Source organism: Cupressus sempervirens, chromosome 10, assembly GCF_028749045.1.
Source record: "Cupressus sempervirens isolate cs-2001-9-10 chromosome 10, ASM2874904v1, whole genome shotgun sequence".
NCBI classification, from domain to species: Eukaryota; Viridiplantae; Streptophyta; class Pinopsida; order Cupressales; family Cupressaceae; genus Cupressus; species Cupressus sempervirens.
In genome coordinates this window covers 369,386,400-369,458,488 of record NC_143127.1, presented here as the reverse complement: position 1 = coordinate 369,458,488, position 72,089 = coordinate 369,386,400, and the positions used below count along the sequence as shown (strand labels likewise).

Genomic DNA, 72,089 nt, shown 5'->3' with positions numbered 1-72,089 from the left:
CAATTCTTCATTATTACTTTGCAATTTTCTTTGTTCACATAGTAATTTCATTGTATCTCTTTTAATTGCCAAATCTCTCTCCCTATCTTCATTTGTTTGAGTTTTTGGTTTCTTCCTTGGCATGATGATGATTTCTACATTTCAAATTATTCAAACATCTGAATTACTTACAACATGTATAAATTACGAATTATTCAAATACATATAAAAATTATAATTATTTGAAGGAATACACAATATATATCAAACAACTTGTCAAATTTCTAACCATTTCAAAATAACATTTCATTCAAACATACAATTTTCAATGAATTCACTGTATATTAAACAAGATGTCAAATTATAATCAAATTTGTATCTATATATCAACAAACAATAGTTAATATGGATTGCACTAACCTTTTCTATACAAGGAATATTTAAAAAGTCTTCAAATCATGTATCCAATGATTGAATTTGGTGTTTGCTAGCTTCAAAAAGTGTTGAAATAGTGTTTGCTATGTTGAAACCCATGATTTCTATCGAAATAACAAAGTGCACAACAGACCAAAAGTAGAGAATGGATGAAATGGGCACCAAAGTTGCTTTTTGACCGTTTTTAGGTGATTTCACATAGTGCGTACACACTATGTCAAAACACATCACTCTCCATCCTCCCTACTCTCTATCCTCCCTACTCTCTCTCTCTCTCTCCCCTCTCCCATCCCCTATTCTCTCTCTCTCCCCTCTCCCATCCCCTACTCTCTCTCTCTCTCTCGCTCTCCCTCTCCTACCGCCTATTCTCTCTCTCTCCCCTCTCCCATCCCCTACTCTCTCTCTCTCTCTCTCTCTCTCTCTCGCTCTCCCTCTCCCACTGCCTACTCTCTCTCCCTCTCTCACCCTCTCTCCCCTATCCCCCTACTCTCTCCCATCCCCTACTCTCACTCTCTCTCTCTCCCATCTCGTTCTCTCTCTACCACCTCCTACTCTCTCTCACACTCTCTCACATCCCCTACTATCTCTTACACACACTCCCATCCCCCCTCTCTCTCTCCCTCACCCACCACCTAGTCTCTCTCTCCCATCTGCTACTCTCTCTCTCTCTCTCTCTCTCTCTCTCTCTCTCTCTCTCTCTCTCTCCCCCATCCCCTAAACTCTCTCTTTTACAGATACACACTCCCATCCCCCTCTCTCTCTCCTCTCCCATCCCCTACTCTCTAGATCTCTCACACACACTCCCATCCCCCCTCTCTCTCCCCCTCTCCCACTCCCTCTCCCACCGCCTACTATCTCTCTCTCAAGTTCTCTCTCTCCCTCTCTACTCTCTCTCACACTCTCTCCTATCCCCTACTCTCTCTCACACTCTCTCCCATCCTTTCACTCTGTCTCTCCCATCCCAAACTCTCCCTCTCTCTGCCACCCCCTATTCTCTCTCACTCTCTCGTATCCTTTCACTCTGTCTCTCCCATCCTGTACTCTTTCTCTCTGCTACCCCTTGCTCTCTCTCTCTTACTCTCTCCCATCCTTTCACTCTATCTCTCCCATCCCGTACTCTTTCTCTCTGCCACCCCCTACTCTCTCTCACACTCTCTCCCATCCCCTACTCTATCTCACACTCTCTCCCATCCTTTACTCTCACTCTCTCCCTCTCCCACCGCCTACTCTCTATCCTCCATCCCCTACTCTCTCTCTTCCCTCTCCCATCCCCTACTCTCTCTCTTTCACAGACACACACACTCTTATCCCCCCACACTCTTCTCTCCCATTTCCTACTCTCTAGATCTATCACACACACTCCCATCCCCCCTATCTCTCTCCCTCTCCCTCTCCCACTCCCTCTGCTACTGCCTACTATCTCTCTCTCTCAAGTTCTCTCTCTCCCTCTCTCTCTCTCTCTCTCTCTCTCTCTCTCTCCCTCTCCCTCTCTCCCATCCCTTACTCTCACTCTCTCTCTCCCATCCCCTACTCTCTCTCTCACTCTCCCATCCCCTAATCTCACTCTCTCTCCCATATCGTACGAGCTCTCTCTGCCACCACCTACTCTCTCTCACACTCTCTCCCATCCCCTACTCTGTCTCTCTTACACACATTCTCATTCCCCCTCTCTCTCTCCCTCTCCCACTCCCTCTCCCACCACCTACTCTCTCTCCCCCATCCCCTCCTCTCTCTCTCCCCTCTCCCATCCCCTACTCTCTCTTTCACAAACACACACACTCCCATCCCCCCTCTCTCTCCTCTCCCATCCCCTACTCTCTAGATTTTTCATACACACTCCCATCCCCCCTCTCTCTCCCTCTCCCACTCCCTCTTGCACCGCCTACTATCTCTCTCTCTCAAGTACTCTCTCTCTCCCTCTCTACTTTCTCTCTCACTCTCTCTCTCTCTTCCATTCCCTACTCTCTCTCTCTCTCTCTCTCTCTCTCTCTCTCTCTCTCTCTCTCTCTCCCCCCCCCCCCATCCTGTAAGAGCTCAATTTGCCACCCCCTACTCTCTCTCAAACTCTCACACTCTCCCATCCCCTACTGTATCTCTCTTATACACATTCCCATTCCCCCTCTCTCTCTCACTCCCTCTCCCATTGCCTACTCTCTTCCATCCCCTACTCTATCTCTCTTACACACTTCTATTCCCCCTCTCCCTCCCACTCCCTCTCCCACTGCCTACTATCTCTCTCTCTCGCTCTCTCCCTCTCTCCCATCCCCTACTATCACTCTCTCTCTTCCATCCCTACTCTATCTCACACTCTCTCCAATCCCCTACTTTCTCTCTTACACACACTCCCATCCCCCCTCTCTCTCCCTCTCCAACTTCCTCTGCCATTTCCTACTCTCTTTCTCTCCCATCCCCTACTCTCTCTATCTCTATCTCTCTCTCCCCTCTCTCATTCCCTACTCTCTCTCTTTCACACACAAACCCATCCCCCCTCTCTCCTCTCCCATCCCCTACTTTGTCTCTCACTCACTTTCCCTCTCCCACTCCCTCTCCCACTGCCTACTCTCTCACTCTAACTCTCACTCTCTCTCTCTCTCTCTCTCTCTCTCTCTCTCTCTCTCTCTCTCTCTCTCCCTCTCTACTCTCTCTCTGCTACCCCCTACTCTCTCTCACATTTTCACATACTCTCCTATCCCCTACTCTCTCTCTCTTTCTCTCTTACACACATTTCCATCCCCCCTCTCTCTCCCTCTCCCATCACCTACTCTCTCTCTCATCTCCTACTCTCTCTCAAGCTACTATGTCTCCCCTCTCTCCCATTCCCTACTCTCTCTCTTTCACACACATGCACTCCCATCCTCCTCTCTCTCGCTCTCCCTCTCCCACTTTGTCTCCCACCACCTACTCTCTCTCTCCCACCCTGTTCTCTCTCTCACACTTCCTCTCTCTCCCATCCCCTACTTTCAATCTCTCTCCCCCATCCCATACTCTGTCTTTGCCACCCCTACTCTCTCTCACACTTCCTCTCTCTCCCATCCCATACTCTCTCTTCCACCCCTACTCTCTCTCACTTCCTCTCTCTCCCATATCATATTCTCTCTGCCACCCCTACTCTCTCACACTTCCTCTATCTCATCTTGTACTCTCTTTGCCACCCCTACTCTTTCTCACTTCCTCTCTATCCCATCCCCTACTTTCTCTGTATCTCTTTCTCACAAACACACACACACACACACAGCCATCCCCCCCCCCCCCCCCCGCTCTCTCTTGCTCTTGCTTTGCAACTCTACACTATTTAGGTCTCAATAGTGTGGGTGCCCTATAGCGCGCATGCGCTATTGAGAATTCAAATGCTTTCAATAGTGTGCGCGCGCTATAGGGTGCATGCACTATTGAAAGCTTTGCATTAAAACCAAGCCTAAGCTTGGTTTTGCCTTGGAGATCCAACCCAAAGGTTTGGAGTTTATAAACAAGTCTGAGACATGTTTTCCAACAAACATACAAAAAATGATTGATTTTTCTTGTGTGCTCTCCTTCAAGATTCCTCGTGGTTGGGTATCGATAATATCAAGTTACATGACATTGTAGGTCTCTGTGTTGTAGTGCTTGCCCCTAGTTCACATTTTGTTTTAATTGCCAAACTCTTTTAGGCCAGTTTTATACTTGATGTTTAGTAGCATTACTTTCAGATTATCAGATGTTGTTTTACACTCAATTTATTATATGATGATATGACTTGGTACTCTATATTTCATGCATGTATGATGATTATTCAATGTTTTCAATTATCGATGATGATTAGTTATATGGTTTATTATCACATGTGCTTTCTTATGGATACTTACCTCATACTGCATGTGTATGGTGTGCGTGTTTGTTTTATTTATGTATGGTGTTTCTAATGTGGTTAAGGAAGGGAGTCGTAGTCACCTACTAGTCGGGATCTACACGATGCACCACTTCCTACCATTGTCTATTTAGCTTAGAATATTGTGTCTGTACATGCGTGGATTTTATGCAGGTTGCAGGTACCGGGTATCGATTTCCCTGAATTGCCAGGATGAGCGTACCCTATCGCATTATCTCAATGGTAAGAGAGGGGAGATAAACTCTTAAGTCCAATTCCTAAACCCTTTAGCCAATTGTCCTAATTGATAATTAGGGCAAGTATATGAGTTAAGTACCATCTGAATGCATCAAATGATGTTATTTCATGATTATAACCCTTTTGTTTGATTTAGTATGTATTTTTCTATGATGGGTTTTCGTAAGTTGCTTTATGAGTCCTTGATGTATTTTCTATTAATTAAATTTAATTAAAAGGATTAATTAATGATTTAATTTAATAGAAAATTATTATGATATTTTAATATTTAATTATATTTAATTAATTGAGAAATTAATTAAATAAAAAGAATTAAATTTGGAGATAAAAGTTTAAGGATAATTTAGAACATTATAATATTCATTTAATTTAATAATAATATATTCAGAGTTCATTTTTAAATAAATGCTAAATATTATTGTTATTTAAGTTAATTAAATATTTTATCAATTAAAGTTTCTAAAATAAAGTAAAAAATGAAAATATATTAATTATTAAAAGTTGTAAGATTGCATGATGCGAGCATGTGTTGAAAATAAAGAAATTAATTAAAAAGATAAAATAAGAGGAAATTATAATGTTATTTTAATTTCATAAAGTGTGCATGGGTTTAAAAGTAATAAAGATTAAAAATAGAAGTCAAGTGGAAAAATTAAATAAATTTATTTAATGATTCATTTAATATGCATTAAAAAGATAAAGCAAAGATTAATAAGAGTTAATTTTGAGTTAACTCAGTTGAGCAAAGAGTCTTCTCGGGAGAACGCACAATTAGTGCCCCGATTTGAGGAGAAAACTCTTTATCACAACTTGGGGGTTCATTTTTAAAAAAAGGAGGGGCAGATATTGGACACGAAGGGGGGGACCGTGAATTTTGGAGACAGGAATTTTGGAGAGAGTTTTTGAAGGCAAATTTCAGAAGGAGAATTCTAGGAAAGATTTTCAGAAGAAAGTTATTGAGGAGGAGCGAGTTCTCTTACAGATTTTGGGGATTGCGTATTAGCATCAGGTTCAAGTAGGGTCTGGTATTTTGACCCCTAAATGATTTAAGAAATTTAATATGTTCTGTCTACTTCGTGATTGTAAGAATCTTGTCTTCTTGAGTGTACCATTTTTTCGTTCTGGATCTTTTGCTATTCGTTTTCATTTGTAAATCTAGATTGAAAAATTGTTTAGGAACATCCTTCAACAAAATTAAATCGGGATTTAGGATTGTATTAAAATAGAGAAAAGAGAGAATTGATTTGGGGAGAGTTTTGAGATTAAAAAGAAAATTCGTAGGGTTGGAATTATTTTCTCTATTAGATTGCAATTGTTAATGTTTAAAAAAATAAAAATCTTAGAATGAAATTCGATTGGTTCGATTTATTCTCCTATCAGATTAAATTGTAATCTTTTATAAATAAATAAATAAAAGAATAATAAATAAATTTTATATATATATATTATAATAATAAACCATATATTATTAAACCTTAATCAATATTGAAAGGAATTGTATGTTAAATTTAGTTTATTTAAAAATAAATATAAATAAAAATAAAAAATTTATAAAATAAATAAATTTATTTTTAACTTTTTGCAAACATAATATTAATGATAAAGTAAATTATTAAAAATATATATATAAATCTAGGGGGGGAACCTGGCCCGCCCCCCTACCTACCTGTCGGCCTACTGCATGTCGCAGCAAGTACTGATGCGGCAGCAGTACTGCTGGGACAGCAAGTACTGCTGATGCAGCAGTACCTTGCTGCGACAGCAGCTTGCGCTGCAGTCTCTGCAGTCAGAGACTCTACCGTCAGTGATTTATTATCGCTTGACGTGCATTTTTTTTTAAAATGTGTTTAAATTTTTAATTATTAATATATGTTATTAAATTTTAAATTATATTTAAAATTAAAAGATTTCATTGTTAATTTTATTAATTAATAGTTATTAAATATTATTTAATAAATGAATGTCAATTATAGTTATTGAATTAGTTAATAATTATAAATATTATTTATTAGAGATTTTTGTTAAAAGACATTGTTTATTAATTATTTATTTATTATTAAATAATTTATAATTATTAAATTAGTAAGGTAAATTGGTATTGGGAATTAACTAAAACTAATAAGAAATATCATAATTATGTTAGTATTTAAAAATTTGATTGAGATTATTATTATTATTTAATAATCAATTTTTATTATTTTTAATAATTAATAAATGATTATTATTGCTCTTTTAGTCATGATTTTCTAAGATCGAGTATGAGTTTAACTCATAGGGTAATCTATGAAACTTAGTGTCTTGAAATAAAGATTAAACTGGAAAAACTGGACTTTACTTTTAACTCAAACAATGTGTTTTCTAGATTAAACCCAACTATGACACTAGGATGTTTTCTATGTTCTATCTATGCTTTGAGGTGTTGGGGGTTGATTTAGTTTGACCAGTTTAGGTTGTTACCAGAGGCTCGGGGTTGTGAATGTGATGTTATGATGATTTGGTCTCGATCTCTCTTAACCCGACCATGGTAATGTGATGGAGTGCTCTATGACATATTTGTGACTACTGTTTGTTATTGCTTTCCAGTTTCCTGGTGTGAAGCTGAAGTGTATGTATATAAGATACCTGACTTAACCATTTTTGAGTCATCGATCAGTTATATTGGATAACCATTTTTGAGTCATCGATCAGTTATATTTGATAACCATTTTTGAGTCTCGATCAGTTACACTTGGATTGCTTTCGGTCGCTTGAGAGGATTGAAGTGTTTGTTATGTTCTTGATGATTTCATGTGTTGACTTGACCATTTTGGAGTCTTTGATCAATATTGTGATTTATCATTGATGCCTTCAGTTGCTGATAGAGAACTGTTGTGATCATATGATTATTATTTGATGCTTATCTATTGCTCATGAAGAACTGATGTAATTTTTGTGGCTTATCTTTTATGATGTTTTTCAGTTGCTTGTATAGGACTGAGGTGATTTTATTATGATTCTTTGATTTGTGATTTTATGAGCCTAGGGTAGGTTATCTATGTGTAGTGTCGGGAAGTGGCTTGCAATGGGGATCGGGGCCCTAAGAGGCTGCCTGGAGTAACCCATTGTAAGTTGTTTTAACAAGTGAAAACATCTCACCTAAATACTGACTTAAATGAACCTAATAAGATAATTATATGTTCTCTCCCATGCCTTGAGTGCTAGTACAGGCTAGGATGGGGTAGAGAGAACGCTTGGTTACAACCTTACATTTCGCAGTATGCCTCGTCAGTACGAGAGGATACTAGTGGCCGCAGGGATCACTAGGGACCCGGGATTCCTAAGGGATTGCTCGGGTAACTTCTACGTGACTTTTGCGATGACACTTTCCCGCTTGCATAGCAGGTTTCCTACGTGTCTTTGTGGTGCCTCTAGGTCTAGATGTCTATCTATGTTGGAACCTTTGTGTTAGTGTGCTTTTAGGATTTCCCAGACTTAGAGAGTACTTGTGTTTTGTGTTTTGATACCTTGTTTGGGACTTGAGACTATCTCCTCAGCGTGGTGGGAGTGGACCATTTAGGTTCCACGCGGTCGGGTGGTAGTGCTTTTTACTCTTACCATTGAGATCCGTCCATGGTCACCGTGGCTGGAGCTTTCTTGGTTGGCATTTACCTTCACTATGTTCTTGGATTATTATGATGGATGGTTAGATTTTATGATAGATGTTTTATCATTATGGATGTATCAGGTATGTTATTAGTTTCATTTATTTTACTGTACTTTGTATCATGGATTTGAGGATGATGTATCTTTATCTTTACATATGTATATTCTTTTAAGCCTTTCATACCCTGTGACATGTACAGTGGATGATTGAGCATTCCGAATTAAATTGCCAAGAGGCATTCGGAACAAATGTATATTATGGACATTGGACTTTCTTATTATTCTTTCATGTGGATGTGGTAGTTGTTAGACTTAGAATTAATTAAATTTAAATGTGACTCAACGTCTTGGGATCCTTAAGGAATGTAACTTGTGATGTATGTTTGTTGATGATTACATGTTATTGCTTCCGCTGCTATGTGTTTGATGTGTATGATATACATTCTTACTTTTAAAAAAAAAGAAAATGTTTAGCAAACTTAGTGAAACTCTAGGTTAATTCTTTTGGATCCCTTGGTGGGGCGTTACATGTGTTAGCTATCTAACCATATAATTTATTTTTAATTTGAACTATTTCAAGCCTTTCATCTATAATTTCTTTTGAATGTATGTTCATTTTTTGTCAAAAACCACCATGTATTAATTGGGCTATAGATTTTAGCTTGTTTATCGAATTTTACAATAACTTAGTTTTTAGGAAACTAGATTCCATTCTACACACTTTGAAAAAAAAAAGTTTTGATTTTAGAATAGTTTTCAATTATTTCTAGGGGGAGCACACAGAGATTTCATGTTTTTGGGATGTGTCTAGTTAAAAAAATTCATTTAAAAAAAAACACATTATAAAATTACCCGAAAAATCTGGGATAAACTACATAGTGTTAAGTAACTTTTGTCCAAAGCGAGTAAAGAATTTCAAAAAAAAAGTTAAAATTTTAGGGGGGGCACACTTTGTACTATGTTATGTTTTTTTGGAATAAACAGTACCACTTTTGTGGCCCCCTTTTTTGAGGACCTTAAACTAAACCATTTTGGAAAAAAATTAGTAGTTTAGAAACTAGATTCAAAGGACTACGACTTTTTTTTTTGTCATATCTTAAAATTTTGAGCGTAACTATCTTCAAATTCTTGTTGAAGTTCAAAAATTGTAGATTTCAAGAAAAAGGTGTCCACTTATACCTCCATTTTGGCATCACAACTTGGTGCACTTACCCTCGATATATACTTGATTATCTTCCCTAGCTAAGAGGGAGTGTTGATGCATAGTAGCTTCTGTAAGATATAAGGATAATTATTTTGATTATTTAAATATGCATTTGTATATATGTATGTTAGTTCACAATGTGAACTACACACATACACATTGCTTGTGCTTATAATAATAATCATTCTAAATTTGTTACCATCATCCTTGTATTACATTCCTTTCATCTTCTCTTGCCATGTATCTAGCAATGAACATTGGCAGTTGCATTCACTTACTTACAATAGATCAAGTAATAATCTTATATTATTTATACTAAGGATAGACCAGTGATATGATACTATGCACAATAGTCTATTGTGTAATGATTAAATGTAATGTAGCAGATCAACGGCTTTCATCATTTGGTTATTGTGTTAACTAAGTGATTGTGAATTAGGTCTCTTGGAAGCACCCTTTGGTAATTAATTATGTTGTTTGGCAAAGAGTCATGCCATGAATGGACATCGCTCCACATTGTGAAGAGATACCCTTTCATGACATATCTCCCCATACATACATACATACATACATACATACATACATACATACATACATATATATATATATATATATATATATATATACACACACACACACATACATATACACATATATATACAAACATGTACATATAAATATATATGTATGTGTTTGTGTATATATACATACATGTATATATGTGTGTGTGTATACGTATGCATACATATATGTGTGTGTACATGTATATACATATACATATATGTACACACACACACACACACACACACACACACACACACACACACATGTATGCATATGTGTGTGTGTGTGTGTGTGTGTGTGTGTGTGTGTGTGAGAGAGAGAGAGAGAGAGCTAATTCCAATTGCAAATTTAACTGCAACGCAAGATATGAGTAGCATATCATATATATCTTAAAAAATAGTTGAAATTAAATTCCAACAAACCATGAATCTGATCAAGCTTAGCATTGTATTAAAGCTACGATTAAGCAAGATCAATATCAGATCCATTGTGTATGCATATTTACCTGATATATATTCTTTTGTCTTTGGTATCTTCTTGGTGTTGATTAATCGACAATTAATTCTCAAAGCTTTATCAAAGGATTAATATTTTTTAATGACCTGGGATTATAATAAGATTATGCTAAAATAACATTTTTGACCAACTACCCCCTATCCCTTTTTGTGTCTTTTTAATTTTCTAGCTTTTTTGTGTTGTCTTTTGGTTGTAGTCTCTTTTTTAAGCCAACTCTATCATTAGTGTGTTGTTGCTTTATGGGCTTTAATGTTTAGTCTCTACATATTTTGTACAGGGTTTCAGGGCCCCTTCAAAACCTATTTTCTTAATAAAAAACATAGATGTAAAATAACATCTGGATTAACGCATTACCATCTACCATACCATGTTTTTGTATATGGTGTTTGACTTCTAACCTATGATTTCTAATAGGCATAAATATTATTGATGTAATCATTTAATGTTCAGTAGAATTGTATTTGTTGTGACAAATATTACTATTTTTACAAATTGTGATAGAAGGAATCCATTATTCAAGTCTTCATAGGGACCATTGGAAATTCCCTAAAAATGGTTCAGTTAGTGGTGATATGTTTTCCATTTACTGGTTCAAATTAATATATGCTCCTTATCATGGGAATGGTCACCGCATTTTATAAATTAAGAATTGCTTACTTGTGGGCATGTTGTCAAGATTAAACTTGGAATACAGATGAAGCATTGGAATGACACTTTGATGGGAACAGAGGTTATGGACATGCAAGAAAATCATTTCCACAGTGAACTATTTCACTATCATGCAAAACCAAATGGCTTTATAAACCTTTGGATACAATGCAAGATTCTCTTAACAAGAAATGGATTCGCATATTGAAGAGGCATAGTGAGAGAATATAAATATGTCAAGCATATGTTGGAGAACAAGATGAGAGGTCGGATTAAAACTGTCTCCTTGTATAATTAAATAATGTATCACTTCACCATGAATCACTAACGTCACTGACGGGCTGAGATAAATTGTTAATCAATATTTTAAAACCCATATTTGATTTAACTAAAGATCATTACCGAAAGTTAAATCATTATCGATTCTATATAAAATTATGGATGAACAAGTCATCATAGTATTATGTAGCTTGTGTGTTGATACAAATCGATTTGAATTATTCAAGAACTATAGTATATGACTACCAGAATATATTTATCAGAGTATTATTTAAAATATTATAATTGCCAAAATATTTCATCCGAACAATATTATCCTTGGAGGTTCATGGAAAATTACAATGGTTTTCACGAATATTTGTGAGATTGGTTCTACTTCATTTTATGTATACAACTTGTTGATCGTAGCTTTCCTCCAGTTATAGCAGTACCTCAAATTATGTACTATGTATTTAGGGGGTGAAATGAGACGCTTTAATAGGGTTGTAGGTCTCCCTATTTTTTGGGCCACTAAACCATTCAAATAGACATGTGAGGGCAAATGAGAAATTTCCTAATATGATTTCACTTATAATCTAAATTACATTAGCTAAAATTCAAAGGAAGAAGGGCACTAATACCAAATTGAAATCATAAGGGGGAATGTGATACAAAGAAATGTACTCTTTAGCCCTTATAGGATAACGTGTATCTAAAATTGAACCAATTTCTTAAATAATAAAATCTAGATGTTATGTGCATACAATTAGTCCACTTAAGGTATAAATCTAGGGTAAAGATATAAAAGGAAATAAAATATAAAAGACTCGCCTTGAAATTTGTAGAGGAAGATGTATTTTAACTCAAAAAGTCATGGATATGAACCTTCTTTTGAATAATTGGTCATGGATCTTGGAATGAAACGACCAAAGGAACAAAACCTAGAAATCTCTTGGAAATAAGGCATTGAAGAATTAGGTCATCTTGGAAGGACATCTTACGACACAATTGACATAGTTCATTGATGTTGTAACGAACTTCTCCACAAAGCTCTTAGGGAATAGGTTCTAGATCAGTAAGCTCCAACTAATATCTTTCTTGCTACCCATAGAAAAGAACAGCTTTTGTGGTTTTGGTGGGGGAGGACTTGCCTTGGTCAAGCCCTAGGTTAAGGAAATAATCGTAAATGATAAATGTAAATGTAAAGGAAACAAGATAAATGTAAATATTCACCTTTCTTGTAGAAACTCTTGTCAATGATGATTTTTCGTGATGTATGTTGTAGATCTTGAATTCAATATAAAAGAATGCAGGATATGTCCACAATTGCAATGGATCTACCCTAACCACATCATCAATTCATGGATGTAAGTGTGCATCAATTTAGAAGAAGATGAACTACTTAATGTAGATCTCCTCCCTTGATGGTCAACAAAATGTTAAATCTTGAAGAGGAAATGCTAACAAAAGATCCTTGAATGCTTGAAGAAGACTTCTTTGCTTGAATGCTTGAACACCTTGATCTCTACAAGGCCTTTGGTGTTTGATGATTTGATAAAATCTTAATGTGAGTTAATGTGAAAATAAAGCCTCCAAGACTCCTTTTATACTAGTTTTCTAGTGGAAAATAGTTATAGGATAACTTAAGGTTGATTGTTAAATGGAGATTTAATTGCAGGCTGACTATTAAGCATAGACTTGACTACAATCTGACTACTAAGTGGAGAGTTAATCATTGTCTAATAGTTAAGCATAGAGTTAATAGTCAATAATTAAGCAGAGAGTTAACTATCGATTGACAATTAAGTAGAGAGTTAACTTCAAGTTGATAGGCGAGAGGAATAAATCAATTGGTAAATTTGAGACCTTTCAAGCCCCAAAAATCACAATCATTAGGGACCATGTTGACCCTAGGTTAAAGATGGAGGAAAAAGGCCTCAGAAAGGACCAGATTGACCTCGTCCTAGGGGATGGAGAAAACAATCCCCAGGAAGGCCCAGAAGGATGCATAGATAAAATTGGAAGATGACAAAGTGATTAGGAGATATGGTAGAAAGGTATAAAAGAGACATCTTGAAGATTGTCGAAAAGCGAGAGATGACAAAGAAGCATGAAATGGAAGGGGAGAGGAGAAGATGAGACATCGAGCACGAGTTCATCCATGGTCTGAGAAAGGAATTATGGAAAGGGTTTTAAAAGATCTAAAAAGGCAAGTGCATCCATTTTAAGATGATACATTTATCCCCCACTTTAGTGGCACTATGAGTTTCCTCAACTCATGGTAAAGTAGATCAAAATAAAAAGATGATCTTATTACAACTTAGTAGACAAAGAAATCATAAAGCGAGGAGCAATGCATAGATTTGAAGATAACCTGAAATTCATACCAAGCAAGAAAGACTAAAGTACTCTAAGCCGTACCCAAAATCCACATTTGCCTCTACAAAACTTGAGTCTTCATCAAAATATAAAATCATAATAAGAAAGATGCCACTGAAAAGAAAGAAATAGATAGAAGGAGGTGTGATCAACTTGCCTAAAAATTTTTATGTTACTTATTATGAATTACACAAAAGGAGATAGGATTGAATAGTCTAGCAGGTTAGTGTGCTTGATAGTCAATCCCATGAAAAAAAATAGGTAGGATCAAATGATCTAATAGGTTTGTGTTCCTGATCATCAATCCCACAAAGAAAAGAAAGGGGGAGGATTAGATGGTCTAATGGATTGGTGTTCCTGATAGTCAATCCCACAAATTTGCACCTTGTACCTTGTGGCAGCTTTAGACTCCCATGATATAGTACTCCTATATCATGAGAATGGTTTATGTATTCACTAGGATAGGTCAAATGGTCTAGTAGGTATGTGTGGCATGCTAGTCAACCAATCCAAGGCATGTATAAAGAGAGAGTAATCAACACTAGTAAGTTGTGTCATGCTAATGTACTCTATATGATATGTTTGAAAAATAAAAACATATGAAAAGGGGACCCAGTCCTAACCAAAGAAGTTGCAACTCCTATGAGGTCATGGAAGGGTAGAATGGAGCGACGCCATGCTAAAAGTGTAAAAGGCAATCCTTAAAAAAGAGGGAACAACAAAATCACCAAAAGAACACTCAATGCTTTATGAAAAGAGGGAAATAAGAGAGATCTAACTCTAAGAGGGAAAGAAGTTGGGTTCACCAAAAACAAGGTAAACACCCAATGAAATGAAAATGAGTGATCCAACGTCACAAAAGAAAGAGTTGATGACATTGAGTTCACCAAAATCTTTAGGTGAATTTGATGCCAAATAAGATAGATCATAAGAAAGAAAGATCTAACTCCAAGAAAGAGGGTAAGAAGGTCGGATTCACCAAAATGTTTAGGAGGAAAAGGAGACACTTTAATAGGGTTGTAGGTCTTCCTAATTTATGGGCCACTAAACAATTCAAATATGTGTGAGGGAAAAAGGGAAATTTCCTAATATGATTCGACTTATAACCCAAATTAGATTAGCTAGAACCCAAAGGAAGAAAGGCGCTAATACCAAATTTGAATTATAAAGGGGAATGTGATACAAGGAAATGTACTCTTTAACCCTTATAGGATAATGTGTATGTAAAATTGAACCAATTGCTTAAATAATTTAAAATCTAGACGTTTTGTGTATATAATTAATTCCAAAAGTCGTAGATCTAAACTTTCTTCTAAATATCTAGTCACGGATCTCAAGATGAAACAATGAAAGGAACAAAACCGATAAATCTCTCAGCAAGAAGGCACTAAAACTAAGTTGACTTGGAAGGACATCATACGAAATACTTGAAAAAGTCCAATGATGTTGTAACGAACTTCTCTAGAAAGATTATGAGGAATAGGTTCCAGATCTGTAAGCTCCAACATATCTTGTTTAGCCATAGAAAAGAAGGGTTTTTGTGGTTTTGTTGGGGGGCGGGGGGGGGGGTGGGGGGGCGGGGGTCTTGCCTTGGTCAAGCCCTAGGTTAAGGAATGAACCATGAATGATAAATATAAATATAAAAGAAATATGATAAATGTAAATTTTCACCTTGCTTGTAGAAACCCTTGTCAATAAGGATTTGTCTTGATCAATGTTGTAGATCTTGAATTCAATATGAAAGAATGAAAGATATCTCTACAATTGCAATAGATCTACCCTAACCATGTCATGGAGTCATGGATGTAAGTGTGCATCAATGTAGAAGTAGATGAATGTCTTAATATAGATCTCCTCCCTTGATGGCCAACAAATGCTAAATCTTGAAGAGGAAATGCTAACAAAAGATTCTTGAATGCTTGAGGAAGACTTGCTTGCTTGAATGTTTGCACACCTTGAGCTCTATTACGCATGGAGTGCTTGATGATTTGATGAATTCTTGATGTGATTTGATGTGAAAATGAAGCCTCCAAGCCTCCTTTTATACTAGTTTTCTAGTGGGAAAACAGTTAAAGGTCAACTTAAGGTTGACTATTAAACAAAGAGTTAACTCCAAGCTGACTATTAAGTGGAGAGTTGACTACAAGTCGATTATTAAATGAAGAGTTAACTACAAGTCGATTGTTAGGCTAAGAGTTAACTTCAGGTTGACAGTTAAGCGTAGAGTTAACTTCAGGGTGATAGGGGAGAGAAATAAATCAATTGGTAAACTTGAGACCTTTAGGGCCCCAAAACTCACAGTCATCAGGGACTAGGTTGACCCTAACTCAGAAGATGGAGGAAAAGGGCCTCAAAAAGGACTAGGTCGACCTAGTCCCAGAGGATGGAGGAAATAGGCCCCAAGATGGCATGAAAGGATGCTTAGATGACATTGGAAGATGACATGTTGATTAGGAGATATGGTCAAAAGGGTATCAAAGCAACACCTAGAAGACGATGTTGGAAAGTGAGAGATGGCCAAGAAACATGAAATGAAAGGAGAGAGGAGAAACAATGACATCAAGGGCGGGTACATCCATGGCCCAAGAAAGAAATTATGGAAGGCTACTAAAAGGTCTTAAAAGGCAAGTGTGTCCATTTTAAAACAATACACTGTGTAAATGCAAGTTAGTGACGAGATTGAAAATGAATATATATTGAAGGAATGATAAAAATATCACAATTTAATATTTGGGTTTGGAGCGGAAAGGAGATTCCTAAATATGGTGTATTCTAATTTTTTAAGACATGGAAGAAATATTAAATAGTATTTGAAATAATAAAAGTCTGCATTCCTTGTATAACGATTATTTGCATATGGAGTTGTGCATTCCATTGTAAGTTAATTGGAGATATTGCTTCGCAAGAGCATCTTGTGGAGATTTTTATTATTTACCGCTATTGAGAAGACAACAGCATGAGAGTTCCTAAAGATTCATAGAAAGTCGATGTACTTGAACTTTACAATGTTTATACTCGAGAATGAGACTTGAGAAACATAATGATCTCACCTTGATAGGCATTGGTGAAATTTTTCGATAAGCACAAGCAAATTATTTTTCTAGTGTTGAGCATATATGAGAATTTCGTTCGTAGCAGTAGCCTCAATCATCCTCCCTAAAAGGAGTTCTCAGTTTTGAAACTATGTTAAGCTTGATATCTATATGGAAGTAATACGGGTTCAAAGATAGATGTCCAATCAAATATATTGTCTATTATTTATTTGGTAAGAAATATACATTGAATCATCTGCATATCTTACAATCTTTAAACCACGCTACAATAGAAGGCATATTTGTATGCTCAAACATGACAGAAGATGCCCTTGATTTGAAGGGACATTTGGTATCTCTGTTGCGAAAGCCATGGGTATTCTGGTTGCTTATTTAGTGGTACTCATGCAGTTGCTCTAATGAGCTGGTATATTGATGGGGGAGATTAAATGGCCAAAGTAGGGAGCGGAGGAAAATGATTGGAGAATGTAAACAAGTTTGATTTTCATCTATTGGATACCTATATGTTGACTAAGGACAATCCATTAGTATAAAGAGAATAACACTAACATTTGAATGCCAAATGTGTTTGAGATTCCTCTTACCAGGGAGCAACTTCTTTCCGTAAGAGGATGCAATGGAATACATCATGTAGACCACTTCCTTGATGCATATAGTTGTATCTACCATCCTCCAACGCACAATGAAACCACCTTTTGTGAGAAATTCATGATGATGTTGTAGCACTATTTAGGAGAAGATTTGAGGTGTAAGACCTCTTCTACTCTCTCTGTGCAATGCAAGGTAGATTCTAAATCCATCCTTTGTAGAGGGAGACACTATTTAGAGGTGGTCTAGAACATCTGATAGTTAAACTTGGAAGTCAAAGAGGTTGATGCATGGAACTTTTTACAGGAAAAGAATAATGGTGCATTAAGTATGCTACCAAAGTATTGTAGAGGATCCAATCTTAGGACTGTAGCTCCAAAAGTTTTTTTTTCTGGATCTTAGTCATGTGTTGATAATGTTAAAAGATCTAAGTCTATTAAAGAAAATTATCTTCTATGATTGGAATTATGTAACAAGGATATCTTTCTATGACAATAGGAAGTAGCTAGAGGATCTGATTCAATTGATCTTTGAGGATAGTTGGATACTCAAATGCTTACAGTCATAAGACTAAGTTGATGACTAGAAGGTTTTCGATGAAGAGAAAAATAACATTTAGAGAAACTTTTACATTATATTAGAAGCAACCTTGGATGAGGAGGTGAGGAGGTTGATGAATGTACTTGGAGGAGGCCTTATTAGCATGAATGCTTGATATAGCCAAATCAAGGGATAAACCCACAATTTATTGCATTCACTCATGTTATTATGGAACAAATCAATACATGCCTCTGTGACATGGGGAACAGTTAAAGGATCTACATCTATTGACATCAAATGATATTGATTCAAAGGTAGTAGAAAAAGTCAAGAAGGTTTCTCTAACTTTTGGTTGAGGTACATTACACTGAAGAATACATAGCCAACAGTCCTACCAAGACTCGTACTAGAGAGAACTTTTCTGTACTTCTAAGACAAGCCTGATACATTGGGGAGAGAAGCCTTAGCTAAAAAGGACCATCAACATCAATAATCTATTATTTATATATTGTTTCCTTTGAGAGTGGAGTTTTAGGTGAAAGTCATTGTTTTTATCCCATGGATTGAACCATAGTGGATCCACCCCTTAATATGTTTCATGGGGGATGTCATGTGTATGACTTTGTGACAACACCACGTGAGAGAATCTGCAGTGACTTCCTGTAAAATCTTTTATTGTCACATGTGTGACTCAATGACTTTATGGGCCCCCCTATGTACACTATTGAAAGGTGATGATCTTTCAAGTATGAACACTTGTATCTAACTTTGTAAGGTGGCAAATTTACAATGATCAGTTCACTATCTTGATGAATATCATGAGACTTGATATTTGTGGACATGTCATGTTAGTTGAGTATCTCTTTGATTTATTGATAGATATCATGATACTTGATATCAGTTAAGTATCAATATGCTTCTTATTAGATAATCATGGTGGATATTATGCAAAATAAATAGCTGTGGAAATATCATGACTTGTTATGGTAGACATCATCAGACGTGATGCTACTCCACATACCATAACTCGGATGTATATGTTTCTCTAACTTTCGGTTGATGTGCATTATGCCTAAAGAATATACGACCAACATTCTTTCCAAGACTCATACTAGAAAGAAGTTCTATATATTGCTAAGACAAGCCTGATACCTTGGAGAATGAAACCTTAGTTAAAAAGAACTTCAACATAAATGATTTATTGATTATATTCTTGCATATTTTTTCCTTTGAGAAAGATATTTGAGGATAAAGTCATTGTTCTCACCCTATGGATTCAAACCATAGTGGATCCACCCTTTGATATGGTTCATGGTGGATGTCATGTGTGTGACACCATGACAACAACATATGAGAGAATCTATTGCGACTTGGTGTAAAATATTTTATTGTCACGTGCACGACTCCGTAACTTTATGGCCCCCCTATGTACATTATTGAAAGCTGACAATCTTTCAAGTAATGAGCACTTGTATCTAACATTGTAGGGTGGCAAATTTACAATGATTAGTTCACTATCTTGATAAATATCATGAGACTTGATATTAGTGGGCATGTCTCAATAGTCAGTATCTCTTGGATTTATTGATGGATATCATAAGACTTGATATTGATTATGTATCATAGGCTCCTTATCATATAATCGTGATGATTATTATGCAAGGTAACACCTATGAAAATTTCATGACTTGTTAGGGTAGAAATCATGAGACGTGATGTTAGTCCACATACCATTACTTGTATGTACATGTAAAGAATGTCATGTGACTTGATGTTCTTATAGCAACCTTTGATATCATGAGTTAAGTGATATATACTTGATTATCTTCCCTAGCTAAGAGGGAGTATTGATGCATAGTAGCTTTGGTCAAATATAAGGATGATTGTTTTGATTATTTAAACAAGTATGTATATATGTATGTGAATTCACAATGTGAACTAAAATACATACAAGTGCACATTTCTTGTGCTTATACAAATAATCATTGTAAATGTTTTACCATCATCCTTGTATATGAGTGAAATACTATACAAGTATAATAATCTGTGGAATCAGATACCTTTCATCTTCTCTTGCCATGTATCGTACAATGAACATTGGTGGTTGCATTCACTTACATACAATAAATCAAATAATTATCATATATCATTTATACTAAGGATCAAGCAATGATTTGATACTATGGACAACATATTGTGTAATGATTAAATGTAATATCACGGAACAATGATTTTCATTATTTGGTTACTGTGTTAACTAAGTGATTATGAATCAGGACTCTTGGAAGCACCCTTCAGTAATTAATTATGTTGTTTCACAAAGAGTGATGCCATGAACAGGCATGGCTCCACATTGTGGAGACCCTCTCTGTGTGTGTTCATGCGTATGCGTGTGTGCGCGCGTATGCATGTGTGTGTGTGTGTGCGTACATGTGTGTGCGCGTGTGTGTGCGTGCGCGCGTGTGTGCATGTGTGTGTGTGTGTGTGTGTGTGTGTGTGTGTGTGTCTATGGATTTCAAACAGACAAGTAATAGACAATTAATAAATGCTCTCTCCTTTTGGTTCGGTGATTCCAATTGCACATTTAATGTGTGCGTGTGTGTGTGTGTGTGTGTGTATGTCTGTGGATTTCAAACAGACAAACAATAGACAATTAATAAATGCTCTCTCCTTTTGGTTCGGCGATTCCAATTGCATATTTAATGTGCAAAGCAAGATATAGGAGTAGCATATCATACACATTTCAAAAGGATGATTAAATTGAATTCCTACAACCTATGAATCTAATCAAACTTAAGAGTATTATATCAAAATTTCAAACTAGTTACCTATTGAATTAAGTTTGACAAACAACAAGTTGATACACAAACAAAAATTATTAATCTTAATCGAAGTCCTTATAGCTATGATGCTCTCCATTGAGTACCTAGTACTTGGAATAAGTGTATCTAGTACTTGGATACATGAGTCCATGTACTAAGTATGTGGTTACATATACCCACACAACCTTATTAAAAAAAAAAATCCAAAATGCAATCAAAACTAAGTGAATAAAGAAAGACACAAAGAGCAAAGAAGGATCCCCAAAAAAGACAACAATGCAAGGTTCTATGAACAATACGACCTTGTGAAAAATCAACCTAATTCTGTGCTAAAACAAAAGCCTTGAAAGGCTACCTAATAACACCACGAGAAACAATGAAAACCACATGACATAATACAACCCAAGCTAAGCATGTTTCTAAGATAGGTATTGGAAGGGACCCAAAAAAAAAACACAAAAAAATATAAAAAATTAAAAGTTAAAAGAATTTAGGAATTACATAATCTCTATCAATGTTAATCTATAAGATTGCCTTTTAAAATGGTATCATAAAAGATGTTATAATACAAAATAGGTCTCACACACAAAAAAAAGAAGTTAAAATTCACTTCGAAATGTGACCGATTGATTTTGATTTGCGCCATTGTCCCAAAACAAAAACATATTGTCAAAGTAATATGCACAAGGACAATTCCTAAATAGATAAATCAAGAAGCCCACTAGGAATGCATAGAAATTTTGACCATTTATTGAGATTTAGAAGCCCTAAATAACTTAAGCCCCATCTCTGAAGTATTAGGGTCAAGTAAAATGAGTATAAATGATGATTTTGACGATGCTTGGGGTGAACTGTCTCATCTGGCCATTTCCTGTACAAGCTATTACTAAATCCTTCAATTTTAGTGTCACCTGTATCACCTCTCTCTCTTTCTGCTTCTCTCTCGACACTGTTGACATTGGCATCATTTCACAGCTTGGAGTAGTAGAGGTGATGTCATGGACCGGTAAGGCATTCTCGCCAGCATAAGACTACTGGAATGTCTGAATAATCTGACAGCACTCTTCCTCAAAATAAGCTTGCCGACTTGATTATTATCAAATGTATTACCAAAATCATGTCATTGGGAAAATGATCAATCTCAAGTATTACCAAATGTATTAACAAAATTGTGTCCTAAGGAAAAAGATCAATCTATTCTGTCATTGTATTGTGAAGCGGAAAAAGATCAATCTATTCTGTCATTGTATTGTGAAGCTAAGTAGAAAAATCATTGTTATCAACCGAATTTAACCTTCCTCAAAGTTTGTCTTCGTAAAGTTGCAAATACTTTCCATGGTTACCAACCAATTGCATTCTCAAACAATCTAGTAAATCAATGCCGATCATTTGTGTAATCTACACAAGAATCAAATAAAAGATTGATTTTATTTGCTCTTATACTTTCAAACACTTAGTTATCAATATGCAAACAATAAAAAGGTAGTACTGTCGCTAAGCACACACGAAATTCATTATTTCATTTAATAATTTTTTGCACGAAGTAGTCAAATGCCCCTAGTCGATAATCATTTTCAATTCTTATCAAGAATTACATATCAACTCTCAATTTCAAACATCTTTTGTGAAGTATTAGGATTTTAGAGATGTCCCTAATCAATAATCATTTTCATTATCGCATACTCATCAAAACACCTTCAACAACTCATATTGAGGATGATTACACAGAACCTTGTACCCCTCTATCATCCATATAGAGCTATGTATTGGCAAATTGAGTTAAAAAGCGATACCAAAGATACAGTTCTATTTCACAAAGTTAGGCATTCTAGTTCTTTGGCATAACTTCAATTGCATGATGCAGACAATCAAGAGTAAGCTTCATACACAGGACGTGGTTAGACAGTCTATGTATCTATTGCATATACAAACATCAGTCTAGTTCTTTTACATAACTTCAATTGCATGGTGCACTTAATCAAGAGTAAGCTTCATACACGAGATGTGGTAAGATATTCTATGTATCTATTGCATCTGCAAACATTTTTGTCTCAATCTCAACCTTTTGTTGCTCTAGTTCCATTCGTTTACCTATCCTATATCTCCTACCACTATATCACCACTCTTTCTGTATGTTGATATTTTAATATTATGGAGGTTGCTTACATATCGTATCAAAACAAAGTGTTAAAACCCAATATTGCCTTGTCCTTTCCATCCTCTCGATCTCCTACTATCCCTATGCGGCAAACGCTATGCAGGCACAAAAAATGTTTAGCATACGAAGGGAGAAGATAGTTTATTTTTCAAAACTTTAAAAAGCTATATAGAAAAAACCGTTTTCGTCGCTGGATAGCCACTAGGTCCCTATGCACCCTACATTTGTCCTCCTCCTTTCCCTTTATTTTCAATAATAAAAATGAAAAAGAATCCCCTTGAATTTTTTGAGTAGAAGTCCGATGGCAAAAGTTGAGTCGCTATGTGCATGTTGCCTTCCCTTTCTTCTATGTCGGTTGCTAGTCGCTTACTAACTTTATCTTCCACCATTCAATACGCCAATCATGACAATGATTACTTAAGCAATGACCAAATCGTGTTTTAATTTCATCAGCCTTGCTAATTTAGTTAATACTCGTATTGTTGATTGCATTCGGGAAAGGATGTTGGAGGTTCTTACACGCTATGACGCTTAGAGCTACATTAGCAGATCTTGCCCTCTTGACTTTAATGCCTAAAATTTTTGCCTCACTTTAGTCTAAGTTTTAATTTCATCAGCCTTGCTAATTTAGTTAATACTCGTATTGTTGATTGCATTCGGGAAAGGATGTTGGAGGTTCTTACACACTATGACGCTTAGAGCTACATTAGCAGATCTTGCCCTCTTGACTTTAATGCCTAAAATTTTTGCCTCACTTTAGTCTAAGTTGCTATATTTGAGCTGTAAGGTATTTGGTGCAATTTCAAAAGGCCTAATGTTGAAGATATATGTGTACTCCAGGCACAATTAGATAAAACATGAAGCTTCCATGGAAGGGGCCCCACATGTATTCAGAACTTCAATACCTACGATTTTGCCTTCGTGCTGTCTAATTTATTATATTCATGCTGCAATGTTATTGGTACAACACCAATGGACCTAATGTTGAGGGTATATGTGTTACTTCAGAGGAGGCAGAGTTTTTAAAAAAATGATGTATGAAGCTTCTACAAGATGAGTTCCATATGTACACAATTTAAATGAAACGCGCGGCTTAATTAAGGGGTGTCTCATGTGGAAGCCTCGTACAAATCATTGAATCATGCCTCGGCAATGGCATACATAAATGGTTATATATTCCAAATCTCCCATAATCACCATGATGAACATATACACTTAACATAGAATATTGAATCATACATTTAACCACTCCCTATATCGATATAGGATCAACAAAAGATTATATTAAACGGCAAGATAATTTTATGAACACTTAAATACGCTGAATGCAAGCTTATATAGTATTACAAGGTGATAACACAATCCATGATTCTAAGTCTTTTGCCCTCTAGATAAAAGTGACTATTCAAAGAATAGATTCAAATACAATCTATATCTTACAGAGGAACAGAATTCTACATTAACCATAGAACATTCAAACATACATTTACCCAATAGTTTATATACATGTATGATCAACAAAAAATTATATTGAGAGTCAAGGTAATTTTATGAACATTTGATATGCTGAATGTATTAAGTAACTGTAGCCCTTTTAAGTTTTCAGTCTACCATATCTATAGCTGTAATAGAAATTGTCACTATTCGACAAAACAATGGTATATTTTTTCATTGACTCATACAATATTGATGGTTCTAACCTCTGACTCATTCTTGACCAACTATTTTAATATTTTGTAACTCCATAGTAAATTTTATACAGGAAAGCACATTCTTTTATCACAGAAAAAACAAGTTCCGACTGCAAATAGCAGAAGGTTAACAATATTCATACTTTTGGAGTCATGAATTTAGCAGATCACATAACATTAACATTTGCTAGTTCTGCCTTCACTCGATCAAAATATGTTTCATCTGGCTGCCAAAACAGAAAATCCAAGCTGTCATTGTTTCTAATTTGAAAATAGCTAACATTCTTATCAACAGAATAATAGTAAAACTGAACTCGAAACAAAAGATAACTGTAGGTGTCAGAATGGTACAAACAATTCTTACATAGCCATAGTTAGTGGATCCTCCTCTTTTCTGTGTTTTATGGTGAATGCCTGCCCACCTACAGAAACCAAATATCTTTAATCCTCAAGTTCCCAGGGGATTTTTTTTTTTAAATTATAATCATTGATCCAACTGACACAACATAAATGAGCGTGGTATTTGATTTTTCCTTGACAATGAACAATATGACAGATCCAACTGAATAGTTCAGTCATTTATTAAACCAAAACCTCTATTGGAATATGTTTGCAATAAAATAAATAAGTTAATAACAAACTTGTTGACTGTAAATCTCCAAACTACCGGAAAGAAAAGTGCATGGCAGACACAGGGTACAAGGAACAATTAAACCAGCTGCCTTGTCAATAACATCAAATTCTCTAAAAGCAATAGAAAAACACAAAATCCTCCACGGTGACACATCCACAGGATTTCAAATAGCATCCTGACGTCATAAGATGTCCCAACTTCAAGAGGTTCTCCTAATTAGTCAAGACTCAAGACTGAGTAGCCTACTTCCTTTGGTGCACAAAAAATTATTCTAAGGTAAAATAATGCTTAAAGCCCCTAAAATACTAGTGGAGAAAAATTGACATTGCAAATTCAGCACACTGTTAAGCTTTTTTAAGTTTTATCTGCTTTAAGTTTGTTTAAGTTACTTTAATAACCATCCACTAAGCCTAACATCTCCAAAATCTGGGAAAATTTTAGCCATCCCTAAAACAATATTCCATCTTGGAAGCTGAGGGAAACACTGGAAAAACCTCAAAAATGTGTGCATATTAGACTAGCATTCTTGCTCTGGATTTTGTTCCCAAATAGTCATGATTTATTCATTCCAAGTTTAAAATATATATTTTACGATACAACCAAAATAACCAAGACATGCCAGATCCCCATTCACAATTTGTTCAATTCTGTTCCTTGCAGTAAAATGCCCGTATCAATTTAATGGTGCTTAAAGTGATGTTCCTAAAAATATCGTCAAAGGAAAGTTCTTGCTTAGTGAGAATGTTGTCAAATTTCACCCCACAAGAAATCATTGTAAAAACAATAGGCTCTTACAGTTTACCCAAACAAAATGCACACTGGATGTTGGCAACAATGGGATGGGGAACAAAACTGAAACAAATTTTAAGAACTGTCAGCATGGTGCATCACCTGTCTATTTGCATCTAAATCACTTATGACAAATGAAAATAATTAATTGATCCAACTTATGAAACTAAGTTAAAATCTGAAAACACAAGCTCACAGAATAGCAAATACCAAATAATCAGATGCAATTTAAAGTGTTAAAGACCCCATATATCCGATAGAAAACTCACATTTATACTGTTTAGATTTGAGCAAGCAGCATTTTCTAAATTATAAAACTCAATGTTTATATCACAGATGACAGAGTCAATGGGTCAAGTCAAACACAAAACGAGTAATCGCCTGAAATACTCGCAGATTTCACTCACCAAAAAGTCAGTGCATCCATGCTTAAAACATGCTGCTGGCAGACAAAAAGTGCAATGGTTCAAAACAGACCAAAAACACACAAAAGTGATTGAAAAGGGCAAATCGGCTCTGCAAAACCTCCAATGATCCTCCCACTTTCAGAGAGCTCAGATTTCCACAATCCATTAAAATTATTGGTAATGATTTCTGCATTAGATTGTGTTGAATTTTTTGCCATCAATGTTTCGAAACACACTACATGATTCATCATCAGGATGAGAGAGCAAGAGCTGCAAAACAAAGTCAACACGTACTGTGATTTGAAAGGTTGATGGTAAAAAACTCGACACAATCTAATCCAGAAACCATTACCAATAACCCTTCCACTTTGAAAACTGCCATCACAATGCTTTCAAATCTCAAAGAGAACATTTAAAAGGAATTTCTGGCAAATGTTGAAGGCAAATTTGAAGCACAAGTCAATAAATTGCTTTTTTTGTTTTTTGTTTTTTTCCAGCGATTTGAGTTCATTTTCGCTACAAATTTTAACATGGACTTGAAAAAATGATCATAGGCTAAAACTTAGTATTTTTGCATTTCAATTTTAACAAAAATGGATTCATTACCAGTTCCCAGTGATGCTTTCTGATTTCTTTACTGATTCTCTGTTTCTGCATATACAACTGTTTTGTTTTAATTTTAACGTTTTTTTGAAATAAAATATTTAGAATTTTTAGATTATATTAAATTTTTACTAAGGGTTCATTGTATCAAATCCTGATTAAATGGGCTCAGCAATTTTTGTATATCTTTTTCTAAATTCACTGTTATTTGTCTACACAACTTTATTTTAACATTCTTTTTGAAATAAAATGTTTGAAGTCTTATAGATTATATTAAACTTTTTACAAATGTAAACTAATTTGTATTAATTTATGTTGAGTTTAGATTAACTTTTTTTAATTAAAAGATTAAAATGGTGTGCTTTGACTTTGTATGTTTACATTAAGTCATAGTAACAAGAATCGCGCTGCAATCGCGTGAATCGCCGATTCAGCGATCAGATTCATGCACGCCAATTTTTTTGGTGTCGGAAATCGTGATCGGCGATTTCATCGGGTGAATAGCATGTATCGGCGATTCACTCAAAAAATCGCCTGAATCGCCATCAGAAATTGTCAAAAATCGGCTGGCAGCAGCAAGCATGTTTAGTTGGAAATAATAATAAAATCACTTGTGTTTTTTGCTTTCCTTTTTACCTTTCCTCTTTGTTATAACCCTAAAGGTCCTTCTAATTGTTAAGCATGACTAGAAGAGAGGAGAAGAGAAAAGAAGAATCATAGGTTATTAAAAAAATAAAAAATAAAAAACGGACAACAAATAAAAAATGTTTAGAATGCATAACGGATGCCCAAGGGAAGGGAAAGACATAATCAGGTAGTAAAACATCAGCAGTTCCCAGAAAAAGTGTGGGATCAAAAGAAAATCACAAAAACACTGTGTTCCATGTAATTTTGTGTGGGTTTCAGAGTGTTAATTTGGTCTTGGTGGCGGAGGCGCTGCCCCTCGACCCCGCTTGGGGCGTTGCCCCCTAGAACCCCAGTCGCTGCAGTTATCAGTCGTGGGAAGTCTGACCAGTTGATGAGACCTGAAGCTATTGCAGGCATGGAGTGTCTGTGGTGGAGAGAACAACAAAGCAAGCCTTTCGAGAGGGGTGATATGCTTTGAAGCACTTGGAGTAGGTGTTGGATGTGACGCTGTCTTATAAAAACTCTTTACCCCATGTGGTAAACACAAACTTCCATGTTTATATATGTTAAGTTTCAACTTCTATTTGATGATGTTATAGTGTGTTTAAGTTATATTCAATAAAAGGTGCATGAAATAAGTCTTAAATTGTTAAAATCTCTACATTTAAAGGGTTTTTTCAAATTTGCCGATTCACCGGCAATTAACCCCCAATTCACGATTTGCTTCGGCCGTGCCGATTCCGATTCTCGTTACCATGCATTAAATACATCATATAATGGCAAGCTTCAATCTTAGGCAACCACCCAACAATGCCACCGCCAAGTACAGGCACGTGTCCTACTAAAGCTAGAGACCCTGATCAAAAATGTCTCACAAGGATTGATACCTGCAACAATTGTTTGCATGAGATGCATAAATCACCTCAAATACCATCTTGCATTAATTACTAATCTTGATGTTAAAACCCTTTTCTAACACCACTAGAGAGGAGAAAAGAAATTAATATCTCACTTGCATTGGCAAAAAATAAAAGATTGCGAAGGAGAAGGCAGTCATAGAAACATCCATATCTAATGGTCATGGTTCTCAAGTGCAACCAGAATCAGATGACGATGAGGCAGGTCAAGGCATAGTGAGCTCTCTTCGTGGTCCACCCATCTGAAACAAATCAGCAAAAAAGAAAACACTGCAAAAGGAGAAGACAAGGGCAGTCATAGAAACGTCCATAGCTAATGGTCATGATTCTCGGGTGCAACCAGAATCAGATGAAGATGAGGCAGGTCAAGGCATACTGGGCTCTCTTCATGGTCCACACAACTAAAACAAATCGGTTCCCATTTCATCTACCTCCAATAGAGTGCTATTACATATAGCTAGACACACCACATAATTTTTTAGTTCCCAGAAGCATGGAGCAGAGGCCTAGAGCATAACCAACATTGGAAGCTACATACATAATTTTTTGGTTCCCAGAAGTAGGCCTAGAGCATAACCAACATTGGAAGCTACATAACGGAGTAGAGTGCACACACTAACAGTGTAACATGGGGACGCACACCCGGCCCTAAACCCCTCTATACAGAGTGTTGGGACGCCTCCGGTACAGGTATTCAATGCACCTGAGCACTGCCACCACCACAATTGGACCCGTCCCTATCCCCTTACAGTGCTGGGTGCACGAGGATGGTACATGGGGACAGCCCATGCATCTCTTGACTGCACCCAGGACATGACAGGGTGAGGTCGGCTGTGGGGGCAGAAAAAGTTTTTAAAAAAATAAAGAAAGATTTTTTTTTTGGTTTTTTTGTATCTATCTTAGCCCTAACCTGCCTGGGTCCCATATAGGGCCCTCTAAGTCTTCAAAAGCCATTCATACTTCATTTGGCATTCACATTTGACATTTCTATTCTTGCAACAGCTAAGACCAAAGTGAGAAGAAGAGATTGGAAGAATGAGAAGAGTGTTTGAGAGAGCTTGAACAGTGATTTTGCAAGTGATTGCAAAATCTCTTCGAGGAATAGGAGCAAGAAGATTCAATCTTGCAAGTGATTTCAGCGAGCACAAAGTAGCATTTAATTTTTTTACAGTTTACCTTTGTTTTGCATTCTAGTTTGTTGCAATTTTTTTGAAAAACTACATGTTCAAATTTGTCATTAGAAATTTAGAATGCACTGTTTTTTGTTGTTGAAATTTCAAATTTTGAATGCATAATGGTTATTGCATTGCTGAAAATAGTGAAACACTAAGTCATTTTTTGTTGGTAAAATGATTATGGCGTTATGCTGAAAGTTATTGCCATTTGACAATTTCTAAACTAGGCTGAAAGTAGTTATATTTTTTAAAATTTCTAAACTACGCTGAAAGTGGTTAATTTTTTTTAATTTACTAATCAGGCTGAAATCTATGATTTTGTAAAATGCAGTCTATTAATGGTGTCTAGTCAAATTGCAGAAGACATGGATGTGCATGAGGAAAGTCAAAGTGCTAATTATCCAAGTATGATCCTGAGCATGAGGATGATCTGCAGGAGGAATCCGAACCTCCTTATGTTGCAGCAGGACCAGCTTCTATTGATTGCCCCTATGATTACTTTGGTGTCATTTGCTAGGGATCCTTTTGATCCCAAATCCCCTCTAAAACAATTTGCTTTTAGAGTGTCACTGCCTACAGCCTCAAGTGGCAATACACGTAATCAAAATGCAATTTTTGTGGTCAAGAATGGCATGGCAGCATTACAAGAGTTAATTTGTGCCTTCTCTTTTGGATTGGATATGGTGTGAATCCTTTCAAGTTCCTTGCAGATGCTAAAAATGTTAAGTACATAACTGAAATATGTTAAGGTTGTAGCTTTAGTCGGATTGATTCGATCATAAGACACATTGTTGAAGGTAAATTTGTCATTTAGACAAATATTCTTATATATAATATATATATATTATATTATATTATATATATGGTTATTTATCTTATTGTTAATATATTATTATTATCTAATGATGATTTACCGTAGAGACATTCTCTTCATGAGACATGTCTCCTCTCATATTTTTAAGTCTTCAAATCTACATTTGGAATACGTCTATGACAATGGAAATGTTATTACATTTGCAGAAAATGATCTTTAATACAACAACATGGTACCAGAGTCAGGTTGCAACTGTGAGAAAGTGATTAAAAGCATGGTAGAAAAAATCATTTCAGAGATAGCTGAATATAACACAGGTAGAGAATAAAACATAAGCAGAGGAAGAAAATGATGAGGAAGAAGAGAAAGCATCGATGGTAGTTACAAATCAGAAGGATTGAATTGGTCAGCAACTCTCTCGCTACTTACTAGATATCAACTAAGAACGATCAAGGAGTCAGTGTACAGATGAACATCATTGGATGGTCACACACATATTTAACAGAGACATCAGAGGAATACATATAGACAACAGAGATATCAGTTTCTAGACAATTATAAGTCACCGCAGGAAAATGGCATTCCAGTCAGCACTGAACAAATAAGGGAGATTGACAGTCATTTCAGATTAGTGTCCAAGAGAAATTCCACGATGCCACACATAGGAGTATGCAATGAGCATGGAATGAATAGAAGAGATATGACATATTAATTTAGTATTTACCAATGAAATAGATAGAGAGAGCGCTTTGAATATTCTAACGTGGCCAAAGGAATAAGGGATTAGCAGTATAGAATATTCAAGAAAAAGAATCATCCAATCAAATCCTAGAGAATATCTAGTCAGCAAAATGCAGAAACTGAGAGACACAACACGGATATTTATGGTGGAATATGAGTTCAACACTCGAATTAGGGACAAATAATGAGAGCAGACTGTCATAAAGAAGACATCGGGAAGGGCAATAACTCTTCCACTATTTGCCATCGATCAATATAATTATTCTTTGATTCAATGAGAGCATCCAGTTAACTGACACTTAATACAATCACTAAACAGTATAGCAAGAATGAAATAATAATCCCAGTTAGCGGCAGAATAAATTACAAACCAAAGGGAATATTGAATAGGAAAGCAAGGAGAAAATTGATCTCATAACAGTAATCATATATACATATGAGCAATATACAAGCCAACACATTATTATTATGAAATAGCTGCAAGCAGTAGCATGGCATGAGAATATACAAGCAATCACCAAATCAAGACAACTATATTTCAGAATTTTTTTAGTATAAGAAAATATATATAAAAGAAGGGAAAAGGTCGCTATAAAACTTAGCAATTAAAGGATTCAAAAACTTATCATGGTTTGCTACAAGAATTGTTATATTCAAAGAGGAATAACTAATTCATTGAATGTTGGAGGAGCAATTAGTTGTTTAGTGGGAAATGTTTGTGAGATATTTGAGAGCTTTATTAGTAAGAGCATTAATATTATATAATAGGGATATTTTACCCTTGCACCCCAAATTAGTGTATATCTCAAAGAGTCAAAAGTAATGTCTACATCCATAATATTATGAAGTAAGAAACATGGAATCATTAGAATATTCAAAGTATCTACAAAGGTATTGCAATAAATTACAAGAAATAAGGCAAAAACATAGTAATCAATTAAGGGGACATTACACTCTTATGTTACCGTTTGATCTGCTAAATTGCTATGGCTATGTTGCTATCAATGACAACCAACAATCATCTATATACAAGAAAGTATAAATTGAGAATGGGAATCAATAAGAAGGAACTAGCAGAGTTCACTATATGATACAAAGTTATCATAGAATACAGAGACTGCTGTATTATGGTTACCAGATAAGTTTCATTGGAGTAATAATGCTGACAACTCTCAAGGCTTGATTCATGCAGTAAAGAATCCAGTCTATCCAAAGAATAAATCATGCATAAGACTTCATTGACACATATTAAGCATGGATACATAAGTTTCAAAACAAGAATATCACATTACACATGGCCAATGATACAAAGATCGAGTGCATTCGATATGCACGTAAAAATGCAGAATGGGATCATTTTTATAGTTATTCTCGCCCAACTCTCTATTTGCAACTTATTAGATTAGCTTGAAATTGCCTTACACGTGCCGCCATTGTGGAAAGTTGATCTAGAATGAGAGGAGCAAGTAACAGTCAATTAAGGACCACTACTGAAGGAGGACAGTGGTAATAAGTGGACACATGAGTCATTGAGGAGATTGCCACTAGCATGGACAAGAGAATACCCCCACCTGAGACATCAACATGGACAATCCTTGAGCGCAATCTGGGAAAGGAAGTATGGGTCATCAGGCATACACGAGTGGTCACATGTATAGAGTAGCCCACAAATGACAATGCCAGATCAAAAAAAACAATAAAGGGGAGTCCCATGTAATAGAGACGAAAACACTAAAGCAAATAAATTTATGACTAAGGAAGAGTTGGCCCTAACTCTTAAATAAAGGCAAAGGGCCCACCACAAAGTGATTGGCAAATAAAATTGAAGCAATATATATATATATATATATATATATATATATATATGGATGTGGATAAAGATATTAAAAAGAGGAAAATAGATAGATAACAAGTATATTTGATTTTCAGTGTTACTATTAATTATTTTCATGAACACCTTAGGTTATTATAAGTGATCTTTACAAGGAAATAATATGTTAAAATATAGATTGAAGTATACATATAGAAGTTTGAATATATGCTTATATGTTCAAAATATATTTTATCTATATTTTATTGGAATGGTCTTATTATGCAGAATTATTATTCTTATTTCTATACAAGCTATATATCTTGATCTTTTCCTCGGATAATGTTTTTTGCAGAAAAAAAGAGGGAAATTGAGATTCAGAGGAAGGTTGACATTTTAGGCAACCTTGAAAGAGAGGGAGCAAATAGAGGATATGATTCGGTCAACCTTCGATGATCTCGATCATATTGATACTCAAAGGGAGTCTAAAAATACATGTGTGTGACTACATGATTTTGATGGGCCCACTCCTATGTACATCATTAGGAAGTAACGACTTATCGCCAAAAAGTTGGAAGATCGATATCAAATTGAGAGGGAGTCCAACATGCATCCTTGGTTGAAGAAAGCCTCTAAGGGAGTAACTACAGGACCTAACTTCCTAGGATCATTGTTTTGTAAATGATATCTTCTCTATGAGGGAGAAGTTATAAGTGAAATTCCTTGTAATGCATTCTTCTGTGTGAGAGAAGTTGAAGTGAACGTCCTCGTTCCACCATCTGACCTGGTTCACGGTGGTTACTATTTTGCATAAGTAGATTATGTCATGAAAGGTGACGATCTTTCATTGATATATATATTTGGAGGGTAGTTATTGAGAGGTGATGATCTTATCAATAGTTGGAACTATTATCATGATAGACTACATTAAGTTGTTGTCCCGGAGTGTCGGTAGTCATGATAACGAATGTATCATGATTAGACTACATTAAGTTGTCTCGAAGTGTTGGATATCATAATACTTGTCATGATAAAGTTCATGACATTTTGATTACTTGTTATCTGATCAACTTCATTAAGTTGTTGTCCTAGAGTACTGGAAATCAAATAATTTATTCTCTTGATAGGCATCACATGTATGATGTTAGTGCACATATCAAGTGAATATCACTATGGTAAGGAAACATAAAACGTTCAATCCTCCCTCACTAGAGGGGGTGTTAACACTGTAGCTTTAGTTGGATTGATTCGATCATGAGATGCATTTTTTATGCTAAATTCATCATTTTGACAAATATTCTTATATATATATATATTACAATATATTATATTATATTATACATATTTATTATTATTATTATATATATATATATATATATGATTATTTATCTTATTGTTAATATATTTTTATTATCTAATAATGATTAACAGTAGAGACATGTATTTTTGAGTCTTCAAATTTGCATTTGGAATACATCTATAACAATGGAACTAGTATTACATTCGTAGAAAACAATCTTTAATACAACAACAAAATAAACAATTTGTGGGGGGTTCCTAATGATACTACAGTTTCAGAGCCTAGATTTTTGGCTGGTAGGCAACAAATGAAGGCTATTCAGAAGTTATAGTGGTAGCGAGATACTTCTACACATATCTTGCATTAGAGAGCTGGGACATATTCAACATACGCTTCCACTCCATCCATTCATAGTTCAAGAGGAAACAACGGCAAGGGGAAAAGGAAGGCAAGAAGTTTTGGCACAAATAAACCCGTTGCTGATTTGTTTAATGTGCAAGTAAAGGAACAGCTAGAGGATGTCATTGGTGAGTTTTTATTTGCCAATGGTATCCCATTACATGTTTACTCGATCTCCCTACTCTAAGAAAATGATGTCTAGGGTGGCAAGGGACAGAGGACCATCATTTGTGCCACTTGGTGAGCTCAAGTTGAGAACCACAGTCTTGGATAGACAATATAAGAAGGTTGGGGTTTTGGTGGAGACGGTAAAGGCATGTTGGATGGAGTAAGGTTGCAACATTATTATGGATGGGTGTATCGACATTAGATATCATCCACCCATCAACGTCATGGTCACATGTGTTGAGGCCCATACTTTCTAAAGGAAATTGACTGTTCAAGGCGTCGTAAAGACGTTGATTTCTAGTTTCACATCCTTAGGGAGGCCATTGAGGAGGTTGGACCACAAAATGTGGTCCAAGTGGTGACAGATGTTGCACAGGTGTGCAAAGTTGCAAAGAAGCTTATTGAGGCGGCCTAGAGACATATTTGGTGGACTCCATGTGTGCATGTCATGAATAATGCACTCGAACACATGGGAAAGATCGACTGTATTAGACAAGTGGTTAATAATGGTAGAGAGGTGCAAATGTTTGTCTGCAATCATCATACTTCACATGCACTCTTCAGGGGCTTCGCGAAGGAGTTCTTGAAGCCAATTGAGACTAGATATGCCTCATATTACATTTTCTTAGAGCGAATGCTTGAGTTGCAGGAGCCACTACAACTTATGGTTATGACACAATAATGGAATCGATGGGCAGAGTCCAAAACAGAGCAAGGAAAGAGGGTGAAGGAATCAGTGAAGAGTGAATTTTTTTGGCCGATGCAAGACAGTCTCCATTATTTCTCCAATTTTTTAGGTCATCGGATATGGTGATGGAAATTCACCTACGCTTGAAGAGGTTTACGAGTGCATTGATTATATACTTGGCCAGATGAAGGTTGTTATGCATGAGAGGGACCCCACTCTAGCATTCTATACGAAGCACATTGAGCCTATCATTCACCGCAAGTGCGAGAAGCTGAACACTCCTTTGCACATGGCTGCCTATTCATTGAAAGCCTGGTAGAGTTAAGCCATTCAGGATATTGAGGTGAAGGTAGCATTCTTCCAATGCACTAGGAAGATGTTTGATGATGAGACTGCTGCCCAGATTCGTTCAGAGTGGACATAGTTTGCCACTCTTATTGGTAATACAAATTGTTAATTTAATATTCACTACTATTAGTATCTAGAGATTAGTAACATTACAAATTAAAAAATTAAATTAATCAATTTTACTCTTGCATATGTTTATGAGACTGACATTATGTTAAAACTTATTATGTTCCACGATACTCAGATTTGGCCAAAATGGATCTTAGAACTATGGCATAGAAGAATACCATATTGTGGTGGAAATGCCATGGCTCATAGAGGGCAAAGATTACCGCACTAGCCACCTGATTCCTTTCAGAGGCTTGTAGCTCCGCATCTTTATAGCATATTCAAGTTTTCTAATTTTCTAATTCTCACAATGACCATTTGCTTGCTATTTCAGGTTTCTAGTTCCTCCGTTTCAAAGAGGAATTGGTCTACATACAGCTTCATCCACTCTCTTAAGAGGAACAAACTTATCTCTAAGACAACGAAGAAGCTAATTTTTGTACATGGTGCCTTACATATCGTAGATCGCAAGACATGTGGGTACAAAGAGAGCCCAGCAGCACAATGGAATGTAGAGCCATAGTATCCAGCTCAGGATTACGAGGATGAGGTTGCAGCAGAAGCTGATGTAGGGCTATTTGGCATTCGTTTGACAGATGTATGAGAAGGCCCAGGATATTGAGTTCAGTAGTTCTGGTGATGAGGACTTTGGCATTTGGGATGAATAGTCATTAGAAACCTCCCATTGATACATTTTGTCATTTTGATGTGTAGCTGATTTTAGACTTTGACATTGCTACATTTCTAGAACTTTGTAGTTCTAAGTTTGTACTCACATTGAGTTTGATATTCATCATGATTCATTATATCATGCCATGGAACTCTCATTATTCAGTTATTGTAATCATGATCATCTTTAGACTTTATGATACATAATATTTACTGCAGATTTGATTAGTTTACTATGTTGAATAGTTCTTGCTCATTATAAAATTTTGCTATGTAAAAACTTCGAATATATTGTATTTGATGTGTTATACTGAAACGTCTTTTCATAATTAGCATTTTAGGTTAAATATGTAAAGTATGCAGCCCCCCACCCTAGCGTTTTGAAATTGAGGCCCTTTTCCCAAAACTCAGTCCCGCAGCACACCCACACCGGTGTTACACTGCACACTAACAAAAACAGCATGTGATATATTTTAATACTTCAGCAACATTCCTTTTAGTGTGGTGTAGTTCTTAATGGGAGAATTTGGTAATGCCAAGAAAAAGCTACAAAGGGCCTTCTCGTAAAGGCTTGAACAGGTCATTAGGTAATTAATACTAATTTATATTTAATAGAACCTTTTTTTGAATTTTAGGCAAAATTTATGTTCATAAGTTTATAGTAATTCATCTCGCACATAGGCTTTTTTGTGTTACAAATTAAAATTCTGTACTTTCACTTTGGACTTGTTGGTTGCTCATGAATACAACCAAACAGGTAAGGCTGATGGTGGAAGAACAGAAGCAACAGTGGAAAAGATATGGCTGCATATTCTTCAAATGGGTTGACACATAAAAAAGAACTGTTAACCGTAATATATAGAAATTTAAAACACTGAAACTCACAACACAAGAGAACAAAGAACACAAAAGCTTATCCCGGAAAACTCTCCCACTTGAGGGTGACAATCCCAATCTACAAAATATGAATCCATTTCTCCAAAACAAGAGAATCAATACAAAGCTTCACAAGCTTATCTGGAAGAATCTCCTTTTGAATCACACAGGTCACATGTATAAAACTATTCACATGATAATAGCACACTAGATGTTATATCACTGAAAAGAGAAAAATATTAACTCAGACTGATCAGACCTGCCTCTCGAAAGATCTCACAATGATCATAAAGAAAATGATAAACACAGCAATATAGAAGCGACCTTATGTATCACACAGATCTGGGATTTAAACACACTAAATGATCATAAACTGATTGTACACAGAATGCTTGATTCGGATGAAACAAAAATGCAGATATCATAATGGCTGAAGCAGCTCAACAAAAGTTTCTATTGCAACAACAGATTAAGCAATAGCCATGTTAATCTGCCAGATATGACTAACACAGAAGATATCTTACAGAATATAACTCAATCATATACAGAATGAGTACATAACAACAACAAACTCGTTAACTCTTCAGATGCACACAATATAAAATGTGTATCACCAATAGACAGATTAGTCTGCTGCACAGAATATACCAAGACAACTCCTAAAATCTGTAGCCGATCCCCAATATGTTAATCATTTTTCATTCTCTACCTCTGGCTCATACAATATAGACTCAACTCAAACTAAATGATCTTGAAAATGGAATGCAAGCCAGCAGTCGTTACAAGCATTGACGATACTCTTCATTTCATTAACGGTATCAATATCATACCTGTTGACATACTTCATAACAATGAACTGACATGATTCAAAAAGTTCAATCCATGATGCCAAATCATCTTATTTACAGTACCATCTCATTATATACTTGATATGGAGGGAAAATACGAACCAACAATTGTAACAGCTCTAGGAAGAGACCACTGTTTCATTAGTTAAAGAGTTGACCGCTGAACGGCAAATCCACGTGATACATAAACAAGCCACCTCAGATACAAAGGAAACATTAAGCCAAGTCATCCTATAACCAATGACAAGCAGCTCCTGATAGTTCGCAACAGAGATATCAACAATGAAAAGAACATCAACACGTGCATAAATGATATCTGTAGAAGCTACCAAAACATTAACAAGAGCTACCCATTGACAATTTTTTAGTAGCGTTAAATTGTGCAGTAGTTTTCTTTAAATCGATCGGCCCCTCTAACAAACTCAAAATGCAAACATTGTGTCTCGTGTTGGAGGAAGTTATCATTGAAGGGAGCATAAAGAATGTGATTCAAATCATAACTGATATTGCAACAACATATGTGCTCGAAGACAAATCCAAGACATATATAAGACACCTTTTGAACTTGTTGTGCACCACATAGTCTCGAACTTCTTTTGGATGGCATACCGAAGCTAGTTAAGTGAGACTGTTATAAATAGAGATTTGGTTGGCACTTGGATGTATTGTTTGTGTTATATTCATAACAAATTTTGTCATTAATGACTGTTGGGAGGATGGTGCCTCCATCTCCTCTAGGTGAAGGTACTATTTAGTATGGACCAATGGATTTGTGACTTGTACTTAACCACCTCTCGGGGATCCTTGTCTTGGGTTGCTTGACACTCACTGACAACTCGAGCTTTTGGTGTAACGGCAACAGTGATTCAAACAAGTGGTATAAGAGAGTTGGCTTATGGGTTCAAATCCCTCGAGGTCATGTTGACGGGGGGGGTTGTTGGCACCTTTGTCCCCTCTAGGTGAAGGTATTGTTCAGCATAGATCAATGGGTTTGTGGCATTTGCTTACCCACCTCTTGTGGATACTTGTCTCTAGTTGTTATGATATTCAATGATAGCTCGGGAGTTTAATGTAACAACATCAATGATTCCAACAATGACAACATATCTTTATCTGATCATGATAGACAAAGATTCTATATATTGCAGAACGATTGTTAGCACAATGAAGTTGGCATATGACAAGCTAAGCTATGTAAGCTAAGATTTGTGTAGACGAATAAGTATAGATATCATATCTATGTTCATTGGATCTTATGTTGAGTTTTGGATAAGTTACAGAATGATTGATGAGGACTGGTAGCAAACCAATGTACAAGAAATAATGTCAAAGATGGTAGCATATTTTGTTTTATCTTATTAGTGCAATGGAATTAATGTTAGCATGCTTGGATCGTAGTAGAAGATCTCTTCGTGCAACTATGTTCGTGATAGCAAGGCTTTGGGATTATTCTTGAAAGGTTGTTGTGTAACGTGCAATATACTTTACTAGCAACCGATTGTATTAAGGAAGAATTCAATTTATCATTGTAAAATGTAATATTTAGATTGTGACGTGTGGAAACTATAATTTAAAGATTGTAATAATGGTTATTAAGGCATGTATGCCTTAGCATGGAGCTATGTAATTAATTGCACATTAAGGAAGCCTTAACAAGTCAACCTAATTAATTATTAGTAAGGTATTAGGTGTATGATCGTCGTGGATATTGTTGATGCGAGCTTTCAAGTTGGATGATCAGATCATAGCGGAGATTCACTCGATTGATTGTGGTGAGCTTCAAAGGAAATGTTATGGCAAAAAATTGCAAAACAGTAAGTTCATTGATTGGATATGTTATGTTAAAGATATGTACTTCACAATTGCTGAAGCATTTAGGATGTGAGTCTATTTATTTCCTTATCAACCTTTAACAGGGTTGAAACCTTCTAACAAGGGTTCAAGGTTTCCTCATAGGTATTTGTCCTCTAACAATGATTGATGTACAAAATGCATTGTAATTGGCTCCAAACAAGATCACATCCTTTCACAAGCAACTTATATAGTACATTATCTTGTGGGTACCATCCCCATCAGGTTTTCCCTCTCATCAAAGGTTTCCCTAGTCAACAAATCATTGTGTTATGTTGTATAGTTTTCTATTCTTTTGCATCACTGTTTTAATTGTTGGAATTGAGATTTATGAGTTTGGATTTAAGTTTACGTGGTCACCATTGATTCACCCCCCACGCCTTCAGTTGTGTGTGGACTTTACGTCTTAACAATTGGTATTAGAGCATCAAGTCCTCTTTGAGAAAACCCTTAAGGTAGGGGTATTTTCAAGAACAAAGCTCCTTTTGTTTGTTGGCATTGTAAGCAAATTCATCACTTTTCTTTTAATGTCCTAAAAGAGAACCTAAGGAGATGCTTAGACCTTACAAATCAAGGATTCCTGAGTAATATTTGTATGTTAGTGATGATGAAATTGAAGTTAAAGAGATTAATTTTCTAGATAGTGATGATGAAGATGAAATTGGATTTGTTGCTATTGAGGAAGAAAGTCGTGTTAAAGAAAATAAAGCACTTATTTCAAATGTTAAGATAAAGAAATCAATCTGGATTATAAATGGTGGATGCTAACATCACATGACATGTAACGGAGATAAATTTGTTGAATTTAAGAGCTATGATAGAGGTGTACTTAGAGTAGGTAGCAATGCACCTTGTCCTATAAAAAGAAAAGGATCTATTACTCTTGATGGTAAGACTAATACTTTAGATGTATACTGAGATCAGTTGTCTTGCTGCAAAGGTTGTTGACAGTTGGCTATGTCATAGAAGATTTTGTCATATAAACTTTAATAGCATGGTGAAGGTGAGGAATTCAAAGGGATTGAGAGATCTACCTAAGATTATGAAACCTGCCAACATGATGTGTAAGGAATGTTTGATGTCTAAACAAAAAGAAGAGTACTTTTCCAAGCAAGACATTTACTACTTTAGAAAAGTTGGAGATTGTTCATACAGATTTGTGTGGACCTACAAAGACAAAAACATTCTATGGTGAGAGGTATTTCATTCTTTTTATTGGTAATTTAGAAAAAACTGAAGCTTTTGATAAGTTCAAGATATTCAAAACAGAAGTTGACAATGAATCAAGTGTAAGAATAAAATGTTTGAGGTCTAACAGAGGTGAAGAATTTAATTCTAATCATTTCAATGCATATTGTGAGGATAATGGTATTTGCAGGCAAGTTTTTGCACTTAAAACAACAGCGGAATGGTGTAGCAGATAAAAGAAACAGAACAGTAAGTGAAGCAGCTAGAGCGATGTTACTTGAAGATAAGTGATGCAGAGCTTCACCTTCGGAAACTTCTTGTGGGATTGAGCACTTGAGAAGTATCAACAGTAAGTTCTTAAGCATCAATTAAGAAAAAATTATTAGCTGGAACAACATTAAAATTCATCAAATATTCACTTATAATTTTCACAAATGAATAGATATGATAAATTCCTTTTATGAGAGAGTGATGATGAATGAGTTATAAATATTTTCTCCAAGTTACAGCCAAATCTAATGAGTAGAATGAAAGTTGTAACACTTTTTCCAAAACTACTAATTCAAAAACAAGTTCAGACCTGCCTTCACTAAAATGATCATAACTTCTTCAAATCACGATGAAATTGAACCAAACCAAAACAAAGCTCACTCTCATACCTTTCCAAAAATATAAGTTAGATTTTTGTATCTTTTCAAGTGTTCATACCAATAGAAACAACAGTCGGATTTCTACAAAAATAACTCAGGAAATTAACACAGAAACTTGCAAAACAAAACCTCTTTTCATTTCTATTCTCCTCAAAATCTTCTCCAACCATTCAAATCTTGATATACCATGTAAATCACTTCCAATACATCAAATTTAAAGCTTTAACAACTTCAATAACCTATAATCTACCCCCTATGACTCTTCACCATCCTCTTTAGATCAACTTTTCATATTGTCAACTTTTATGACAATATTTTATTACATATTTGACACTTTTGCATTTTCTATACAAATTACCTCTAAACTTTATAAAACCATTACTAACATAAACATACACTTTAAATAACCACAAGGACAACAAACCCTTTAAACCCTCTTATGAGCTACTTATGGCATATTTTGCATATAATGCAACTATTACAACTTCACGTCATTTTTTTATTGTATTACATTTGAATGACTCGAGCATCATATACATGACCAAAATTAATCTTATAACATTGAAAATCCTTTATGCCATGATCCTCCAGTATCATACTCCTGGGGACAAAACAATACAAGTCCGTTGGATTGTCCCTCCTCTTTCTCGTCGTCCAATTCTTTTGTAACATGATGTAATACTCTTGCAAAAAAATTAGAGGTGATCTTCAATGGATCCAAATTGTTCTTTTGATCAATAGAGTGGTAGGTGGGATCTTGGCTCAAGGTTGCAACTATCATGCCCAATTCATCATATGCATCATAATTAACCATATATAAAATCTGCTTACTTGCGTAAAAATCATTAGAAAAAAATTTACCATCAATATTAAGATGGATGTTGTCAAATACTCCTTTTGGATAAAAACTTCCCCATGAATAAAATTATGTGTTTCACATTTCCCTTCATCAATAAGAAAACAGTTATAATCAAAAACCTCTTCTTCTCCTTGGTTATCAATAAGTCCCAAACCTTCAATATCAAGGGATTCATGCATTTCCTCTTCAATCAATCAACAATCTTGACTTATTTCTTTCTCTTCAACAACCTCACTACATAGAGATTTATCAACCACTATCTCATCCATATTCTGCTTCAGAATCATATCATAGTCAATTTGTTCCTTATTTCCTTCAAATGGAGAAATCTTCTCTTCTTCTTTGGTCGCCATAAAATCTATCCCATCTTGACATACCTTTGTACTCTCAACAAATGGCTGCTCCAAATCACCATTTTCTTTATCCATACATTCCTTTAATTCCTCTTTTAGTATCTTAAACTCTTCAAGTGCCTTACTAATCTCAAACCCTCTTTAATTTCTACTATTTCTCATTTTTTCTCTTCTATTCTTGCTCTCTAATTCCTCTCTTTTTCTTATCTTGCATAAACTTACTCAACAACTTTACAAACTCTATTTCATTTTTTGTAAAAGCCATTATCCTCTCTTATCCCAGATCTTTTGCTGCTCTGATACCAAAAATGGTGCATAGCTACATCTATGGAAACTTCTTGTGGGATTGAGCACTCAAAAAGTTTCAACAATGGGCTCTTGCGCATCAATTAAGAAAAATTTATAAGCTGGAACAACATTAAAATTCATCAAATATTCACTAATAACTTTCACAAATGATCATAACTTCTTCAAATCACGATGAAATAGAACCTAACCAAAACCAAATTAAAGCCAACTGTCATACCTTTCCGAAAATATAAGTTAGATATTTGTATCTTTGCATATGTGTTCATACCAATAGAAACAACAGTTGGATTTCTGGAAAAACAAAACTTCTTTTCATTTCTATTCTCCTCAAAAACTTCTCCAACCATTCAACTCTTGATACACCATGTAAATCACATCCAATACATTATATTTAAAGATTGTCCAGCTTCTATAACCTTTAAGTTACCCCCTATGGCTCTTCGCCATCCTCTTTACATCAACTTTTCATATTGTCAGCTTTTTATGACAATATTTTATTACATATTTGACACTCTTGCATTTTCTATACAAATGACCTCTAAACTTTATAAATAATCACTGATATCTTAATCGCACATAAATAAATAAAAATGTAAATAAGTGTTTCACTTAACCGATGATATTAACCACCAATGTTGAAACGACATACTTCACTGACAACAAGAGATGGAACAATAAATAACTGAACCGTTCTTGATGAAGGCGACAATTTAATTTTTTTTTAATGGACCATGTCAAAGCAATAACAAGAAAGGCACACAACCAAACGATGCCATGGTGATGACACACATCAGAATTTCGAGTGGAGTCCAAGTATGCCGAAAAAGGATGATGCCATCTCATCATTCATATGGTGTCTAACAGGCAAAGATCGATCTCTATAACTAATGATCTAAGAAGAACCAGACGAAACGTGTAGCAACCGAACTGACAAAGAAGGGAAAACATCTTTACAATAGAGCCAAGAAGCTTCAATACGAACACACAAAACTCCATAAAAAGAGTAGACCGAAGATATCTATCATAGACAAATAGAAATTATGCACAACCTCTCACAACAATAAAAGATAGAGCCCAACAAATTTTATCCATATGCTCATACAAAAAGAGACACCTCGACGATGCTTCAACAACACCAAGTTTATAAAAGATTGTTTAAGTCCTACAAAATATATTGGCTCAGGTACCATGTTGGATTTTGAGCCCAAAAAATTAAGATAAACAATAACGAATATCCAAAAGAGACACACAAAAATATGCTGGAAAAACCCTTCTAGAATTAAGGGAAATACCCAAACACATAACAAAAGATTACTTTATTGATGATAAAATGTTCAAGTCTACAATGTCCTTTGCTCGAAGCGATATAAATAACAAAACTCTTCACATTATAACCAAAGGTCTCTTGAGTTTCCAAAAAATGACTTTATTTTCAAATACAACTATTCGCATTTTCATGTCACAAAGCATGTTCAATGACACATGTCTTAATATTTAATATTATAATTTATCATAAATGTCCTTTTCAGCTGAGGTGATCATAATGGTATTAACACCCAGAGATAAAGATCTTTATCGCGGCTACAATCTCCAATATGAAAAACCTAATGGATTTCCATTGATTGAACAAAAAGAAATGGTATGCAAGCATTGAATGGATTAAAGCAGGCACTTAGAGCCCAATATGCAAAATTGGATAAACACTTGTTGAATTTGGGATTTAAGAAAGGCAATGCAGACAGTAACATGTATTTGAGAACTATATTTGATGGCTTATTGATAATTGAAGTATTTGTTGATGATATCATTTTTGGTTGAAATGATTAGGTAAGTAGTAAGTTTCATGATGAGATGAAAGATGAATTTGAGATGTCTATGATTGGTAAGATGAAATACTTTTTAGGATTGCAAATAACACAAACTAAAGATGGCATTTTCATATCTCAAAACTAAGTTACTGATTCATATGTGGATTCCGAAGCGGATGCGGGATGTGGGATTTTTTTTTTTTTTTTTTTTTTTGGTGGGGGGGGGAGGGTGGATGGATGCGGATGCGTATGTTTGTATATATATGTGTGTATACACACACACACACAAATACTGTGTATATGCAAAGAAATGAGATAAGTAGTTTCAATCTTTTATTCTTACCATCAAGATCAAAAGATGATCTACATTGTTTCTTTCAAGTATTTTGTTTAGATGCAAAACCCCTAGAAAGTTATTTCTACAACATACATAATCTGCAATCTGTTTACTTGTTTCAGATTTTAGGCATAGATTAATTTTTTAAAAATCCTGCCCTATAGTTTGAAGACAGAGTTTCATCTCACTATTTTTCACAAAAATGGCAACTTAAAATGCTCTCAAAGTTGAAAAAGTTTGCAAAATCCATATCAATATAAGCTCAATTAGACAAGCAGCCAAAATAAACCCTTGCAAAGAAACCTACTGCAATTCAAAAGGAGTGGAATCAGTTTTGTAAGCCATTTTTTAGCACTCAGCATATAGTCTTATTTGGTTGAAGTTTTCACCCACAAAGAGTTTCTCTGAGGCATCAATGTCTCATTGTTGTTCAAATCAATTGTATCACTCTTATCTTTCATTACATCTGACTAATTATTTCACTCATTTTACTCATGATTTAAGCCTAATTAAACTACGCCACATGTTAAAAAAATATTTAAAAATGTTTGTCTTTCTTTTCTGGACAAGGAAGCCAGTGGATTCTCCCAGGTGCCCTGTGGGTGCCATCCAGATGCCACTCACAGGCACCTGGATGCGTCTAATTGCCTGAAACAGACATCTGTCCGCATCCGAGTGCCTGTGAGTGGCATCCAAGTGGCACCCACAGTGCACCCATCCGCCTCCAGCACCCATTTGCATCCAGCCTCCATGAGGCAGAATCGGTAACTTAGTCTCAAAACAGGTATTTAACGAGTTATTGGTAAATTTAGGCATGAAAAATAGCAAACCAGTTGGAACACCCATGTTTATAGGATGCAAATTGTCTAACAAAGATGACTCACCCAATGCTATGTAAACAAGGTACAAATCAATGATTGGTGCCTTACAATATTTGAATCACACAAGACCAGTTATTGTTAATGCAATCGAAGTTGTAGCAAGATATCAAGCAGATCCTAAAGAAACACACTATTCAGCAGTACAAAGATTTTTCAGATATTTGATAGGAACAATGGAATTTGGCTTATGGGATGACAAATCGAATGATTTCACATCGTATGCATATGCTAATGTTGATTGGGTAGGAAATGTAGATGACAGAAAAAAGCAGAATATGTTGCAGCCGCAAATAATTGCACTAAGACAATGTGAATGAAACAGATGCTAAAGGATATTAATATTACATTTTATGAACCTACTATGCATTGTAACAATACAAGTACAATTAGCATGTCTAAGAATCCTGTTTTACGTTCTAAGACTAAGCACGTTGCAATTATGTATCATTTTCTGAGAGAGGTGGTCATTGAGAACGAAACAAGATTGGAGTATGAGTACAAAAGAGTACATAGGAGATATATTCACTAAACCATAGCTAAAGACACCTTTGAGTATCTAGGAGTTATGCTTGGGGTGATGATCTTACCTACTGTACAGTAATTGATGCAACTTTGCATCAGTCCAGTATATTCAGAGGATTATTCATTCATTTGGACGTGATGCTTGGTACTGCTCCTAAGGGGGAGTGGTTACAGCGAGCAAAGCTATTTGTAGAGCTCTTATGTAATGTTTTTGGAATAACAGTGTTTGTTGGCACTTCACATATTTTTGGTTGCAGATTGGCTTGATCAATTACAGGTACTTTGATAGAGACATTCATCAAAGGGGGACACTTTCAGATTGTCAGTTGATACTTGGCGTATGTGCACCTTTGCCACTGATGTCAAAGGGGGAGTTCAATGAACAACCTTTAGAGAGAAGTTCATTTGGGATAAGTTCAGTTGAGATTATTAAAGGATTGTGTCAGAGTTTGTAAAGGTTGTATATGTTAAGGATATTTGAAAAATTGTATTCAATTGTCAACAAGTTATTTGGTTACTTTTGGATTGGTGGTTTTTCATCATATGTTATAGGTAATGCCAAAGGGGGAGATTGTTAGAAACAAAGGTTTGGTTGGTGGTTGGAGTATTGTTTGTGTTGTATTGATCACAGGTTTTGTCATTGATGACAACACGTTTATATTATCATGACGACAGAGATTATATATATTGCAGGACGATTGTCAGCACAGCAAAGTTGGCATATGACAGGCTGAGATATGTGAGCTTAGATTTGTGTAGACAAGAGTATAGATATCATATATATGTTTGTTAATTCTTATGTTGAGTTCTTGATAACTTGCAGTAAGATTGATGAAGATTGGTAGCAGACTAGTGTAAAAGAAATTGTGTCAGAGACAGTTATAGCATATTTGTTGTATCTTATTGATGGGGTGAAATCAATGTCAGCGAGCTTGAATTGTGATAGAGGACTTGTTCATGTAGCTATGTTCCTGATAGCAAGGCTTTGGGATTATTTTGGAAAGGTTTTTGTTGTATGACCTGCAGCATATTTTACTAGTAGTTGACTGTGTTGAGGAAGAGTTTAATTTATCATTGTTAAATGTAATATTTAGATTGTAACATGTGAGAACTATAATGTAACAACTGTAATGATGTTTACGAAGGTGTGCATGCCTTAACATGGACCTATGTAATTAATTTTACATTGGGGAAGCCTTAACAAGCCGACCTAACCAATTATTTGTGAGGGTAAAAAGTTAAGTTGTTTTCCTTGATGAGGTATCAGTTGTATGGTCGTTGTGGATATTATTGATGCGAGCTCTCATGTTGGATGATCAGCGCAGTGCAGAGATTGACTTGGTTGATTGTGGTAAGCTTCAAAGGAATTGTTTTGGAAAGAAAGTTGCAGATCAATCAGTTCATTGATTTGGATATGTTATGCAGAAGATTTGTTCTTCGCAGTTGCTGAAGCATTGAGGCAATGAGTCTATTTGTTTTCTTATTGACCTTTAACAGGGTCAGAACCTTTTAACAAGGGTTCACAATCTCGTACCAAGGATTTGTCCTCTAACAAGGAATATTGTACTGAATGCATTATAATTAGCTCCTAACAGGATCACATCCTTTCACAAGAAAGTTATATATTAGTACACTATCTTGTGGATACCATTTCCACCAAGGTTTCCTTTCGAATCAAGGGATTCCCTAGGCAGCATGTCATTGTGTTGTGGACCTGTGGTGTATGGTTTTCTATTGTTGCACATCATTGTTTTCATTATTGGAGTTGAGATCTGTAAGTTTGGATTTAAGTGCAATTGGTCACAACTAGTGTAATTTTGATGTATCTAATATCAATGCCACATCATCAAGTTGGAGCGACTAGGTGGAATATTTTAAGTAAGAGAAGTTGTATATGTGATTTTGAATGGAGGACATTGCCAACTTCTCGTTGCGGTAGCACAAAATTCATTTATTCTTTTTCCTCCTCAATGCTACGAAGTACAAATTTTGTTGACACATATCCTTCCTCCCTAATCTACGCAATGAGTTTCAACAAATTGCATAATGGCAGAATTCATTAGGACAATGGCTCAGTTTAGTAAAACGATTAATGAGCCCTTAATAGTCGGTAAATAGTACTCAACACAAAGATGAGATGTTCGACTAATGGGCATGTGATGTTCTCAAAGAGACAAGAAAAAGCACTTCAAGCAAAGCAACTACATTAATATAGTGTTATTATAAGAAATGTAGTTGAAAGTTCGACCTGATCACTTCTATTCCATTCTCCAATAGTACAAACATACTAAGACTCTAAGATCCATTAAACAAAAAGAAGTTTGTCATTATTTATGTGATGCAAAACAGTTCAACAATGTAAGTGGGAATTTTACATTGTGGGGGTAATAATAACCAATGTTCCATTCCCACTATTTGACAAATGCTTTAAGAGAGGCATTTTCTAAAGTGCAAATAAGTATTTATTATTTTTGAGTATTATATTTACTAGCTTATGGTAGTCTCTTACTTATATAATTAAAGAGTCATTTTCCTTGATTTACTCTTGTTCCATTCCTTGATGTGGAGGGATATTCTTCCAAGAAAATAAGAATGGTGCATTAGGAATGGTGTTGAGGCATCGTTGTGGGTGTTGAGGCTTCTTGAGGAAGTACCAACTTATCACAAGAAAGTCAGAAGATTGAAATCAGATTCAGAGGGAGTTCGGCAGTTTATCATAAGCATCCTCGGACAAGGAGACCCTCTAAGAGAGTAGTCAGAGGATCTGAATTCCCAAGATCCTTGTTCAAAGAGAGAATTTCCACGTACAATTCCTTGTTAATGAGTTCTTCCCTGTGAAAAGAAAGTTCAAAGTGAAATTCCTTGTAATACATTCTTCTTTGTAAGAGAGATGTTGAGGTGAAAGCCCTTGTTCCACCCTTTGATATGGTTCATGGTGGATATCATGTGAGTTCCTATTTTACATAGGTGGATTATGTCACTATTACCTTGATATTTTACCCAGAAAGTTAAAAGAAGGTTAATTCGGGAATGAGAGTAAACTGGAATGAGAAAGCCTTATCTATCCCCGAACTAAAACTTTTCTCTCTCCATGTACTAAAACTTTTCTCTCTCCACCAGCCTTAACTTTTAGAAAGAAGTTGGAGTTTGAATTTCAACTTGGTCCAAATGCGTACCCTAACCTTAACTTTTTGCCCTAATCCTAACCTGAACTCCAACTTTCAAATAACCACCGACTGGAAATAAAGTTAAAGGATGTAATCTAAACATTGGTTCTTGACAGAGGCTTTGGAAATCATGTACAATGAGACCAAAAGTAACCCCAACACTTTGAATAGACTATGTATGGTTATCAAGGCACGATATGAAAACCACTTTCCATCTCAGGCATGGTTGGAAAAGGCTTAATAGAAACTCACGAGAGCTATTATATCAACAATGCTCTTGCAGGTGTACGCATAGGTGCTGTGAAGATGTGTTTTGGAGCTACAAATCCTGTAAGAAATTTGAAGCAATGGGACAAAGTCACACAGTTAAAGATGATCATCGTCCCCTCAAAGCACCTATTGTTTAATAAATGTTTGCACTGAAATTTGATGTAGAAAGAGCCTTTTCACAAAGTATGTTGGCACTGTTTGGCAATCGTCGATCGTGTGGTTTGTGCAAAGAGACTAAGGAACAAACATGGAATCATGGAGATAGGGCGCATATGTACAAAGAAAATGCAAGAAACATCAAAAAGAATGTTAACCGTTCAATGGCCTTAGTAAAAACAAAGCTCAACACTTGAAATGTGTAGTGCAATGGGATTAATAAGATATCAAATTGTTTGATAGAATGCCCAAAACCAAGCTTGGAATGTTGATTGATGGACATGAATATGGGAAAGAAAGATATGTGTTTGATGTAATGTCTTATGTCAGAAACGACTTTGACTCTCTTGTCTCAGTGGATGAGATATACCAGCAACTTCTCTACACAATCAGCCTGCTATGAAATGTTTTAATGCAGATTGTAGAAACATGTACAAAGAACATGAATTGTTTGACGGACATAGCTACCAATTCATTGGTGTCAATGGGTCTCTATGAAAGCCGAAGACATAGCTACCAATTCATTTAACAAAGTCCCCAATATCATACTTCTGTCCCAATTCAATTATGAAATATAAACATGCGACCCCAGGTCTGATTAGATTGCTTCAAGGAGATGTTTTATCAAGAACGAAATAGATGATCGCACCTAGTGCGCAAATTAGAGAATGGAGATAGTGTTGTGAAATTTTTTAATTTTTTTTAAATACAAAGCCACTTGGCTTAAATTTGAATCTCCCATGCTCATGCGATATGGTATCAATATCAATCAAAATGAATTCACTTGCATCTATCCTCATGAAGATTGTACATAGGAATAACTATATTTGAGCCTTTCAATAGAATATATTGAGAAGTGGTGGTAATAAGCGTATGGTGGATGAGCGCCTTGGAATTGTTCGCCTATATTCTCAATTATGCCTGTTGTTGGAAAGGAGTGGGCAACTTCCTACATTCACAGAGCATTCCTAAGCCCTTCATTAGTATCAGCTCAGCTGCACAGAGTTTTGCTTACGCGAGGATTAGACTCAAGACTCTCCAAAGACCTTTCCCCCCTCGCTCTTCAAAAACTTCGTTGCAAGGTTGCATTTGAGGCCTTAAGATTTGAAGCTCGAATCGAAAACATGGGGAGCAAACTGGCTCGCACAATGCAAAAGCTTCAATATTATTGGTGGACAAAGACCATGGAAAAGGAAGAAGATGAAAATGGAAAGCTACCTCAAGGAAATCAGCATTTTGGTATTTCTATGTGGTGGAAAGTGGCATGTGTTACTGTAACTCATAAGTTAGGATTTGACTTTTATTTTGTCAAAAGTTAAGGTTATAACTTTCAAATTTTTAAGTTAGAGTTAGCTAGGAAATACATCTGAAACTCCCCAAACTCTAACTTTGAAGGTAGTTACTAACCCGAAAGGAAGTTATTACAAACTAGCCTACAAATACAAGGCTAATTGAATGTAAGTTTGATAGCAAGGCAATTTTTGCAAAGTGCGTACAATTTTGGCTCTTGTAATCAGAAAATTTTCTTATGTTCTTGGTGTAAAGAAATAAAAGAAAGTGCATTTTGCATTCTCTTTTCTTCAAAATCTGAATTGTTTGGGTGTTGATTCTTGTTGTAATTAATGTTTTCATGGTATTGTGCAAATGTTAGTGAATCATCAAATCGTCATTGAGCTAATGCTAGCCTTCAAGTGTAGTTCTTGATCATTCTTGTTAGCGATCGAAGTTGATTTAGGAAGGCTTGGAAGTCATTTGGTGCATTCATCTTCAGTGGCTTTCTATCTTTCAGAATTTCATCTTTATTTGAAAATCAAAGATTTCATCTTATGAGGGAGTTGCCCCTCTAAACGCAAAGGGAGGCCGTATACCAAGGGCCTATCCAACTATTGGAGAAACTTATTTGGCACATATTCCATTGGGCCAAATCACGTACTTTCTAAGTGACAAATCTGTTTACCAACAGTCATGAAAGGTGACAAATCTTCAATTGATGTATTTGTGAAAACACCATTATAAGGTGGTGATCTTAACAATGGCTTGACTTGTTATCATGATTGACTACATTAAGTTGTTATCCCGGAGTGCTGCATATCATGATAACAAATGTATCATGATAGACTACATTAAGTTGTTGCCCCAGAATGTGTTGACGATCATGATACTATATTTGTTGTTCTTGCATTCTTACTCTATTATCATGATAGACTACATTAAATCGATGTCTCGAAATCTATCAGAGATCATGATAACGAACCTATCATGACAAACTACATTTAGCGATGTCCTAGAGTGTGTCAGAGGTCATGATACTTGTCATAATTGAGACTACATTAAGTTGATGTCCTTAAGGTCATGTTTGTGATCTAATAAACTACATTTAGTTGTTCTCCTGGAGTGCCAGAGATCAGATAACTCGTATCTTTCTAAGATGTAACATATTCTTTTGGCAGGCATCACAGATTTGATACCAGTGCACATACCGAAAGAATATAAGTATGATGAATTTCATAAAATTGATATTTCTTGTTGAATAATACTTCAGTTGATATTGAAAGATAACACTAAGTCGATGGATATATATGTTGATATCCTTAAATATGTCATTCCAGGAATATCATATTGAGATGATATCTCTCCATGTGTTCTATAACAATCCTCCCTAGCTAAGAGGGAGTGTTAAGGTTGTAGCTTATGTCAAATTAAATTGACCTAGTGATAATTCCTCTATGGTCATTGGTTAATCATAAATTAGACAAGCATTAATATATATATATATATATATATATATCATATAATATATATAGATATGTTATATTAATATTGTTTAATTATTGATTAATCTATAAATTATCAAATAGACATGTCTCTTCTATGGATATTTATATAACATTCAAATCTACAATTCGAAAACACCAATATAATGGCAATGTTATTACATTAGCAGAAAAACAATCCATGAAACTCAAAATAAAGTTTTATATTTAATAGATGAGGATGAAAATCAATTGTGTACTATAGAAGGCAAAAGATAAGAACAAAAAATCCATCCGAAATTAATACAAGGGTGACATGTTTTAATTTGATTTAGGAGTGCAGATTGGAGGTGGAACAATCAATTGCACCGACCCATTCGTGCAACAGCTAACTTCCTCAACCCTTGTTTTTTTCTATTTAGATAGCTTCTCAAATTCTGATTAAGAGTTTATGAAGAGCCTTACAACGTGCATCCCAAGAATGACACCCCGAGTTGAGGTGAGAGATATCATTGTCCAAAAATTCAGAAGTTACACGACTATATAAGAGGGAGGTTCTTTTCATTGGAGCTAGCTACATGAGTAAGAACCCCTCAAACATTAGGTGTACTGTTTAGAGTCTCTATCTGACATGCATTGTACAGGTTACGAATTTCTAATTTACAAATATAAATAATGTCATAAAATATGTTTTCGCTTTGATTTCAAAATCCAAACTCTTCAATAATTTATTTTGTAGATTCTCGGTGGATAGTTTGGGGTGCAAACGCCCCAAATCTCCAAAGAAAATCCATCTACATCTTGTGCCAACTTTGTGTTGAATCCAATTGTGAACACAATTGGCATTTATTTGAAGCCATCCCCATGAAAAAGGGGAACAAATTAGCTCAAAAACACCTCAATGATTATGAGTTTAAGCAATACATCCTTTGGCTACACACAATAAGGGTAGACGACTAGTCAACTATTAATTGTATCAAGCTGTCAACAATTAAAATTTTGTGTGATGATACATTTTGTACTCAATTTGCATTGAGATCATTCAAATTCTAATTTAGCATATTCGCTCACATACTAGCAAAATCAACAATTGATTTTTCGTAAAGATGTGTGAGGTTCAATTTCATGTCAAAATCACTTTTTGACCTATTCATTTGCTCCAAATTCGATAAAATGAACCTCGGATGAATTTAGGTATGTTTTTAGCAAATTTTGATTTAAGTGGTTGAATCTAGGGTGTTCTTGGGCAATGTTGACCAAATAAGAAATGACTTTGGGCAAAATTTATGAGTTTTGTTGACTTCTATGCTTGCACCACAATCTTTAATATTTATTTTTCCTAAGGAAACCTAAAAAACACGAGCTTTTATCTATCTCATGTTTTTATCTATCAAACGACTTCGCTTTGCGTCTTTCTAAAGTGTCTATCTACTTCACATCTCTGTTTTTATCTATCGGATGGCCTCCATTTGCATCATTTTTCCTCTTTGCGTCGTTGTTTTCATTATCCCCAACTCTCCAACAATGTTCCTCCTCCTTCCTCATTTCCTCAGAAACACTTTCCACTCTTCCCCAATCTTGTCTTCTACAAGTAGAGACCCGGACACAGCTACAAGTTGAGGTGAGTGTTTTTAGTTTAAACATTTCTTTATTAATTGTTCAATGCTAATACAATAGCTCCAACTTCCTACCATCATTAATAATATTGTTGTTGACATGTGACCCTTCTCCCCATCCTATACTGAAAATGTTAGAGTGTTTAGAATAACTGGGGGGGGTGAATTAGTACCAATTGATCAATCAAACACTTCAACACTTTATTGTCTTACTTATCCTGCTGTAACTCGATCTCTTCTGTAATTTCAATAACAATATTAACTAGTAGTTCAATGTCCTAACAGACTTGTTGAATGCAAACATTTGAAATGTAAAACACATTAAAACATTCGACACAAGTTTGACACTAGGATTTAACATGAAAACCCAATTTGGGAAAAACCGCCAACAACATGTCACCACTTTTTCACTCTGTTGAAGTGAGCCCTATTAGGAGCTAACCATGTTAAAGGTTACAATACACAATGTTAAATGTGACCTGGATAGAGGATTTAATCACCTTGTTATGAGAGGCCTTGTCAAAGGACTCTAAAAGATTCCAATAGAATGTCACCCTGTTAAAGGATTTACGCAGACTGTTAAGTCCTCAATGACTATTAGGTCAACCTTTGATTAAAAAGATTTCAATACAAACTGTTTACAATGATTAGAAAGAAAATAGTAGGATTTGATCTGTATGATTACAATTCACTTTGCAGTTTCAATTTTTTGTCCAATTCATGTGTCGATTCCTTGATAAGCCTTCCTTGTCACCTCTGTCCTTGTTTTGCTTGGCAACCCTTGAAGCATTCACCCTTCTCTTCACGACAAGTTTAAGCCTTTTGCTTAGATTTTCTTATCAACCTTAGCAAGTTTGTTCCATCTCACTGGAAACACGCACAACTTCTTTGTTTGTTCTCTTCTTCGCATATCTCATTTGCACCCTTCTTAAAGTTTGTCTCTATGCCTCCTTAAATAGGTAATTATGGTCCTTTGTTGTTTCTCACAATCACGGTAGATCTTAGGGTTTGCGATCTAATCCAATAGGTTCATTGTATCTAATCACCATTCTGTATTTCTCTCCTTTTCTAGAAACTTCTCCTTAAATTTGTTCATTAGGTATCTTACATAATCCTCTCCTAGAATTAAATGATCCAACTCATCAATCCTTATCTTCAACATGTTTTCTATATCCCAAGAAATCAACTAAGTCAGTTGGAAATCACGATTTCTTGTATGCATTCAAAATACTGTCACTTAGTCATTAGTAGGTTGTGACACTCGGCCGTCACTAATTTTCTTGGCCGCTATAGACCTTCTAGCTCGGCATTGACACTGTCAATTAGTCAATATTGATACTCAGTCAACACTAAATTTGCTTGGCACTTATTGTGGCATGGTTGACATTAGCATCACTCAACATGAACTTCGACTTCCTTAATCTTCTGCTACATTCCTCTATCAAGCTTAAGCAATCTATCAGTCTCTTCTCATGTCTTCATAATGTAAACAATCAAATTATCTTGTCGAAGTCTCACTAATCAAATGTTCGATGTAGCTTCCTTTTCATAACTCAACCTTTCCTCTAGGTGTTATTGTTGTGAGTAACTTCTTCATCAATCAAATAGATATGACATTTAAATCAAAATAGCAACATATCTCCTCAGTAGATTTGACATCAATGACAATATAACAATTGTTTCAATCATAGTTTCCAACAAAAAAGACCATTGCTTACAACTCAACAAACAAGACTGAGCTTTAATTTTGTACTTAGATTCAACAATACATTCCTCACAAATATCTTCTATGATCGAAAACCCCTGCTTCAAAATTAACAGATGCTTCCGACTTTGGAAATATGTGGAAATGGTTTGACCAACGCTAGGTGGACGAGGTTATGTCCAGATTTGCAACCATTGCTAAGAGGAATCTAATAGCTCTTGTAGTAGAGTGAAAGCACACTTGTGCTTTATTCCTCAAAAATCCATTAAATTTTGTACATGGAAGCCAAGAGTAAACAAAGTGTTGCCCTACTTCCAAACCACATTATGAACAAATACATTCAACAACAAAAGAAACCCCCCGCTTCAAAATCAACAGATGCTTTCGACTTTAGAAATATGTGGAAATGGTTCGACCAATGCCAGGTGGAGGAGGTTATTTATGGATTTGCAACCATTGCTAAGAGGAATCTAATAGCTCTTGTAGTAGAGTGAAAGCACACTTGTGCTTTATTCCTCAAAAATCCATTAAATTTTGTACATGGAAGCCAAAGAGTAAACGGAGTGTTGCCCTACTTCCAAACCACATTATGAACAAATACATTCAACAACAAAAGAAACCAGATGAAGTTGTTGGGGGGGCAAATACTTCTCATCCATTGCAAAGTGGTAGGCCTTCAAAAAAAAGGGAAAACGTCATTTGTCTTCAACTACCACTCCCAATGAACCACTGGCATAGGGTTGTCCATTCTTATTTTCTCCTCAACAAACAGTTGTAAGTAAGAAAGCAATGGGCCAATGGAAACATCATTTCAAAATGAAGCTAGAGACATTATCAATCAAGCCAAAGTGAAGTGCATCTATGCAGATGGATTGTCATTTAATGTTGCTAGCTCACCATATTGGCAACAATGGTGAGAACAATTAATGAGGCCTCGAAGGGGTTCATGGGCCTTGGTTATGAGAAGGTACACACCACTATATTGGATAGAGAGTTGTCTAGTGTAGAGGCTTCCATGCAAACCATCAAGCATTCATGGATCAAAACAGGTGCAACAATAGTATCTAATGGATGGAAAGATGCAAGAAATCATCCTTTAGTGAATGTTATTGCATTGTTCACAAGAGGTACAATGTTTTTGAAAGTTGTGGATTGTGAAGGAGATGTGAAGAACAGTCCTTTCATTGCAAACATTCTCATCCAAGCCATTGAGCAAGTTGGCACTCGGGATGTAGTTAAGGTAGTAATCAACAATGCAAAGAATTGTTGGGTTGTCGACTTATTGGTTGAGGAGTGCTTCAAACACATTCCTTGGACACCTTGTGCTATGCACTCACTCAACCTAATGCTGAAAAAATTGGCACTAAAATTGGGTCGATAAAATAGATGTATGAAGAGGCACAGGAGATCCAAAAGTTTGTCACGAACTAACATATGACACAAACCATATTTTGACAATTCTCGAAATTGGAGCTCTTAAGGTAAGTTCAATTGTTTAAACTTTATGCATGTTTTAATAATCTAGTCACTTTAGTTTAGTAAACTTTCTATGTTTTTAAATTCTAAATTTTAATCCTGAGCTTAAATTTCAATTTTATTATTGTTTTAATCTTAAAATAGGTTTGTTGAGGCCTGCTTTGCCTCCAACACTATTGTTTACAGACATCTTGTCAAGGTTAGAGAGGCATTGTCTAGAATGGTAGTCAGCGATAATTTGAGCATATGGAAGCAATCTAATAGTACCAAAGCAGCTCCCATTAAGGCATTGATACTAAATGACTCTTGGTGGGATCATGTTGAGATCCTTCTCAAGTTTGTCGAGCCTATATTGAGCATGATCTGATACATAGACATGGATAGGTCTTCCTTGGGTGAGGTACATGATGTCATTGATTCCACGATTGAGGATAATAATTTTTTAAATAAATGAGAGAGAAAGATCCATGAAAAGTTATTCAAGGAGCTACAGGTAATCATGTTAGAGAGATGGAACAAAATGACTACCCCCTTACATATGCTTGCCTTTGCATTATACTCAAAGTTTTAAAGCCAATCAATCCTCAAAGCGAGTACCACTGGAGTTGCCCAATACAGAGATCTTGAAATTGCTCAAGGATACAAGGCAGCCCTTTGAAGACTCTTTCCCAAGCACCTGCAAGCTACAGTGAGGTCTGAATTTATGAGTTTCACGAGCACCCATGATTGTGGTCTTGACGCTCTTAAAGACGAGAACAATGTTGATGCTCATAAATGGTGGTACTTCCATGGACAAATGTACCAACACCTACAACCCATTGCCATCAAAAATTTATCACAAGTAAGTTTTCAATCCTAAAATTCTAATTTCTAAATTCTTGCTAATGAATATCCCAAACTCTTCACTCTAATTTCAAATTTGTAAATCTTGATAGGTTGCTAGTTCATCATCATCTGAGAGGAACTAGACCACATACTCCTTCATCCACTCAATAAAATGCAACCGACTAAAATCCGGTAAGGCAGATAACTTGATCTTTGTGTATTCAAACTTAAGGCTCAAAACTCTCAAAGAATTACTTACAAAAAAGGGGAGGCAAAACATTGGGATGTTGAACTAGAATCTGAGGCTTTGATGCATTTGCAATTGATCATGGTAGCAAGCGTACTGCTGCTAGTGGCACTATTTGTGCTTCTAATCTACAATTGCATAATGATGATGATTTGGTTGATAATTTTTTATAATATTTGATCACATATGACTGATTAGTAATGTTGACATCATTGTTTTTAAACTGAAACATCGATGGTGGTGTATTTTGACATTGAGTTATGTCATTCGAACTAGATTGTTAATATATGTGGTGGTGTATTTTGTTAAGTTGCTTTAATATTGGCATAGTGGTGTATGAATTTATTTGCTGCAGCATATTTTTACATACATATAATTTTATAAGAAAAAAATCCTGTATGGACAAACCCAAAACAAAGCCAAACCCAACCCAAAAAAAATGAGCACGTGTCGAACCTGAATGTTGCACCCGTATCCGAACCAGAATGCAAACCAGCAACTCAGCTCAAATTAATAGAAAATAATTTTATACTCATTAATGGAATCACTGGATACATCTTGCAATTGAATTTTTGAAAAAATAGAGTTTTTAAAGAAATTTAAATAATTTTTTAAACTGTCAGTTTTTTTGCTAAGCTTTTGCTTAGAAAGAACTTTTAGGTCTGCCAACTTTTACCCAAGCCTAAGTGTACCAACTAGGATTTGTATCAATGCCAAATGTAGCATTTGAATGTATCAGTAGCTTTACCTAATGCAGAATGCGATTTTTATCAAAAGCAGAAAGAAAAAGATGCAATAAATATAATACTTAAAACTTACACGACAGTATTGGTTCTGCCAGTTGTCACAGATGTTCCCACTTGGAAGAGTAGACGACGGTCCCAAGCAATCCTCAAAAGCTCAAGAATTTCCTCCCCTTCTTTGTTCCTCGGCAAGTAAGCAATCCGTCTTGTACCACTGTATGGCTGTCCAGGAGATGGGTGCTCTGCAGTCTGTTCACTTTTCAGTGCATAAAAATGAGCATCTGTTATGGATTCCCTAGCTTGCAATTGCCAGTATAATTATATCTCAATGAAATCAGCTTGAAGAAAATTATTCTTACTGCAGTTTGTTCACTATTCAGTGGAAAAATAAACATCTGTTACGAATTCCCCAGCTTGCAATTGCCAGTGTCATTATATCTCAATGAAATCAGCTCGAAGCAAATTATTCTTAGTAAATAATAGCAACTTTTGGTGGGTAAAACCAAATTACATTTATCTGTGACCAAATCTAACAAGCTGTATACATGGCACAAAACACAGGTACAGCCTATCTCTTCATGTAAATATGTTGCAATATGACAAAAAATGCAGCTACATAATCTGTATGTTATCCATTTATCATACTTCACAAAATAATGTTCACCATTTAAATAAGATTGACTTCTAGAAGTTGACTGATAATCTAAACTGGCATATTAGAGATAAATCACGATAGTTCAACTTATTATTTTCTCTTTCAACCATTGAATGTGGCCTCCCAGATATTCACAGTGACAGTCACCAGTTGAAGAAGACATATTCCCTTATATTTGTTGGATTCCTCATTCAGCGCACTCATCCGAGTTACAAACTTGTGCTGTTGTACATATTTGTAGGGAGCTGATGGCAATTTTTATGGTTGAAATATTATTAGCAATATCTTGACAGAGATGTGGTAAATTGGTCGTCTTGAAACACACAGCATGGCCACCAGTGTCTAGAAAGACAGCAAGACATCCAAAACAATTGTGTGCAAGTTCTATCCTTTACAAAACATTTGAGGAGATTTATAACTACTGGAAGCTAGATAAGTCCTGGAAGCTAGCTTGAGTGGTTGGATGGGATGGTGCTGCAGCTAGAAAAGATGCTATTTTGCCTTAACATCAATTTACATTAATCTATATTTTCTTTTTCTGCATTCTTGGGATCCTTTCCTTTAAAATTTCAGATGATATGAATTATCACCGCTAAGCTACACAAGATAAAACCTGTAAAGGTACAAACTTGCTACAAACCCTGGCAACCATATACAGGATGGGTTTCGTAGATATAAATATGAGACTAAGTAGAAAGGATGTGCATAAGAAATTAACAAATTTTACTCACCATTACACACATTCAACACCATAGGAAATGCAGACTACTCACAAGTGGTGTTTCTTTTTGGATTTAAAAACTAGAAGATAGATATAAAAATACTTAAAAACACTTAAAAAATTGTAACAATAGCGTAGAAAACATGACATGTCATGATTACTCATGATTAATTGCACATTTTTTGAGTATAATGTGGATGTGTTGTGCACCGTTGTACAAGCTACTACTAGCTGCTTGGAAAGTTGGAATTGTAACGAATAATCAATGGGATTTATAACATGGGTAAGGAATTTTAATTAGTTATTGTGTTTCCATGAGTTTATTTGTTCTATTCTACTCCAAACAGAAACCATAAAACCTAGCACTATCATGTATAGAAAATGATTTGTTTATATGCCATAAAATTTCTTTCATTTGCATAGAGCTGTCATATGTGAGCAGAAGAACACAATCACTACCTGAATTCCATCTCGAAACACGTATGTGATTTCAATAATATCAGTGTTCGGGTAGCCTTCAAGTCCATTTCCAGCATCTCTACTTGTGATTGGAATGCATCGGACGGTCATCGTTCCTGGAGGCTGGGTTCCCGTGATCACACCATAGACTACTAAACATTCTGGACAGGATGGTCGACTTTTTAACCATGTTATTACGCATTCTCTGTGGAAAATATGGTGACATTTATTCAATTCTACAGCTTCTTCATCTTGTAAACTGCTAAGACAAATTGAACAATTTTCCCCATCCTTGGGATTGGGACAGTCAATCAAGTACGAATGTTCAGAGTCTGAACTCTTCGACAGTTTCGGCTCCTCACCTACTACCTGTCTCTGTGTAGCTGTAGCTGCAAAACAAGAGTTGCATCCTCCCATTGCTGTGGATGCAACAACTCCTTGATGATTTAGAAGATATGTTCGCCTACGAACACTCCTATATATTTTGGTTCGTGTGTTGCACTCTACAGCATCTGCTTCAAACAACATGCAATAACGTCGACCACTTAGCTCAAAGAATACGCCAGCAGAGCCATCTGGTTGGTTACTCGTACTGCTATTTATAGAATCATGCCATGCTGACTCAAATTTAGAAGCCAGCTGATCACCATATGTATGCCACAGATTTTTCTCTGCCTCCCACCATTCCCAATGAGCAGTTTGACTTCCGGAATGTCTCCTTACTGGCCGCTCTCGCTTAGTTGTAAGATTGACCTGCAAGTATAACCATAAAAAATTATCAATTCAAGAAAAATATCAATTTCCAATTAAAGAATATATACTAGTATAAATACTTTGTAGATGACTATGATCTCTTCATACTTTTTAAACTACAGCAATAATGTTTTATGCAAACTGAGATGTAACTAATGTCTCTATGAATGAAAGAAACTAGAATTGATGTCAGAGTTTGAGAAGACAAAGTTGCCATTGATGTCAAAGGTGGTATGAAGTGACATAAGAAACAGGCTATATTCACTCTATGATATTTGAAATAGGTTCTCAAGTTGCCAGGTTGAGCAACTAACACAAATAAGTGATGGTATAGGGCACTTGGTGGATCAGATTAGTATTATGTTCCACATGGTCTTGCAGATGGGGACAGGGAGGCTGCAATGTCCCCTTTTTTAAATAGATTTAATAATAACGATAAAAAGTAAAAGAATATGAAAAAAATTCTAAATTATATATATAACAATAAATCTAAACATTACCATGACTAACATTTAGTTAAGTTTAAAGAATGGTCAAAAGGCATGACCAGTATAAGATCAATATAAGATAGACCCATTCATGGGTTTGATAGGGTTAATCCTAATCCGAAAAGGGGAGAGGTATGTTGGATTCCACCAGAGAGAGAATGGGTTAAAATTAACTTCGATGGGGGAGCCAGGGGAAACCTGAGGGTCTTGGGGTGCGGTTGTGCAGCGAGAGATCATGAGGACAACACCCTTCCCTTTGTGGCCAAATGTATGAATGATAGTAGGAATAATGTGGCAAAATGTTGCGCGACAAAGAGGCTCTCGTGTTAGGAGCTAAATTGGGCATTCAAAGAGTCCACCTAGAAGGGGACTCGAAGATAATCATTAATGGAATAAAGAAAGGGAAGATGGAAGCATGGCAACTTGATAAACATACTCAACAGATCAGAAGACTCTTATTGGAATTTGAAGATTCTAAGGTTTCCCACACCTACAAAGAAGCAAATAGGGTGGTGGATAAGCTGGCCAACATGGGCGCAAATGCAGCTTTGGGGATTCAAAATGAAATATACGAAGACCTTAGACTTCTTGGTGTAGATTAATGAGAGTAAGTTAGTTTTCAATGGCCAAACATAATAATTTTTATACATCCTTGTTGATCGTATGGGAAATTCAACTTTAATTATGACCCCACCCCTTGACGGCATTCACAGTACCCAAAGATCATAATCTCCAGCGCGTGTCGGATGGTGAGATCATTACTCGGTACCCAGGCATATGCTTGTTTCCAGAGTGTTCAAAACAAGTTTTTATAAGGAGGAAGCCAAGGCATAACACAGATATTCAAAAAAGGGCGACGAAAATGGAGGTGAATATTGCGTTGGGTTCAGATAAGTGATTGAAGAACATTCTTCAATTTTGATAATCTGGATTTCTTGGAGGGCATACAACAGATGTATAGGCCAAAGTACCTGGATGTTTACTGAAAATGGCGCTCGAACTTATACGTGGCTTCACTTTTTGTTGCACTAGCTTAAATGGTGAAACAAAGGAGGAAGTATGCAAGGTGGTTGCAGCTTGTGTCGACCTACAATGACTGCAAGGATTAGACGAGTTAGTGGAATGTGTTGTTTTGGGTGTGGGCATAGATGGGAGAAGAGACGTGGAGATTGATTGGTGGCGGGGAATCTTTTGTTCAACCCCTAGTTGTTTGGTTTTTCTGCAAGTCCGAAAGGGGTGCACATCCCAAAAGCAGAGCAGGGCTAGAGGAAGATTGTGGACTTTCTGCAAGGAAGGATTTGGGTGTCGGATGAGGACAAGTGGGGTTTCATAAAGGCAACATTGTACAAGAGCGTTTTAGCTCCAGGGCAGATCCTAGAACATTAGCTTGTGAAGAAAACCCAGGAGGAGGGGGGCACATCCATGGTGAAGGGCATTGTGGGTGGATGTGTCTTTGCTAGATGAAGTGGAAGCAAGCAGCAGCAACAAGCGTCTTCGAGTGTTGCAGGGGAAGCCAAGAACGAGGCTTGAGTCGGACAATCTAGCCACTCCAACATTCACACCGGAGGAGGTGGCTTGCTAGTTCAAGGAGTATTAACAGGTAGCTGGTGGAGGGTGTCGATGACTGCTCTTTGAGCACTTTTTGGTTTTTGTTTGCCTGGGTGGTCTAGTTGGTTCGGGCGGCTAGTGTTTTTGGCAGGGTGTTAGTACTCTGAATTTTTGTTAAAACAAATATTTATGGATGGGGATGGGTAGATATAAGGTAGTAAGGTGTTTGGCCAAAATTTACATATGGCAATATTATAATTCCTCTCTTTAATATCAATACAAAATCAAATGTTACCTATCAAAAAAAAAGATCAATATCAGATTTTTTTGGGTCTGGCTGGTTTTCTCCTCAAGTAAGAGGGTTTTCCCAGGATAATAACTGTGTCATCTGTTATTGTATTTCTAATGATTGCATTCTTATATTCTGGTTCAAAAACCTTAACAGTATTGTGAACCATGCTAAAAGATTTATTTTTATTTTTAAGATACAACATATGCTAAGATTGTGGACTAGAGCTCCAAATCAGTGTTATGAGACTCACTTTGAATCATCAAGGCTGAGCACGTCCCAGCGTGGGAAAGCTAACAAAGGCCAGCAAACCCATGACTCCAGAGAAAGTTTAGAAGCACTCAACCTGAGTACTTTAAACTTATCATTCCTACTCTTATTCTGTTTTTTTTGTCTGTAAGGAAGTTTTATATTTTGGTTTTTGTTAGACACAAATGTTCTGAAGTTCAGGAAATGTCTAGGCGCAGCCAACTTCCTCTCCAGATGCATCAATTTGCTAAGAACGAAGTTCTCTCTCCCCATGAAGGCGTGAGCAATAGTAAGGCCCTCCCATGAGTATCCGAGATATATGCTGAAACAATTTTGAAATCCTTACTAAATTCCAATAACAGCTGCATGCCCTCGCCCTGGAATCACGCCTAACTCTGCCATTGGTCGCGCATTTTTCTTTAAGGATACAAATGACATAGCCAAAATAAAAATTCTCTGCAAAAATTAACCGACAAGCTGGATACATTGCCCTTAATTGAGCTCAATGAAAGCTGAGCCATATAAAGAAATTACACCAAAACTCTAGAAAGCATGCAACTTTAAAATAGATCAAATGCTGAGAGCAAGGTATCATGAGAGGTGCTTGAGTATCTATTTTATGGAGTGAGTAGTCCTATAAAACCAAAAAAATATATCAATCTTCCCTTGAAAATAAGCTACCCCTACTGTTTAGGACTACATATTTTAGTGCGTAAAATTGGGGTAGGTCACCAGATTAGAAAAAAATTTCCGTCACTTGTCAGTTAGCTGATATTTTACATTCCGTTAGCTAATATTTAAGATTCTACATGGAAAGAAATAAAAGCATTCTTAATGAAATCGCCAGCATCCATAAATTTTAGAACTTAAACTTTTAAACTGCACTGCGCTATTAAATTTGTCGGAACATCAACTTCAAAAAATTACCAAAATCTCAACAGCACCCACAGAAGTTTTAAAGAAGCCCCTGAACATAGAACCATACCCTGAGACGCTCTCTCTAAGCGAAACCTAGAAAGCCCCAAAGCCCAGCGGATTTACAGTAATTCTGCCCAATCTCACTTTAAAAGCAGTTTCAATTTAAGACGACCAAACCGGGGGGATTCATGGGAATGGATCGCGCGTACACGAAAATCTTCGCATTCTAGCGAAACCTCTTAACAGCAACCAAAATAAACGAGGAGGGAAGGATTGTACCTGTTTTAGGGTTCGAGGCTGAAAATAGTAAACGCAATCAGCACCTATTCGAACAGGGGTGATGCCCGAGGCACTGGCCGCTTCTATATCAGAAGTGAAGGTAGGGTCAAAAGAACGCCAGAGCAGGTCCTGTGTTCGCCATTGCCATTCGATAACCACAACCGAAGAAGACGAGGAAGCCGAGACCCCGTTTGCGTTTGTATTCAAATTTCCATTCGCAGTTGGTAGCGAATTTGCATTGGATGAATTGAATTGGGACGCCATTAGCGAGTTTAACTATTTTAGTCTGGAAGTGTGCTTATACATGCCCACGTCTTTTTCGAGGAGCAGTAGGCTGCTTAAAAGGTGTTCAATGCGGTGCTCTAGTCTGCATCCGTACTGTACATCGGATATTGGGTTCTTGTCTTGTGGAAGAAGTAATCGACTGCTACAGGGGTTCTTCCAAAGTTTCCTCTTGCCCTCCTCTTTTTCCGTGTTCTTTTTGACCTTATGCCATTCCCTCCCTCGTCGAAATCAACTCACGGGAATTACCTATTTCCAAAGAGGCCAAATTAGGATCTCTAATTTTGCATTTTGCTTTAATCATTTAAAGCTACATAGGCCATGCAACATAGGTGGAATATGCTATTTCTTTTTTTTTAAAGGAGGTTGTTTTTTATTTAATTTTTAATTTTTAATTTTTTTGTTTTTAGTCAAAAAGTTGGTTATAATTTGATTGATTATACTTTTGTGTTTTCATTCTACATATTTAAGTTCCATGTTTAATATGAAATTCTATGTTGTGGTTCTTGAGCTTCTATAATTGAAGAGATGGTTTTACATTATAATTCAAGTTGTGACTCTTGGTCTTCTAAAGTTGGCTTGTAGTGTGAAGATGGTAGTTTTCAAATAATTTCTAAGTTGTGGCACTTAGTCTTAAATAGGTTTTTATTTATTGAATAAACTATTTCTATTAATATTTAATTGAGTATACAATATTCACATGAAAAGAGTTGGAAGATATGAAATCACTCAACGAAAATCACACGGTTAATAGTTTGATTAATCAATTTTCTATTTTTGAATCCTACATGATATATTGATTTTGAATCAAGCTAGGTTTTTTTGACTTAGACATTGAAAGGGTATTTTTTTAATAAAATCTTAAGTTTGACACTTTAATTTTTTAATAAACTATCAAAATCTATTATTAGAATAATATAATATATTTAATAAAAAATATATGACATATATGTATAATAAATATATGATAATTACATTCAAAATATTTATTATCTTTACATCGAGCAAGATGCGGGAACAATAGGGTTTAAGGTTTAACGGCTGGAAGGATGGAGGTTTCATAGCTAACAAAAGAAAGAATATGTAGCAATGATGATTCGAGCCCTTTCGAAGGCATGAAGGTTTGACCTACTAGGGCCACAAGAATGGTAGATGGTAGACAAGTGAAAGACAAAGCCAATAGAGAACTCACTGGAAGACAAAGCTAGCAAAGAACTCACTAGAGAAAAGTTAGGAATTAAAGACGAGGGTTAGCAAGATGGGACTGGGAGGATCAGAAACTTTGGTAACATGGTCACCCGGTGTAGCGTTTTACCTTTTATAACTTGGGGAAAAGGTGGATTTTGGAAAGATTGCTCAACGAATGTGGAAACCACAAGTAGTGAAAAACCAGAAAAAACAAAGGATTGAGGATCCGCAACAGGAGAGATGCACAGTAGATAAGGTTATAATAGAGCAAATCTCATGGAAGGAGAAGGTAAACTTTCTAGAGAGTAATGATTTCCTTCTAAAATGGGGGGGTGGGGGGCATGGCTTGCAATAGGAAAGCTAAAAAAAAAGGTGTGATGAAAAATGGGGGAGGGTAAAAGACTTTAAAACTTTGGAAAATGGTTTATGCATGGTAACAGTGGACATAGCCCAGGACAGGGATTGGATTTTGAATGGAGGACCGTATTTTATGGAAGGCTTTGGTTTTTATATGAAAGCATGGGTTCCAAACTTTGACTCAACAAAGGAAGTCATAAAACATTTTCCCATTTGGGTGGATCTGCAAAACCTCCCACAAGAATACTGGAATGATTATTATTATTAGCTAATAGGAAATAAGTTGGGAGCCTTTATGAAATTTGTGGAAATGGTAGATAAGGAAACCTTTCAAACGTTTCCTAGGATCTACATTATATGGAATGATTGTCACCCTTTACTAGAAATGATTGAGCTATAATTAGATATGGGGGTATGGAGACAACCTTTGTCAAATAAGGAAAGGGTTAATAGTGTGTGAGCATTGCTTGAGTACAAACCGTGATTCTAAAAAATGTGGGCAAGAGGGGCACCTAAAGGGAAAAGAAGAGGGAAGTCTATTAAATAGGTGTAACACCATGCTAGGGAACCTAAAAGAAATTAACCTAAAGTTTCACTAAGTTTGCCAAACATTTTTTTTAAAAGATAATAACTTGGTAGCAACAAATATAAAATAGCGGAAGCAATAACATACACAGATTACAATTATTAAGGGTCCTAAGACATTGAATCACATTTAAGTTTAATTAATACTAAAACCAATATATAACACATCCACATTAAAGAATAACTACAAGTATGAATCCACTTAAATAATATATAATTATCATGAATGCCACTTGGCAATAATTAGAATGCACAATCATCCACTGTACAGGTCATGGGGCATGAAAGGCTAAAAGAATATACATCATAAAATAAATACAGCATCTCATAAGATCTTTGATAATCAAGTACAATACACTAGAGAATAATCGTCTAACATAAATACAAGACCAAATAGAAAGGAACATCTACACAAGTACATCTAGCAACAACATCCAATGGTTGGATCTCAATGGTATAAGAAAATGCACTACCACCCAACCTCATGGAACCTAAATGGCCCACTGCCACTATGCTGAGGAGATAAATTCAAGTCCCAAACAGGATAACAAAACACAAGTCAAAACCAACATCTAGGTCAAGGAAACACTTGAAAGCAAACTATCTCAAAGGTACCAAGACACGAGTATCAACTAATCCCAGAGCCAACAAAGACACGTAGGAAATCTACTATGTAAGTGGACAAGTGTCATCACATGATCCAACTCTAAGATTACCCTAGCAGCCACTACAAACTCCAGACCCCCTAATGTCTCTATGCGGCATCAATATCCTTTCACACAGACAAGGCATACTAACAAATTAGCTCTAAGGTTACCCTAGCAATCTAGACCCCCTAATGACTTTTTATGGTACCAATGTCTCATTAATTCATTTTAAACCCATTTAATAAAATGTTATCACTTATTAAAATAATCTACAATAGGTTACATGACAACCTCTTTAAAGCCTTAGTCTCCATTGCATGTCACTTCTCAACATCACATACAGATAACCTACCCTAAGCTCAACAAAAGCAAAAGATCTCAAATGAATATAAACCACACATTAGTTCTTAAACAAGTAACTAGAAAGTACTAAAATATTATTGATCACAATCACGGATTCCACTAATACGATCATCCTAACAGGACTGATCCAAAATCAAGTACACATAAACCAACCCATGGCATCGCATGACATCACCAAAATAAATCATAATATCACATCAGTCCTATATAAGCAATTGGAAAGCAATCAAAGATAATTGATCGAAGACTCAAAGGTTATATCAGGAAAGTCACACCATTCATCTCAGTTCTACACAAGAAACTGGAAAGCACATCAAAACATCTGATCAACTTATCGTAGCACACAAACAACACATCACCATGGTTAGGTATAAAAAATCATGTACAAAACATCATCATGACATCATAGAACAAAACTCCCCCAAGCCTCTGGTAAACATTCTAACTGGCCAGAGCCAAGTCAAACCTAAAAACCCCAACACTAGTAAATCACATGTCACATAAAGTACATACAATATAACTTTCTCAATACCTTAGGTTATGAAAATACAAATGTTTAGTTTCCACTTATAGGTTTTAAAGTTCTTTTTTTTCATTTTCAAACACAAAGATTTAATAACAACTAAGGTTTTGATTTTCTTTTCTAAGTATTACTATTTATAGAGTTTTCAATTTCGCTACAAGGTTTCAGTTTTCATTTTTATTTCAAGACGCATGAATTTGAAACATGAGAACAATAAATTCATAATGAGGTTTCAGATTAAATCACAGACAACTCTATAATGGAAATCAATTTTCTCAAACAAGGATTTCAACCCAAAGAAATTTTAAAAATAGAAACATGACAGACACAGAGAAGACAAGAATTCAAAGAATGAGCAACTACTACACAAACCCACAAGATCCTACGTGGATCTGATGCTAAAACAATGAATGCACAAATACGCACAAATCTTCATTTTCCTTAAAAAAAACCTTCATTTTAGAAATTGGCTCCTCCAAACCTGTATGTGTAGAAATGAGCTTGAATCTCTTAATAAAGAGTTTGACTCTACCTAGGGTTTTTGATTGTCGAACATGCAAAGGTCATTCCGTAAAAATAAACATATATTATTTAATCATTTCATGCACATTTAAAGAACTTTTTAATTAAAATATTCTTTTATATTTTATTTTCCTCCACTTTATTAATCAGTGCAAACATTATTAAAAGCATAATTTATTATTTGAAAGAAAATTTTTGGAGACAAAAATCTCAAGAAAGGTGGTTGGAGGAAGGAGACGAAACACTAAATATTTTCATAACTCAACTCTCTATAATAGGACTAAAAGTATGATAACAAGTATCAGAAATCAGGATGAGATAGCAACAGATAAACTGACTAAAATTGCAGAGATTTTCGTTAAACATTTCCAGAATATATTAAATAATTTGGAAGGGTCAAACAAATTAGAGCAAGAAAATTACTCAAAGTAATACCTAAATTGGTTTCTCCAGAAGACAACAAAGCTTTAAACAAACCAATTTCGCTAGGAGAAGTAAAGAAGGTAGTTTTTAACATGAACCCAGAGAAATCTCCAGGCCCAAATGGATTCCAAGCTTTCTTCTATCATAAATGTTGGGAAATTATAGGTAAAGATCTATAGGAGGCGATCGAAGCCTCAAGAAAGGGTGGCTCGTTATTAATAGAAATTATTCATTCTTTTCTTACACTACTTCCTAAGAAGCCAGAGCCTGAAAACCTAGGTGATTTCAAGCCTATTACTTTATGCAATACCATTTATAAATTATTTTTTCTAAAATCTTAACAAACAGACTAAAATTAATCCTACCCAGAATCATTTCTAAAGAACAAACTGGCTTTGTGCTAGGCAGATCCATTTTGGATGGCATCATAATTATTCAAGAGGCCATTCATTTGGTCCTTAAGAATAAAGATGCTTGTATGTTTACGAAAATGGATATTCAGAAAGCTTATGATATGGTAGATTGGTGTTTTCTATGTAAAACTTTAGAAGCATTTGGTTTTTCTTGTCAATGGATCAATTTTATTTTTAAGTGTATTTCAACAACTAAGATTTATGTTCTTAT

General features: G+C 35.6%; 1 protein-coding gene across 1 annotated transcript; it reads right to left on the bottom strand.

Moving 5' to 3' along the window:
- Positions 1–24,399: 24,399 nt before the first annotated feature.
- On the bottom strand, positions 24,400–66,849 carry LOC149534201 (uncharacterized). The gene is made up of 5 exons (XM_089803135.1): positions 66,576–66,849; positions 62,052–62,804; positions 60,293–60,465; positions 24,944–25,001; positions 24,400–24,806 (listed from the first exon to the last, which is right to left on the bottom strand). Exons 1-5 carry the CDS (start codon positions 66,837–66,839, stop codon positions 24,747–24,749), a joined length of 1,308 nt encoding a protein of 435 aa, XP_089659261.1. The 5' UTR covers positions 66,840–66,849; the 3' UTR covers positions 24,400–24,746.
- Between the last annotated feature and the right edge of the window lie 5,240 nt (positions 66,850–72,089).

What these genes read in the sequence shown, in the direction of transcription:
- LOC149534201 (XM_089803135.1), bottom strand. Translation starts at nt 66,839, where the DNA reads ATGGCGTCCCAATTCAATTCATCCAATGCAAATTCGCTACCAACTGCG. An exon ending in TGTTTCGAGATGGAATTCAG is followed by an intron (nt 60,466 to 62,051) that starts GTAGTGATTGTG and finishes AAAAGTGAACAG; the next exon opens with ACTGCAGAGCACCCATCTCC. An exon ending in GGCAGAACCAATACTGTCGT is followed by an intron (nt 25,002 to 60,292) that starts GTAAGTTTTAAG and finishes TGGTTTCTGTAG; the next exon opens with GTGGGCAGGCATTCACCATA.